A 72,089-nucleotide genomic window follows, 5' to 3' on the forward strand; every position below is an offset into this window, starting at 1 on the left:
TTGAGTACTACTCAGCTATAAAGAATGATAGCATTGAGATATTTATAAATAGATGGATGCAACTGGAGACCATACTCATAAGTAAAACAAATCAAACTCACATATATAAATACCATGTAGTCTCCCTAGTGTAAGAAATGGTAAGGGTATATAAGATTTTGGTAACCATGATTTCACATTACATTGCTTTGAATCCTTATAATGTTTTCATTCATTAGTTGAAATGATTTTATTCTGTCTTGTTTGATTTTATTATGTGTGATGGCTTGAACAGCTACTTTGAAGAAAACAAAACCTTATGACAGCCATTGCTGATTTAATACCATCTTGCTTTGAAGTCCTACCATGCTTTTGTTCTTCTGTTTCCATTGGTTCTATCATGTTGTATTTTTCTTTTTTTGAATTTTAATATGTGTGATAGTATAAACAAAATTTTATGGAAAAGGAGATAATATAATAGCCATCGTTCATTTTCTGTTATGTGGTTCTAAATGCCCTGCAATACTTTCATTCTCTTGAAAGGCTTTATACTATCTTGTTATGTTTGGCATGTGAAGGTATGCCCAAATATTTCAAAGAAGGAGACATTATGGTAACTACTGTTAATAAAGGGTTGTCTTGTGGTGAATTATTGTGTCGTTCTGTTCTGATCTGCTATGTTCTGTCCTTTTTATCTTAATCTCTTTAAAATAAAATTTAATTTTTTAAATCCACACAATATGATATTATCCTCTTCTTCTCATTTCATTTTTCTTCTTTCCTCATTTAAATTATTTAACTGTTATACCACAGGAATTATTTGTATAATCCAGTGTAATCTACATATGAGTTTAGTTGTACATGCTAGTTCTAAATATATGCATTTTTCTGTTGTTACTCTTGGTTGATTTTTGAGGCAGGGTCTCACTACATAATTGCAGCTGGCCTTGATCTCATTGTGTAGCCTATAGGACTCACACTAGTGGCAATGCTCCTGTCTCAGCCTCCACAGTGCTGGGATTACAGGTGGGAGCCACCATGCCCCAGATCTAAATATGTTTGTGTGGTAAATGCATAGTGTGGTTCATCAAACTATATACCATAGAAGAAATTAAACACGATTCTTCCTCTGAAAATGAAGTAAAAATGGTATATCACTCATGTTTATAATAAGCATATAATAAAAAATAGTCATATAACTTAAGTAACTAAAGATAGTTATATAGAATCATATTCAAATATGTGCTCCTACATAAGTTTAGAGCTGACTATATATATATATATATATATATATATATATATATGTGTGTGTGTGTATGAATTAATTAGATTATAATGTCTGTTTGATGTGATATTAATTTCTGAATTCAGTCAAAATCTGCTGAATCGCATCTCTTGAATTGGGCCCTCAGAGTCTGCTTTTTAAACATGTGTGGTAGATGGTACTGATGTGCACTGATACTTTGTATGCACCAAACCTTTGTGTCAGAGAGTTACTGAGGGGATATCGCTTGAAGTTCAAGAAGTGATTATAGTGGTGAGGAAGGAATGAAAGTAACTCAAGTAAAAGGTGTCAAGTATGGCTGGGCACGATGGGGAATTCATAATACTGTGAGCTGTAGGTTGAGACCCTGGACATATAAGAAACTCGAAAAGTAGCACAATTGTACATATATAATGGAGTACAATTGTTAAGTAATTCCATTGGTGAGTACTCAAATTTTTCAAGCATAGATAAGATGAACAAGGGACTAAATCACCTGAGAATCCAAATGTAAGACAAAATTTCATATGTGCGTGGTGGATGGCAAAGGGGCTTTCCCAGCTAAGGAACGGATGACCTGCAAAGAAACAAATAAATCTGAGAACATCGGGTAAGTATATTATATAGGAATTATAAATAGTTGTTTGGACAAACTAGGGATGAGGTTTCACAAATTGTGATTTTACTTTTAGCAAGAAGAGCCCCCTTGATCCCACCTTAGATTCTGGGCTGATAATGTGTGGGTCACGTTTCAGAAGTGGATGATAACTGAGCAAAGGAAGAGCGTGTCATCTGACACAGCAACTAAGACCCTCAAAATCTCTACAAAAAGCTGCAAAGGGTTGGTGTGGGGTATGTTGAGAGTCAGAGACTGTCTTGAATCTGCTTGTCTTTTTAGGTGGATCTCCTGAATCATAAAATCCCACTCTGAAACCTCAAATGTTTCCTCTTTTCATCTGATAGTATTAAGATACAAAGTTAAGTATGAATTGTAGCTAAAATGGGAGCTCAGCCTCATTCATTTTATATTAGTAAACAATCAAATTCTTTATTTGGGTGTTGACTTGCATTTGATAATTCTTAAACTATATCTCAGCTCATTTAGTAAACCTATAAACTGAACATTGCTCTATTTATTTTTGTCTTGTGACACAAAATAACTCATCTTTTCTCTCTCCAATCCTCTTCCAGATTGATGTCATCTTTCATCTACACTCTGGGTTTGCATTAGGGTTGAGTCCGTGCCTGAGACCAATGTGTGATTTGCAGGTGAGATTGAAAAATGGTATTTGAAGTCTTAAGTTCCCACCAGTAAATGAAAGTGTCATCATAGGGAACCTGGACTAGGACCTGTTTATATATCCTAACTGTCTTGTAACAAAATATCATTCCACTTCCAGTGGAAGGACAAGGGCAGCTGTCCTTGAGTCTGCCCTGTGTATTACCTTATTTACTGACAGCTCATACTTTACCAATGCAGAACCTTTGCATAAGCAAACTATAGTATTGTTTCGTGCATTTTCCCTAAGTTTTATCCTTGAATTCTCAGATCACATCTTTTTCCTCAGCCTCGAGAGGGCCATGGGAATTAGACCAGTCAGCATGGTTCATCTTTCTAGATGTAAAAACTGGTCCAAACCCTGTAATGGAAATCATATATGGGAAACTAGAGCTAATTTCAGAAGTTGGCTAATGTACCACAAAGAAGACATGATATTCTTTCCTTTTGGATTTATCCTACAATGATGTAGACTTATTACTAAAGATCCACACAATGTAATCATGAGAAAATTTCTGATAAAGAGACCAAAAAATGCACAACAACACAGAAGATGAACTGATGATATCATTTAATCTTATAAGCAAATCATGTTGAACATCAATCAGATCACCAGACTTTACCATTTTCTAATCTATTAGTATAAAATTGATTTTATGCTTAACCCATTTTTTGGCCAGTGGTTATGTTGAAGGATTAAGTCAAAGTCATTTATCTACCTTGATGTTTATGAAACATTTTTAAAACATCATAACCTTGTCTGAAATTCATAGCTTGAGACCATTTGTTTCATTTTAACTCAACACTTTTCTTTCTAAACTTCTTTGTATCGTCTTCTTCACAATGAACCACAGCCAGTCTTAATTTACCCTTAAAATCTGAAGTTGCCATTTAAAAAGCCTCTCAGTTTAACTCCATCACTGATCAGAAAACCTTTCTGAAAACTGATATTCACTAAAACACCAGTTTTGCACATGTGCTCTCCCTATGCTAAACTCCTTGAGGCCAAGGAAGTCCAGTAAATTTCATGCATCTCTGAACTTTGGGTGTTGATCCATTTGATCAGTTAGTCTTTAGTTTACTCTCTAACATCAATTACATAAAATCAATTTCTTAAATACTGCGCTACTTGCAGAACAATAACAAGTACACTTCAGACTGATTTTCATGTCAAGCTATTTTAGATTAGATCAGACATTGTATCTGTGAAGCCAATGATCATCACAAATGGCTAGGATAAAAAATGCAGATACAAATAAATGCTCACAAAATACTATTTTCCCACCAGTGATTTGAGGTTAGAAAATATCAGCATCATCCAAACATTTATAGTACTGAATTAATCCAGAATGAAGACTAATTTCTTTCTTTGATTAGAGAAGATAAGGTTAGAATGCCTAAAAATCTTTCACTAGCTCTTTACTAATAGGGTGAAAGAAGAAAAAAAAAGTTGAGTTTTAAGAGGAGTCTCATATAAAATATAGTTATACTAGACTCACTGATTCACTAGCCACATTTGGTTTATCTGGGAAATGAATAAAACTTTACAAAATTGTAAGAGACTAATGAGAAATACTAATGAAATAGGCACATGGAAGGGAATTAACTCAGAGTTGCAGGAATAAGATATCATCTCTGTTACTACAAGACATAGAAAAACTACATAAATTGAGGCTTAATTTTCAACTCTATCTTATGGATCACATAGAATCATGGAGCACTTAAGAAAAATTCCCATCTTCTCTTGAAATAGCACTCTGTATCACAGCCCTATTTCACAAAGATTTCCTTTTTCAGTTAATCTCATTTTTTTCCTCTGTTTAGGAATCATCCCAGGTGCTCACCTATTGAAAGATATTAAATACCATCTTTCTATATTCAAGAATGTATATTGATTTCTTAAATATCTTTAACATTCAAGGAATATGGAGAAATTGAAAGAGGCTTAGTGTTTCTCATTGAATCAGCTCCAAAGATGTGCTTAAACTGACCACCTACGCTTAATTCACATCAGCTCATACCCGTTCTAGGACATCATTAGTTTTCCTTATAAGGATTTCCTCTTAATTGCAAAGAATCATTTCCTTGTAAAAAGATTAGCATATGTTATCTGCAGATGTCCCCTTCTCCTACACAGTTTCTCTCATTTATATCCTAATTAACTAGCTGCTTCATAATGAGCTTCTTCAGGATTTTGAGTAAAATTTTAATTCCATTTCTATTATATCCAGAGTGCAGAAAAGGATGACCTTATCACAAGTTCATGATTCATTGCTTCAAATTTAGTACCAGCAAAAAGTGAGGAGAGTTAAAAAAAAAACTGGAAATGAACCAAACAGGAGAGATCTCTATGAACACAGGTGTGACTTTCAGTACAGTGGATTTCCCTGTCCTGCAAAGCGATCAGAAACCACTCACTCATCAGTCAGCCTCAGGAAAGCTGAGCTCTGTCACCACTGTGGCCAAACATGACCAACCTAATGAACTCACAGTCAGTCACAGTACCCATAATAACAGTAGAATAAACTCCAGAATCCTGCATCTTAGTGACTTTTTGGGGAGGGGCAGGATCTTGCTATATAGTTGTGGCAAGCTTTGATCTCACTCTGGAGTTCAAGCTGATCACAAATTCACATGACCCTCCTGTCTCAGCCTTCTGATTGCTGAAGTTGCATATGTGTACCACGATGCCTGGTGAGGTAGATGATTTTTTAAACAACTCCTAGAGGAAAACTGCAGGGCCATAATGCCATTCTTCCGCTTTACTCGTTAATTTTAAAATGTACATCCATGTATATATCTATTATCTACCTATCACATTATACAGAAATATATACCATGATGAATACATGTTTACAAGTCTAATTATTAAAATAAGGAGAGCAGTGTAATGTAGAATCCAACAACAATTCACAATGAAGTTAGTAGCATCACAGTGTGGGAAGCGTATCATGAGGTCAATGAAACTTAGAAAGCCTGCAGTCCATTTCTCAAAATTGTTTTATGATGTTTGTGGCAAGAGACAGTGTTGGTAATCTGCAGATGTGCACAGTGTGATCTCATTCCAAAGACAAGAAAAGCTGAATGAATTTTTCAGTTCTATTACAAATAAAAAAAAAAGAGTTTATGAAATTTCTTCAAACTCTACACCCTGTTTGGAATTTGCTTTTATGATTTCAAAGAGTTTATAAAGAAAAGTTGCCCTGCTAATGCTTTGAAAGTCAGAATCAAAGATATCAATGAAGTAGTCTGAAATTTAAAATAAATTATTTTGAAGTCCACTGTGTGACTTGCCAAATTCCCAGCATCAAGTATCATACAGACCTTTGTTGTTTAGCAGGCAGCAATTCTGATGGTGTACATGAATGCATCTATTTTTAGAAGTCCCCCTTCACACAATGCATGCATTCATATTTATACCTTTATTCACTTATTGTTACTAAATACTCTTATATGTAATACTCACCTTATGCATTTTTCTCCTCCATTAAATTAAATGTTTTTTAAAAGGTAATGATTCTATTTTAAGTGCCCTTAATTTATCTTCTCCAGGATACAGGAGATTTGAGGAATATTTGTAAGAAAGAAAGATGCAGAGGAAATGTAAGTGTTGTGGGATATACCTTTTCCACCCAAGGCTGTGCTTACTAAATAGATGGCTGCTTTTTTTTGGTGATACATAACTGAAGTCAGATAGTGACTCTAACAGATACTCCTCATTTCCCTCCCATGAGCTCTTCCTCACACCGTAATTTTACAAACAGAAATTCATTTGAAACATAGAGAATCTACTTATACAAATAAAAGTTATTTCAATATCTGTGACAATACAAAAATGCCCATGAAAGAGGCAACATAATATATTTAAATATTCTTGACTGTGGAGAGAATTTCTGTTTTGTTTTAATTATTGGTTTTAGCTATCTGAGGATTAGGCTTGTCCTAGACTCTGAAATTTATATAGAGATGGAGAGGAATCTACTCTTCTCATTGAAGAATATACCAGGACAGGGTAGGTTTGGAAGAGTGGATTAGAAAGGGGAATATTTTTTCTCAATTGTGAGATTTTTAGGGTAATATCAAGCAAGCAGAAACACAGGTCTGCACTCTGAGACTGATCTGGGTCAAAGATTCAGATGGATTGTCTTCAGGTGTGAGGACATGAACCCAGAGAGATTTTCAAAATGAAAATAATTCTCATCAAATCCTTAAGAAACAGGTGGTATATCTTTGTCTGCAGAAGGAAAACAGTTCCAAGGGAGGTTGCTCAGTTCTTTGACACATGGCCAGTGATATAACCAAACGTCTAATTAACACTTGATTCAGACTCTTACTAATTCTTAATAGGCTGAGTTATGCTGTGCCTTGAGCAACTACTCTTTTGCATGTTTGCCATGCTCCCAGAATGTATGAACTATGCAGGTAAAACAAATGAAGAATAAACAAACTTCATCTTCTTCTGGAGTGAGGTCACACATACGTACTGTTAGAGTGGTTGGTGGAAGAAACATCTGTTAGGAGACCTTCTTGTAATGTCATCTTACAGTAACTACAGAATAGAATTTTAAAGTAATTTGATAAAACATGTAATACAACTTACCCAAATTGGACTTCTTTCCCAAATTGGACTAAGGGGTCATTTTAAGGAAAGAAACTATAGTTTAAATGTCTTTACCTCCTACTAATGCTTATCAGAGAATGACAGAGTACAGGAAAAATAAGTGTTAATAGTGACAAAAATACCACAAGGTCATTTACATACTGGTAATCTGGTTAGTCAGTAAAAGCTCTGGCTTGCAGAATAGGAAACCCGTGTCTTAACATAGATTCTAATTGAAGAAACATATGGCAACCACCACAAACCTTGGATTTATGCTATTTTTAACATGCAAATAAAGCTGCTTGTCTTAGGTTTTAGGAAAAATTCAAGACACAGAAACATTGCTTATGGACTCTAAAAAGTGTCTGTTATGGTCATCTCATCTCTGCTGGGTTTATAGAAACATTTCTGCTTAGGCACTTTAACAATACCTCACAATACTGCAGTGGCCACAACTTACGATAACTTCTAATGTTAGAAAATGCTTATTTTAATAAAAGGAAATTAGCAATTCTGGAGAAAATCTATATTCAGGAAATCAGATAAGACAGGCCCAACCCATAACCCCATCTTTCAGTACTTTAAGACTATTATCCTTTTCTGTTATATTTGCATGATCTTAAATAGTTCATATAGTGTAACATGAGGAAAACTACCTGAAGCATCAGAAGCATCTGGTGAAAGATTAATTCTAGGGAGGGAGAAATCTTGGTAATTAGAAAATTTCAAAGAAAAAAAAACATAGACAAGGCACTAGTTACAAAATAGAAATGAGGGCTGGGGATTTAGCTCAGTGGCATAAGCACCTGCCTTGCAAGCAGGCGATCGTTGAGTTCGATCGCTGGTACCAGAAAAAAAGGGAAAAAATGAACAAAACAAAAATGAATCTTCCTATAATAGGGTCCTAAGAAATTCCCATACTCAAGTTGTGAGATACTGGTGAAAATAGCATTAGTTTGGCTTCCTCAGCTCATAGAGTGAGTGTAGGTCTTCAGAGCTGAAGGCAGTTTATCACAAGACGCATAACGCCACTGCCAAACACAGTCCATTTTCTCAAGTGATAGTATTTTGCTCAATAACCTTGGGAAATAGTTTTATACTAAAATCAAACATGCATAAAAGCATAAAACTCTGGCATTTTGAAGATGAACACACACTTCAAGGAGATTACTTACTCATGTTTGACCATTTCTCATGGTTACCTCAGGTTACAAAAGTTCTTTAGTGAGAACTATGAGTGTAAGGAATCCTCAGAGCTAGGTTACCTGTGACACTTCATGGGTGGGGAAGTTTTATTTAGGGTAGGATGGGTCTAATCCTAAAAGAATTGTTCTATTTGTACACAGATAGGAAGATCTAAAATTCTAGCATTAAAATTTTTCTCTGCCTTTCAAAGATTTGATTAACTCAAACTCAAATCATTATAATTTAAAAATTCTCCATATTTCCTGCCTTCATGTCTTATATCATTCCCATATGCAAGAATCTAATTTCTTTTGACTTATTTCCTGGCATAGACATCTACAATTTGTGCTTTTCTTTAAAGCCAGTCTCAAATTCTTGCTTTCTACATGTGAGGTACTCACACATGCACATGCCTACACACATACACACACACACACACACACACACACACACACACACACACTGATACACACAAACATCCACACATCCTTGACAAGTCTATTTTATTGACACTTTCAGGAGAAACTTAACACTCAACAAAAAATGTCAGTTCTAAAGATGACTATGCTAGACACCAAAGATATAGCTTGATAAATGCAAGTATTATATTAAATCTGCTTTGGTATCTTTCTTTTATAAAGTTTAGTGTTTCTTTGGGTTTTTTTTTTGTTGTTGTTGTTTTTGTTTTTTTTTTGTTTTTTTGTTTTGAACTCATGATGTTGTACCCACTAGGCAGGTGCTTTGCAGGTGAGCTAAACCCCAAGCCCTGGTTAGTATTTATTTTATTTTTAAAGTTGTTTGCTATAGCTTATTATAAACATATAATACAGTATTTTGAAACTGGGATTCGTGGGACTAAATCCAAGTTCAATCAACCAGGGAGAAATCTGTGACCATGAAAAACATTACTTAATTTCTTTGAATCATAAATTTTGTGTTTTAGAATATAGAGTGAATAATGCCTAACCTCATTTCTGGTAGCCTGCAACATGACTACAGGTACTTTCTTTATGTCAAAATGCGTTAAAGTTTTCCAAATTTGATTCAGAAATCAATATCACACACATCTTGCTTTACTTTACTTTGGTGTCATCATCGGTCATTAAATGTGTTCTAAAAAATCATTATGTCTATATAGTGGTTTGATTGCAGCCATAAATATTATTCTCCACCTATTCATATTAGCTTATCATAGTCATTAAAGGTACCATGCCCATAATTTGAGCAAATATTTGAAAAATAAATATTGATAAAATAGTCATCCATAAGTATAGTCTAGGTACAAGAGATATCACAGAAGCTTTGCACCAAACACAGAGTTGGAAATTAAGTAGGTAGGAGGTTAAGGGAGGAAACACGAGTGTTTGTGGGTTAATTCTATATGCAGAAGCTCAAATCAAACCTAACTGTATTGTGTACCAAAGACATATTCTCCCTGCGATATTTTTAGGTCTTTCTCCCATTCCCAGGTAGTTGTGTTTCAGGACCAAGGCCAGCACCAAATTGTTTTCCAAGCTTTACTGTTAGTGCGCTTCTTTCACTGTTTGATGTCTTGCCATTAGAACAATTTAACTTGATAACATATCTTCCTCTCAGAGAAGAACAAAGTAAAGCAAGATGTGTGTGGCATTCATTTCTGAATCGAATTTGGAAAACTTTAACACATTTTGAGATAAAGAAAGTAACTGTAGTCATGTTGCAGGCTTACAGAAATAAGGTTAGGAATTATCAGCCTTAAAAAAAATTTGAATTGGATCTTTTTCTCCCAAGGAGTTTATTTTAACATCCAAATAAAACTGAGTTATTAAAAACATTCTAAGAAAATCAAGCAATCAATTAAACAAAATAATTTCTACAAAAGAAATAAGGAGCAACTATGACAAAAAATGTACTTCCTTGGGATCCTCCAAAGCACGCCTTGGCTTTTCCTAACACGATGTAGTTCTCTTCACACTCCTGGTAGACACAAGTACTCTATGACAGGCTCCTGAAGCAGCCCCACATCACCTACCATCTAGCCTTAATTTCTCTTTTTGCCATTTGTCTCAACCTATCCAGACAAAGAGATGGGATCTACTTTCTTAGATCCTTAAAGTTTTCTAAGCAAAGGGATACGAAAAATACTGTTTGCCCCAAACCACAGCAAAAGTAGCATCTTTGAATACAAAATGTTTTCAATAAGGAACCGAGATCATAAGTTCACTATATTTTTGGCTTTCATACCTGTCATGTAAGTAGCATTTTCTAAAATGAAATAAGATATGAACCAAAACATTCAGCAGGTACATTCTTAAATTCATTCTTCCTTATGTTAAAGCTGCTTTTATTCACCTACTATGTACAAGTGCTAGTGGAACATGTTGAACAAGGCACATCCCTGTTCTCACGGATAATGCAAGCTAATGGGGCAGAGAGACAGTAGAGAGAATGTGATTCAACATAAAAGAAATGGAAGAAAACATCCAGTGATACAGCTTTTTCAGAACAGGGAAAAATCATCTACACAATTCATAATGTCCCAAGATGTATCCGTTTTATAAGACTAGTGTAAGGAAAAATCATTTCTCAATAAGATCATGATGTCCTAAAAAGTATCAGATTTATAAGATTGGAATCTTTATCCTCACTTTTAGGGAAAGTAATTAAGGCTTAGAAAAACTTGTTAGTGTATTCTATATCTCATACCAAAACGGTGGTAGTTCTAAAGACTGGCAACAGAAATCTTTCCTCTTCACGACAATTTTTTTTTTTTTTTTTTGTACCAGAGATCAAACTCGTGACCTTGCACTTGCCAGGCAGGCACTTATGCTGCTGAGCTCAATCCCTGGCCCCACAACATCACATTTTTGTCTCAAAAAAGAATTAGCAAATTTCAAAAATAAGTATAACATTATAAAAATGTAGTAGCAAGCAGGTTATTGTGGCATACAGTTGTAATTCCAGGAAGTTGGGAGGCTGAGGCAGGAGGACAGAAAGTTAAAGGTCAACCTGGGCAATATTGTGGGACCTTGGCTCAGAATTTAAAAAACTAAAAGGGCTGGAGCTGTTGCTCAATGCTGTCAGGATTCACTGCCCAATACTTCAAACAAAATTTTTAAATTAAAAACACAGTATGTCTCCTCCCATCCAATTAAAAGACCTAATGCTAACCAGCTGATTAAATCTGATTTGTGAGTTTTGAATTAAAAATGTTTATTGATGCAAGGTTATCTTAAATTTTAACATCAAATGTCAGCATTCTGAGGTGAAAGATTTCTTCCGCTTCTCCAGATTCTACATCATTGCACTTTGCCACAGGAAGGAATAATTAGTTAACTGATAGCTAGATTAATATTTTTCCACACTGCCGATGATGAGATCAAGTCTCTGGTGTTCCATCTACATATTGGCACCATGTCCATGTCACAAGCCAACTGTGTGCATTTTTTTAGTTTTCCATTTCACCAGTGAGAAAATCAGCTCAGTAATATTAATCAGCATGCCCAGTCTCACAGTGCAGAGAACTAAAGGCTACAGGATTGAAGCAAGGCTTTGTGAGTCTGAAGCTCTTGTTCCTTCCACTCGACTACAGTTTACTACATCTTTATGTTATATTTAAAATTACAGTTAATAGCTAAAAATTCTAGGTGCTTTATCTTCTGGAAATCTATACGTTCCTCTGCTTCTTTTATATGAAATCTTCCAAATTTAAAAAATGGGCCCATCTTCTGTCATCTGATGCTTTATTTCTGCAACTTATTATCTTTTAGATGAAATAGCAGTGCAGGTAAGGCTGACTGCAGAGATGAAATTTAGACACAGTGCTCTTTGATTTCAAATAGGTCTGATCTTAAGAAGTGCAGGAGGAGCCAGCTAATGCTCACACTTTGACATTATCTCTAAAATATTCTAGCTGTAGTAATGTCTGAATTTGAAGACTTATTTATATGACCTGAGCTCACTTACATGAGCTATTGATCATCTCTATATGAGATTTCATGGAATAGATTAAAAGTGGACATATAACTTTGCCAGTAATGTTCAGAATATAAGAAGAACTCTTGTAAAGCAAAGTTTAATAAAAATTCAACTAAAAATTCAAATAAATCCACTTGGCCCATATTCTGTAAATATTTTGTTAGTGGAGAAAAGTGACAGCAGGACTCATGTTTTGATTTTTCTGAGTTATTCTTAGCTTTTGAAGTAAAATATAAATAATAGCATAAATAAATTAGATTCATAATGAATATAACTGCAAATGAGTTCTATAAAGAACTCATCTGCAGTGAAGTAGGATATGTAAAGAAAAAAACAGAACATTCAATTACATGCAGATGTTCTACAGTATGTGTACAGCTCTGTCTTTTGTTACATTATTAAAGGGCTAATTATGCATAATGAAAAAGAATTTGAAAATGTCTATATGCTTTCCTCTCCCCCTCTACTGTTACTTTTTTCTAAAAGCTAATCTTGAAAATATAGTGATCAAAGGTATTTGCACTTCACAGTAGCTTAGTGTTTATGGATTTAGTATTCATCTTTCTGACAATTCATTGATGATCTCAAATTTTGATTTTTATGATTAATCACACCAGTTCCTCAAAATTATTGGGTAGGATAGATATACCAGAAATGCACCTCTTTAGTGGCCTTTGTGAAGACTGAGAGAAGGGTGCCTTGTGCCTCCTAGTTAGTAAACACAGAGGAGTTTCACTCCATGACCAAGGATCTGAATACGTACATGAAAATGCTTTTTAGCTATATTCTGCATAATTTAATTCTGTGAGAGATGACTGACAGTTATAAAGCATGCAGACTGTGTAGCATCTGATTTCTAATACAGGATTTGAAATACTGTGTGTAGTTTTGTCTGTTTTTAAGCATCTAGTTGGGATATTTTATGACTTGGACATGGTCACAATTCTGTGTTCATGACAGTCAGCATTACTAAAGACAAGAATTTTTCATCTGAGTACAGACAAGATTTCAGTGTCCTTTTTATTATAAACCCTGAAACATGACATTAAACTATATGAGTCACAGGAGATGTGTCATTGTCTCTCTCTAATGACACAGCCTAATGATGTCACTGTGAACCACGGAGTGAGACAGGATGTAAGCTACAGAAGAGGACTAAAGAGTCAGGAAAAAGACAAACAATAACTGTTGTTTCTTTAGCATCTGGTAAGCTCATTCCTTGTCATTAACAGTTATGTTTTCGTTACCCTAGCGTGGTGATTTATAGCAACAAATTACCATATCTTGGAAATTCATCAATATGATTTTCCAGTAATAAAATATTCAGATTCATGCAGGTGCTTCTATAAACATGACAGAGGAATTTATCCTTCCAAAGGATGGGAAGGAAAGAATGCAGAGAATGACAGCTGACAGTTTCTTTTAACATGCAGAGAAACATCACTGTGTCTCCCTTCTCATTTAGGGGTGAGTTAATTAACCTTGAATGCAGAAATTACATGGGGAAGAAAAATGGATCAATATAATATTTGTGTTGAAATAGTAGGAAATCTGGGTGTTTTCTTAGTGTATGATCCACTACCAATAGAGTATACTAAGAGGGATCTCTCTCTCTCTCTCTCTCTCTCTATATATATATATATATATATATACATATATATGTCTCTCTGTCTCTCTTTGTCTCTGTCTCTCTCACGCAAACTTTTTCTAAGGAAATAAATAAATGCAAATTAAAATACAATACTTCAAACATAAAATGAAAGTATGGAATGAGTGGTAGGAGTGTCTCTACCATCCTGTCTTCCTGAAAAGCAGGATAAAACCCCGGAACTTAGGGGTTGAAATCTCTGCAGCACAACCACCTTGCTCTGCATAAGTGGATACAACTGAAAAATGGGAAAGGTTATGGGGAGCTCACAGGCAGTCCTCCAATCAGCAGGGGACACAGGCAGGCTGCACTTCTTGCTGGTGTTGTTTACGATGTGTGCCAAGTGCTGAACTGCTCCTCCACCCACAATAGTGCTCTGCTAGTGTTTCCTGTGACTGTGTCCTTTTGGCCAATGGTGACTGGAGCAAAGGAGCACCCTTTGTTTACTCATCTCTCTTGTAATTGATTGTCCTTTGTCAGAATTTAGAGATCTCTTTAGAGCCATATTCTGTGATGCTGAACTTCAATGTGCAAACATTTTCCATTTAAGAGTCAGTCTTTTTCTATGATTGTGTTGTTTCAGTAGCAGTAAAAGTTGGTCAAGACAGACAGACAGACAGACAAGACAAAGAGAGTGACAGAGAAATACAGATTTTTAATTGAGACAAGTAGAGACAAGGAAAGTGAAACAGTCATTCAATGAGTGTCTCATGGATCTTTCTCAGAATTGGGTTATGTTGGGGCAGGATTCTGAGTCACCATGACTGTTCAAAATGAAGCTACCCAGAGGGAATCTCACCACACACAGGCCACAAATTTGCCAGCACTTTAAGAATGTGCTTTGACATTTTAGATAACTGCTGCATCAATCGCCTTGTCCTGGTTTTAACTATTACCAAGATTTCCAATTGGTCACTAATATCATCTCTAGTCTTTCCTTAATCTCATTTCTCAAGGAAAGATGGAAACTACACCACCAATTAGCCAGCGCAGCTTCTACAGCTTCTGATATGGAGGGCTAGCATGAAAGTTGACAGTTACTTTATAAACCAGCACCCCAGCAGTCCAGTCTTTCTGACCAAAGTAAAGAATGGGCTTCAGCAAAATACTTGTGTTTTCTGTGGAGGCTCTCTTGTAAAAGCCTCTACTTTTTGCTTCTGCCTACTCTTTAATGAATGTTATGACTAATGCTTGCAATAGCTGTAAATTACATATAATAATACATGTTTCTAGTCCATAGATAAGAAATGAAATCTCATAGCAGTTAAACAGTGAAATAAACACCAACTGAACTGTTAAGTGGTCAAATTGAAACTTTAAATCAGACTGATTTCAGAGTCCAAAATTCTGTTCAGTGCAGCTGCCTTGTCCTCTTCCTCATATATAGGAAAGTACTCTCAGATCCTTTGTTTAACTACACTTGTAGCCCATGAAGTGAATTTACCTTAACAATGTGAAGACTCAATGTGAATTTACCTTAACAATGTGAACAATATTGTGACTCTTTGAGTAACCTTTACATGTTAATGTGAATTGATGTCAATCCTTACCGTGCCACACATAGACATATGAAGTCTTCTACTGGGTAGTAAGAGTAAAAACAAAAATATTTCTTAGATTTCACATAAATACATATACAACATGGAATACAGGCCCCTTTTCAGTTTGCCAATCTGTTGCGTATTCCTTTAATGTAACCTTTGCAATTCAAACTTTATCAGTTTTATTCTGCCAAGTAACTTCCAGTTCACAGAATCACATTACAAAAATTTTCAAAATGAAGTTAAAGAGTAAATAAGGCCAGAGCATGTCTCTTAAATGAGATTATAAATAGAAAGATACGCTTCAAATTCTATTTATTCCTTTAGAATTTCATCGCATTTCTCACCCCTTTCATACTTGTATGGTTGCTCCCACCCATGATGAAACTCCCTAGAAGTTGTTCAGAGCCAGGGCCAGCCATGAAGCTCAAACACAGTAGCCAGATATAGAAGCTCTGTCAAACTGGAAACCAGTACCAGAACCCTTTCCATTGCTGAAAGCCGGCTGTCTTGGTTAAATAGTTCCAAATTAGGACTGCCACTGAAATACCCTGTCATTAGTTCACATTCTGTGCTCAGGGCCCTAAATGCCTATCCATAGGAGCATTGCTAGTGAATGCTAAATTTGGCGAAGAAACAGAAGTCTGTCTTGCTGAAAGGAAAGAGGAAGGCAATGCTCTTGAATTTGAACTTGGTATTAAATTTAAATGTGTACTTAGTGATAGCTCAGCCTGGAGGTGATGCTCACTGCAATGTGTGAATGTCATCCCTTGCCTCCAGACCCTGAAAGGAAGACTCAGATGATTACAGTGAAGAGTATGATGTGGAAGGACATGTACAAGAATAAGGGACAGCCCTTATTGTAAACTTACCAAGATGGATTATCCAATTTAACAGCATCAGGGCAAGACTCCTTTAGGATATTAGAAGGCATGCTTTCTCTGTCTGTGAGCAGCCAGTATCACACAGCAGGGTCTGGACAGTAGATTCAAGAAAATATTATGAAAATGGCATGGAAGCAGACACCACACCAACAGGTGCTGGGCAGACTGAGGATGTGGATATTGATCATTGAAAATGATTCATAATACTTTCAGATTCTGCTCATAGCTAGAAATCAACTTGATTTCTCTTCCCCCTCAACTGAGGTTGATGAATCTTTTTCATTCTCCAAAACTCACACCAGTTCTTTGTGAGAACAAACCACGCTGAGTGAGCAAGTTGTCACCAGCAGAAAAAAGTTGACCTTTATTAACAGAGATGAATTAGCTAAATTGATGGGGTATTTTTACTTTATCAGGTACACTAAAACATTCTGTGTCTAGGTACCCTCTGTACAGAACTATAATTACTACCTCTGCTATATACACAATCAGCGCACTAGGAGGCAAGTTGGGTGAAAATACACAGCAATTGGGTGGAAACGCGCTGAAATCCAGATGCCTCTTTGAAGCCTAGATTTCCTTTCTTTAGATGAAAAGACAGAAGTCTCCGAAGGGTCAGCCACAGTCATTGTCACAGGGCCAAGAGTTTTGTACTAATTTGGGGCCCAGATTAATTAATTTAGACTTTTTAGGTAGTCTCTTGGGAAACATCCCAGCTTTGAATCCTACCACTCACACAGGTGCTGAGTGGCTTTTGCTCCTCTTATCTGTTTTTTTCTGTCTGCTTTCTTATAGTCTTTTAGGTTATATCCTTTAATTTCTACCAACTTAGATTAGTTTTCTGTAACAGAACAAGTGAGCTGGGATGAGCATCCTCCAAGTACTCCTCATGATAATTATTTTGTCTTTGTAATGGCTTACCAAAGAAGTCTAGATTTTCTTTTAAAAAACAAAATAATATCATATCATTTCTAATTCAGTGAATAATCACAATTAGAATAAGAATATTTGGAATTACTCACTTTCGAATATTCCCTATTTGTCTGGAGTAGCTGTCCTATCTTTTCTGTTCTTTCTCCTCTTTTTTCCCCTTTCCCACCTTCAAGTAAATTTTCTTCTTTCATTAAAAAAGAATAAGCACATTCTGTAACACAAGTCTCACACTGCCTAATGTATATGAAATATTTCATTTAATATCAAATAAGACTATAAGACTGGATGTGACGCAGTTATCACATTTTGAGGATGAGTAAACTGAAACTCACAGAGCATAAGAAACTGAACATCATATTTTTTGTAAGTATGAATGATGGGCACCATATCAAAGTCTGAAAAGACCGTGCTCTTATCACCATACTGTATTATTTCTTCTAAACATCCATGAACCTTGTGAGCTGTTATGGATTTGTCCCTCATATTCCTTTCAAAGACACCACTGGAGTGTAGCAAATCAGCCTGCTTTCTTTAGCCTTGGAATTTTTTTTTTTTTTTTGGAATAAACAAATTGTGGGAAAAAGGAAATAAAATGGAACGGTTTTGTCAGTTGCTTCCAAAGAAGATACTCATTCAGCTGGCAATTTCTACCTTCTCAGCCATATCCTGACAGATTTGTAGTCTATACTGACAATCAGCCTTGAAACCTCCCTGCCCTTGTGAGGGCATTCATAACACCTACTTTCGTCTATATACTTTTACCACAGACATGGTGCCTGAGATGAGGAAAAAGATCTGTTGAGGACATCGCAAAACTTCTCATCCCAGGTGAGAAATCTCTTTCCTTCAGGCCTGGAGAGATGTAGTCCCAATATCTGTCTTCTGCCACCGTTCTAAAGCTTTTACAATCACCAAGTTAAAAGACTCTCCCAAAGTCTAAATCAGTTCCCCAGCAGAATAGACAGGAATCTATTCTAGCTCTAACTTCAGCTGCTTTTAAGGGCAGGTGTCTACCATTCGATGCTCTGAAAACCACTTACATTGAATAACTTCATCATTTCTGTCCCCCTCCAGACCATGACCTGATTAAACTAATTCCACTGTGTGCAGTCTCTCTTGAAATTCATCCTGCAACTTGTTAGTGGCCTCTCTGATTTGGGGACACATACAGGCAAATTTTCCTAGCAATTGGAATTCCCCATCAGTGCTTCTATCCTTCACTCAAAATCTGCCACAAACCCCTGTTGTGATTTCCAAACAGCTGCCTATGAGAATATGTACGTGGTCATGTGGAACTCGGCTATGGCTGATCATAATAGGGAACATTTACTAGAAAGGTTGTTTGCTGGGTTGTGTATGAGTTCTGAAGACTTTATTTCATTGCTGCCTACACAGAACTTGAAAGCCATGTGGGATGATAAACTCTCATTAAATCTCAATGTATCTCCTTTCTGCCCATTTGCTTACATCTTGCTAATATAAATTATGATCAGTCAAAAAAAAAAAAAAAAGAAGAAAGGCTACCTCTGGTCTAGGTCCGAAGCAGGAAATACATTGCTTTCTCTCTGGATGTGGGATAAGGAATTGAGCATGTAGCTTTCAGAAGACACATAAAAACTGCATTGGTTCCATTAAGAAAATAATTGACAGGAGTACCCATCTGTGGGCCATTTGGCCAGTTTAAGGTTAGAGGTTTTCCTCTCCAAAAGGCTTATCTCCTCAAGATGAAAAATAACAGAAAAGGGAAGAAAAAAGGAAGTCAGAAAAATAGCTAACTGGTTGGCTGCCTCGCTGATAAAGGAATTGTGGAAAATATAAAAATATACAAGGGTAGCAGTTGTCTGGAAAGCAGCAGGTGAGAAGAAAATAACTGATGCTTAGATATAGAAAAATGAGTAAATTTCAAGCTTCCATTACTCTAATTTCTAAATTGGTTAAAGTGTGTGTGGGGGGTTAGATGTTCCATAATGAGTATCAGTCCTCTCTTGCTTTATATTGGGCTTAGCTTAGGTAGAAATTTGCAAGTTCCTCTTCATAATACAGAAAATTTTTAGATATAATGTGGTAAGAAAATTGAAGAAGGAAACTATCCCACCCCTGAATTATTTTCATAGGCCATCTACGTGAAGGGCCATAAATTGAATTTCATTCTCATTTTGTCCTTCTCTTTTTTTCCACACTGAAATCAAGTAATTCATACTGTAATCTTGATTACATGGAAAAAACATAATTTAAACTGTGTCCCAAGATCTTAAATTGATATAAGAAAACACATTAATTAACTAGGTAAATGCAATTTGCCATCACTGGATCTAAAAATACAATAAAATCATTTTAAGCATCTTACTCTAATATTTGCCCTCTACTTAGATGATAAAATATGTGTCTAGAAATTGTAAATTTAAACATTATGTAAATTTTGTATATATTCTATTGCCTGACCATCTATAAAATCAAGGTAGCACAAGCCACATACAGTATGTATGAGAGTAATACTGAAGTTATGAGTTATAAAACTTACGTATGTGATGAATAGAGAATGATCTTCCTAGATTAGCTGTTTTACTTCTAGTCCTATCATTTTAGTACCAAAATATGATGCAGCTAGAATGGAAAAAGGCACAAAATGGATAGTCTTTCAGCTTACTGCCTTCCTGAGAAACTACCCCTGCTTTGTCCTTGCATGAAGGGAAGGCATCTTATCTAACACACAGCCTCCTTCCACCACGCCCCTTCCATAAACTTTGCCAAATAAATGCTGGTATTGGATGCTCAAGGCTTGTGTACATTAAACCTATTGTTACTTCTATTATGAGCAGACAGTTAAGTCAGCCTTATGGAGCTAACAGGAAAATTTTAAGACAAGTAAAATGTATACATTGTATGTTTGCTCACGTAAGATGTGATGGTGCATGCTTCATGAGGCTGAGGTAGAAGGAGCATCAAGAATTTAAGGCCAGCCTATGATACACATACATGAATACAGAGGCCAAAATTCAATTTTGTTACTACTATTATGATTCTCATCAACATGATGTAAAATACCAAATGCAAAAGAGAACAGGCTCACAGTCACTTAATGTGACTAATGATTCCTACATTCAGCTTCTTTTTTTCACATTTTCCTTATGCCAACATGTTAAAATGATTGTCACCATAAGTATTCACGTATCAAATTTCCTACCTCACACAGTGGAAAATATTAGATTTAATTTTTAAATGTACAACTCAAGTTTATAGGTAAATATATGGAAGTACATTAATAAATATACAAGTAGTGGAACATACTCAAATTCTTCTACCCACTCCCAAAATCCAGGTAAATTACCTCAAAGCATAGATTGAAGTAGAAAAGCATGGATGAAAAAGAGCTTATGATCCTTTGACAAATATGGGAGAATTTTCTGGTGTTTTGTTTTCTTTTTCCTTTAAGTGGTACTATAAAGAAAGAAGAGATTCCATGATTTGGTAAAGAAACAAAACTCAGAATAAAAATTAAGGATTCCAAAGTCCAAAGTTTGGCAGGAAAAATTAGCAAATATCTCTTGCTCAAATATTTCCTTTTAATTTGGGATGCCAGAACACATCTTAGACAATTTATGTGCCTATTCCTATGGGTCAATATTTCTAAGATGGGAGGTGGAGATACAGCTGAATGATACAGTACCTGCCTGGCCAGCATGAGGAACAGTTCAGTTCCCAGTACCAAAAAAAAAAAAAAAAAAATCTGAAATGTACTGAGACTGGAATATTCAATTTAGAAACATAAAAATGAAGAACAGAGCAACAGTGGTTCATAATAAGAAGGTTTAAAGCAAAGAAGCAGTCAGAGGAAAGATGTAAAGTTTGAAATCCCAATTTTGGCAACACTCATTATCTTAGGACTATTGCCTTGAAGGGAGGTAAAATTTTAAGGAGGGATTCAAATATACACTGTGAAAGTATAAGGATATAGAGAAAGCTATTCACATAATATTCTCCTGTTACACTTGAGGATGTCCCTCATAAAGACCAATAATTTTTCTCATTTATTATCCATAAAAGAGTAGGTACAGAATATGCAGAAAGAACATACTTTGCAATCAGACTAAATTGATTTTGAGAACCAGATTCTATCATTTTCTAATTTGCATGCTTGGACAAATACAAATTTTAATTTTTATCTTTCACGAAATTTAAGTGATGTTAGTAACTCTTATTTTATAATTACACAAGAAAATTTGCAATAGCTCTGCCATCATGTTTAGCATATAAAATGCACTGATTCTTAGCGATTATATTGATGTCGGTGGTAATGATAATCACAATGAAAACGTCAGATTGTGTTCCTACAGTAATGCCTGTCCTTTTAAGGCAAAATTTCTGACTGCATGGGAACATAAAAGATGTTCTTTAATATCCTAACATAGTTACGTCTTTATTCAAAAGTTTTTTTTGTTTGTTTGTTTGTTTTTTTGGATTTAAGAGTTGTGCTCAAAAACAGAACATGGTTACCGAGGCAGGATCCTAGACACATGACTTACCGGGATGTGTTCTTATTCATGGCTCCTCCCTCCTCCCTCTCTGCTTCCTGGCTGCCATGAAGTCAGCAGCTTTCCTCCAGCACACCCTTCCACCAGGCCTTTTCTGCCTTGGAGCTGGCCAACTATGATTGAATTCCCCCAAACCATAAGCCAAATTAAATCTCTCTTCCTTTAAGTTATGAATGTCAACTATTTTGCCCCAGGATTAATAAAGCAGCTAATATAAAGCTCATCTAAAATCTATCAAAAACATTCAGGGCAGGTCATAAGAACACAATTCAACAGTCAACCAATTTTAGGAATAAAAGTTTAAAAAAAGGAACAGAGCTCCAGAGACCCGGCCATGGAGGGACTCAGGCACCTTATTCACCCACCCTCTTGGTGTCTGCAACACAGGCCAGGAGGAGAAGAGAGCTCAGGAGATGCAGCCATGGAGGGACTCAGGCAGCTTATTCACCCGCCCTCTTGCTAAGCACCTGCAGCTTGGGCCTGGAGGAGAACTATTACCTGTGAGCCTACTGCCACGTGGGCTGAAAATCAAGCAACCTTCTCCCGCCTGCCCCCTCCTCCCTTAGCTACTGGGGATAGATGTTTCAACATCTCTTGGGAGGATGACCATATGCAGTATAGCAAATATGGGGGGGGGGGTCCTTCTGTCTTCTGTTTTAATAGGTTATTTTCACTGTTTTGTTATGTTTCTCTTGCTCTATTCAGTATTCTCAATTGGTTTCATAATGTTCTATTTTTGGTTTGATTTTACATACATAATTGACTGGACACCTATTGTTAAGTTAAAGAGATATACCATAGTACTTATTACTACTATACCAGTATCCTACTGTAAAATCCTGTACCGATTTCACTGCATTGCCTCAATTGGCTTTGTTCTATCTTGTGCTGTTGCATTTTTATTACTTTCAAAATTAAAAAAAAATACATGTTAAGACTCATGCATGTGTAGAATCTATAAACAGTTTATGAGAACTGATCTTATGACAACTGATGAAATGAACAGATACTTTGAAGAAAAAGAGACACTAAAATACCCAGTGCTGATCCTAGAGTGTCGTAATGTGAAATCCGGCAATAGTTCTTTGTTCAAAGTGATATTAGCCTGCTTGGGTTTATTCAATGTCAACATAATTTAAGATATGGGTAACTGCATGTATGTTTAAGTGTATAGGATTGATAACCATATTTCTAAGTTTTTGTTGGATAGTTGAGCAGAACTAATTGCAATCTCACAGTTTGAATCCCCATTTTATATGCTCCACTTTAGTATCTTGAATAACTATTTGTAAGAAGACAATCTGTAATCATTAACTAGTGATTTCTTACTGCTTATTTTTTTCTTTCAAATTATGTATTATTTCTACCCGTTTTCTGTTTTGTTTAGTCTTTCTTTAAATTCAGTTTCAAAAAGAAGACACTACAGTATCCAGTGCAGATCATGGAGTGTCATGATGTGAAATCCAGCAATACTATTATTCTTTTTTCAGAATGATTTTAACCTGCTTTAGTTTGTTTAATCTAAACATAAATGAAGATATGGATAACTGCATGTATGTTTAAGTGTATAGGATTGACAACCATGTTACAGAGTTTTTGTTGGACAGTTGAACAGAACTTTTTGCAGTCTCTCTGTTTGAATTCCCACTTTACATGTTCCATTTTTGTATTTTTTCTCTAAACATATGTACTATTTCTACCTATTATCTGTTTTGTTTAGTCTTTCTTTAAATAAAATTTTTAAAAGTTTAAAAAAATGAGCATCTTCATTTTTTTAGGGCTGGAAATTAAGGATTGCAATCTACTTAGCAGCATCTATAATTCTTAAATTCCTGGTCCAGAGTTCTTTGCACACTGAAAAATATGCAACTGCCCACTTTACTTCAAAGCTATTGTAACAAGAACTTTAAGAGATTAATTTAGTTAGTACTGTAAGGACACAAGTAGAGCCAGTATTGATGCAAATAGGATGGAGGTGAATAAACATTATCTAGTGTGTTCTTTATTACAAAGAATGAGGATCCCAGAGCTGTACACACTTACACTCAATCTTCTGTTATTTATAAAACATAATATAGGAGCAAAATTAATGACTTATTAATACTTTATAATGTACACTTAAAAATTACCTTTTCAATTCAAATTCCTGCTATACAGGGGATATGGTGAATTAACATCTGGTGGTCAACTTGTGACACCTGGCTGGACTAAATCAGTGTGATGCTGGGTGTGGATGGCCCACCTGAGGAACATTAGCAACAAGATAAAAAGAACTGGAGAGGAAGAAGTGGTGTTGTTGTTTCTCCTGTTGCCATAGGTTGTCTCAGAGGAGCTTCTAGAGCTTCTTTCTTGATATAAACTTGTCTGCCCTCATCGTCAGAGGAGCTCGGGACCTTGTTGTTGCTATGAATGGCTGCAGCTCACTTTGCGGGAGCTCTGGTCCTTACTTTGAATATCACTTCCTGGCTCCAGAGGAAAAGATGGTGTGCACTTCAGTCTCTTGTCGAAGTGTGTCATGGGGGCTGGGGATTAAGCTCAGCAACATAAGCACCTGCCTTGCAAGTGTGTGGTCATGAGTTCAATCCCCGGTACCATAAAAAAGAAAAATGGAAGGAGGAGGAGGAGGAGGAGGAGGAGGAGGGGGAGGAGGAGGGGGAGGGGCAGGGGGAGGAGGAGGAGAAGAAGAAGAAGAGGAAGAAGAATTGGTGGTGTGTTGTGCTGACTTTCTGATATGAACTCGGCTGTTCTCATCAGAGGAACTGAGGACCTGAGGACCTCACTATTCCTAAGGATGGATGTAGTACTTCTAGGGGGAGCTCTGGTTTTTACTTTGAGGGTCACTTCTTGGCTCCAGTGCATAATCCTCACCTATTAGCATAGATCTTTCGTCCCACTGGCAGACTTTCTAGCTTCCACCACTGACCTTTGGGCCTTCCCAGTGGTGCAGATCTGCGAAACAGACTTGCATGACACATTGTCATGGGCTCCAGCTGGATTCATTCAGGACATTGCCATGGGATCCAGGCCCTCTACTGGATTCTTTGAATCATTTAATGTGTGGACAGTTTTCCTGTGCTTTTCTGTATTTGACTATTTGTGTAACTATTATAAACTAATTCTATATATTATGCGTCATACAGTATTTTCCTTGCAAGCCCTGACTGCAATAGGGAATACCACAAAATAACAGTAGGAAGGATGACAGTATTGTAAAATGTACATTTTATAATCACCAGTGTAACAGATAAGTCAGGCAAGGATCATCTACAAATAGTAAAAGGGGTTGGGAAAAGCTTGTAGTGTAAAGGCAGTGCTTCTTTACACCACATCAATCCATGCTGTGACCAAGTGGCAACAGTTATAAGGGGAACAGTGAAGTTGCAGCCTGGGACTATCCAGGAATTTAAACTCATGACTGTAGTCTCAGCCAGGGACCACTTTTCCTATAGAAGCAGCTTTGAGACAGAATTCACCCTGTGATATGAGTCTTGGTGGAAAAGCCTGGATGACCTAAGGTCATCTAAGAGTATTCATGATGACCAGCCAGCACACTGGAATGAGCACTGAATACCCCTTCTCACTGAGAACTAAACTAGAGTGGGGTCACTGGCTTCTCAACCACAGACAAAATGCTTCTGACTTTGTGCTTTTCTGGAGTGATAAAATATGAGTGCTCACCTGCATATACCAATGGTTTGTCTCCTCCTCAACACAGCATGTCTCTATTTACTGTAAGAGCTTTGTCCTGTTAGCTTCTTGATGGAAGGAGGAGCTTGCCTGTCTAAGCCTGTTTCTCTGTGTGCCATGAATTTGTCTGGTTCTTGACAAAGCACAGACATGAGATTCTGTTTATGTCGGTGGGTCTCTCTTTCTGCTTGAATGTACACCCACAAATCCAAAGAGTGTGCAAGAACACTGATCAAGTGAATGACTTTCCCAGAATGATGGCCCAGAAGGAAAACAGAAATAGGGCATAGTAAGCAATCAGGAAATGTCAGCAGGCCTCAGAGAAACCCTTCAAACACACCAGAGCACAGAGGCAAACATCAAAATTAATGGAGTGTTTGTAAAGAGATATGTGTTTGCCTAGATAAAAAAGAAATAGGAAATGAGGTGAAAAGCCTAGCAGAGGGCTGTGTGTGATACTTAATGGCTGGCAGTGGAATAGAGAAAAACACAATTCACGGGCCGCCAGTCGCTAAAAAGGCTACAGGGTGCATTGTCGATGGAGTAGACATGTACTATTTCTCTTTGGCCTGCGTTCATTTCCCTGTATGGAGATAACCCCTTATTTCTGCACAGATTGTTCTGATGGAGACAATTTGAATGCACCTGATTATCAATGCTACTCAGAAATGTTTGATAAAGAAAATTGACAATTTCTATGTATAGTGACTGATTTAGGGTGACTTATATGACCAATGGAGGACCATAGTAAGAAATTGAGAAACGTCAGCAGATCCTAAAAGAAATCCTTCAAAAATATCCGGACATTCGATCATGGGAAGATGATTTTAGATCTTTAATTGAAATTGTGGAAACAGAACCTCTCTTTCTGCTTAATGTAAATAAAGGTCACTTAAAGAGCAGAGGCCAAGAGGAAATTATATAAACAAGAGAGAGACAGAGAGAAAAAGAGATAGAGGTAGAGAGAGAGAGAGAAGGAGTGAGGGAGGCAGGGAGAAAGGAAAGAAGGAAGGAAGGAAGGAAGGAAGGAAGGAAGGAAGGAAGGAAGGAAGGAAGGAAGGAAGGAAGGAAGGAAGGAAAGGAGGGAGGAAGGAAGGAAGATAACAAATACCAGACCCTCCTGTTCTATGGATCTATGTCATCACTTGGAAGTCTTTTGGTCCAACTGAGATAGTCCACTAGGTTAATAATTTAAACTTTTCACAGCCCATGAGAAAGAGTTTATACCTAAATGTTTTATTTGACCTTTGGTTAGAGCCATATTTGCATAAAGATTCCTTTGATTTCTAGAAAATCTAAATTTTCAAATAAAGTAAAGCTTAGCCCATGAATAGTCACTAAATATCACCTACAAACTACACAGTTTCTTCTGTAGTTTATTTCTCTCTCATTTTAGCTCTCAGCAAAATGAAACCAAATAGAACTTAAAATTTTCTATGCAAAAATCATCTTTCCAAGGCTCACAAGTTCATTATGTAAATTTTTGTCTCCCAGGTACCAAAAGTGATAGTTTCATTTACATAAAATTTAGGTTGTCATTTATTACCAGCCTGGTATCACCTTTTCCCCCATGCTTTTCTAACTTTGTTAGACCAATTGTTCAACATTTTTCTGGATATAGTTCAAATACAGATTTAATTTCTAAACACAGTGGATCATGCCTCTAACTTGAGACACAGAGGCTGTAATGGGGGCAAAGTCAATGAAATAAAATTAACTTTCATCACGCTAAGCAAGCAGAGAAATTCCAGCATTCCCTTAAAAAGTCATTATCCTGACGCATCTTCATTCTTTTGCATTTTTCCCCACTAGGATCAAACCAACAGTAATGAGGCAGGAAACATTATTCATGTTAAGAAATTAATGTGTTCCGCAATGGGTTATAAACTTGTACCTCTTCATGGCTCATGCAGTTTTGATAAGTTCAACAAATTTTAGACCTCTTTAATTTAAAATATAGCAGTTTTAGTTCTTAAAGTTCCAGTGAAATAATTTTCCTATCTATCATTAGAATGGCTCAATATACTTATTAATCTAATAAAACAGTGTGCAGAAAGTGATTTTTAAAAATCTACTCCAATTACTCAGCCAGCTTCAGAAAGAAAAGGGGCTATTTTCTGAGGATGCCAATTCTAGACTTGACACAAGTATCTTCACAAGTCATCATAATCATAAAGGCAACACTGAGAGGGAGAGCGGCTGATGCCATGAGTAGAGCCATTTTTTATTGACAGAGACTTCACGCAAAAAATTCAGACACTGACATCGCACTAGGGCGTGCTGTGCTCCCTCGAGAACACAAGATACCTTCTCCCATGAATCACTGGAATTCTGGAGAAAATCTTGTTCTCCACTCATTCTTCTTTCATGGACACAATCAGCTATTTGCTAACCAGATACATCACATTTGCAAATATTCAAATAAAAAGCAATGGAGAACATGGAACTCAGGGTTCTCGGATGAGCCGCACCTCTGGTCTTATTTTCAAAGTAATCAATATTGAGATTGTTTATTTCTGCTAAAAAGAATATTTAGGTTGGTATTCAAAATAATTTATAGAAAGAGAAGATGCTTTTGTCATAAAAGGATATTAAATTTGTACATTTGCAAGTTATATGAGTCCAGTGAAACTTTATTACAGATGATCTGTCAGTGGTGGCACAGTATAAAGAATAGTTAAATATATACACCCACACTATAAGCTGGTAAATTATGGAATTTGAGAGCTGTGATCATCATGTAATACAAATATATACATATATAGACATACGCACACATATATCACACACACATGATGAGGTGAGGTAGGGAGATGCAGGAAGTAAAAGAAGGAAGACTAGATTTGAACAATGTCACATATATACACCAACCCCTCATGATAAATGTAATCATTATGCACTACCATCATGGACCAATAAGGAATAAATTTCAAAAGAAGAAATTCCAAACTATAAGACACAGAAAAAACAGAAACACACTCTGCACCACCAGCATGTATAAAGATATAAAACCTTGGGAATGTTGTACCCAGCTATTCTAAGAAATAATGTTGATCCCAACACTGTAAATCTAGAATTCTGAAGCCATGAAAGAGAAAAAGGAGAAACACATCAAATGAATGAAGATAGTGGTGGAAACGCACATCAGTCTTATCACGTGCACACAGTGGACATTATAACATTTATCTATTGCCTGTGACAAAATATCCCAACACTTAGCGGCTAATCGCAGTTATAAGCTGTCTGGTGTGTGGGTGAGCTGGGCAGTGCTGCTGGCCTCGGCTGTGCTTCCCAGTTCCAGGGCTGCTTGCTCGCCCTTCACAGAAATGCATGGACCAAGCTGGCTCCTGGAAATAACTGAGTTTTGCCCTGTCTGGGTCTCATTCTTCAGAGAATAACATGAGCTTGTTCAAAGGATGGTGGTGATGAGAAGCTCTAGGGAAAAGAATAGAACTGAAAAACTTCTCAATATCTAGACTCAGGACTTGAAATGAAAGCAAAATTTTTCTCACCATATTCAATTAGCCAATTCAAGCCCAGGCAGCACACATTTAATTACTGAAAAAATTCATCTCTGGATGTGAGAAGATACTAAAATACTAACCTTTTATGTAAACCCTAATCAAGCACAAATTCTGTTACTCTTAGGAATTGAGGAAATCACCTATGAGCTCAGTTATCCAAGCAGTTACTCTCAATTTCTCAAAAAAAAAAAATTAACAATGTTGTATAACAAAATCAAGTGTTATCCTACTCAACTATAGCTAAGATAATTATATGACATGTCTAATATAACCTAATAAAATGATATGTGCTAATAATGTACTTCCTAATCTTTTTGACAATTTAGAAGTTGATGGGAAATGATTTTTATATAAACTATCTATGATCTTTCTTCTCCTCATTTTCAGAATACCAATTATTTCAGCCTTTGCTGTCACTATCAGTGCCCATTTTTAGTACTGCAAAAGCAATATATATGTGTATATATATTTTATAAATCATAACATATGCTGTATAAATTAAATTCAGTCTTTGAAGTAGGTAAAACAACAATTGTTTTCATTTAAAGTTTTGAAAAGGTGATAAACATAAAGATTTAGTGATTTTGAATTTCACTTTTAGCATATATAGGTTATAAAATAAAAATCTGAATCTTAACCTATCATCTCAGTTATTTTCCACCTTTCTATGACAAGATACCCAACACCTACAAAGGAAGGGGAGGTTTATTTTGACTCAAAAATCATAGAGATTTGAGTTTACAGTCAGGGGCTCCCAGGCCGACTGGCAAGGGAGAGGGACATTATGGAAGGAGAAGCAGCTTGGTGCATGGTGGCAGGAAGCAGAAAGAGATCAAGGGAGGAGGGAGAGAGTTAGACCCTCTTAGGCTATCACAGCGGTGACCCACCTATCCTGACGAGGCTTCACCTCCCATCACATTCAACTGTAAACTCATTAGTGAACTAATTCACTGACAAATATCACACCACATGAGGCAATCTCCTCCCCAGACACCATCTATGAACACATGAGGATTTGGGGAAACATCTAGATATAAACCATATCAGTCTGCCCTGACTCCCAAAGATTCAGACACATCCCTTCATGAAAAATGTGTTTAGTTCATATCTAAGTTCCCAAAGTCCTAATAGCTTCAACATTGTAAAAATTCCAAGTCCAAAGTCTCCTATGAGATTTAATGCAAACTCTTTACTGTGAGACCTTATTAAAGGATAAAAGGAAGTTGTAGCTGAGTAATGTTCCACTGTATAAAAAGTACATCTTTTTTATCCATTCTGTAGTTGATGGACATTTGTTTTGCTTTTTTTTTTTTTTTCAAACTTTAACTATTACAAATTTTGCTGCTAAAAAGCACAGGTGCACACATATCACCATTACATGACATTTTCAATTTTTCTGGGAAAACACACAGAATGGTAATAGCTGGATTCAATGGAACTTCCAATCTTGTTTTTTTTTTGCGGATCTCCAGACTGATTTCCACAGTGGTTGCACCACTCCATACTCCCACAAGGAAAAAATTATATGTATGCTGGTAAACATATATAAATGTATGTATGTATATGTGTGCACCATAGATAACTATACTACTAATCTCTGTTAGTTTATCAAAAAGAGTAGTTTGTGTTGTCATTGTTTGATCATCTTTGTGCCTAGATCTTGTAACCTGAACAACTACTTCTAAGATACTAATATGCAATATATTAACTAGCGTTAATTTACTACTTTTTTTGAAATTCTGTATCATTTCTGTCCTTTTTTTCTGTTTTGCTGTTTAAGATAAAAAAGAAAGTTATATGCTGACAACATGTAACAGGATAAAGGCATCCATTTCAAAAGTGAAGAATAGAGGAATAGAAAGCAATGGGACCAAAGAAAGACCCAATTTATCAGAGCAAACTTTAAAATCCATAGTTCCATCACCCAGAATAAGTTGTAGTGATAAGCAGTGAACTACATCGGGCTTGATGGTTTTGCCCCTTTGGCATTGCTGGTGTTCATGTTAGCAGGTTTGGGGTGCTGGAGTCTCCTTCTGGAGGTGGTTTTTGGGTTATTTCTGTCCTGAACAAAAAAATCCACCAAGACAAGTACAAACAATAGCAAAGTTTTACATTTATTTCTGTGGAAATTGGGAAAAGGAACAAGCTCTGAACAGCAAGTGTGGATCAAGTAAAAGTTGGAAAATAAGTACACCTTACAGGAGAGAGAAGGCTGCTTTAAATGGGCACAGTAGAAAAGAGCTCAATGCCAACTACCTTTTTTCTATCTCCCACTCCTCAGTGTGAAGTCAGGTCCGGGTTTTCCTGCCCCAAACTTGCTGGGGTTTTCTGAGAAGTTCACGTGCAGGGCTTTGGGAAATGTTCTGTGTATGTGTCCTGGGAATTTTTTAATTAACCGACCATGCCTACTTTTCCAACTGATCTATGTCATACCCTAATCTCCTCCCCCATTTGCATATCTCATGACTTCTCTCTTCACTCACTCCTTATGGATTTCCTCAGACAGTCTATGTTCATAGCTTCAACTTCCTAGGATCTCCACTGTTCTCTCAGTTTCACACACTTTCCTTTCAGATGCACACTTCCTGGCCTCCCAGGCTGTCTTTTGAAATCAGAATGGAGACCTCCCTGTGCCCACAACTCTTGCCTGCTGCACTCTTAAGAAATCAGTATCACATGTATAATGGCGAGGTCTGACAGCAACTGGAGCAATAGTCAAGTCCATGTGCATATTGCTGGTGGTAAACTCTGAGTGCCTGGATGACTAAGAACAGTGAACTGAATCCTGGGGAGTCAATTCCTGTTTCCTATGCAGCCCATAATATTCTGGAGCACAGTACCCTGGGGTTGGCTATCTTCTCTAAAGAGTCTTTCACTTTTCTGCTCTTGAGCCTTCAAAGAGTGCATTCTTTCTAATTTCTCCCATGCTTCCAAGACATACTTTGTACTGTCCAGACCCAAAGTACTTGGCTTCTTTTAATTGCAAACTCAAAATATTTTAAATCATTCAACTGTGCCTCTTTGTCTTGATTCTCAAACTAAAATGGGCAAAAATCTCCCAGTCGTATCTAATCCACACTCTGAATGCTTATTCTGCTGCCTTGAATTTCCTCTGTTGGATTAATTACAGCACAATTCTCAGTCTTAGTCTGAAAACTCTCAGCTCATAATCAAAAGTGGACAAATTTTCTGTCAGAGAATAACACATGTTATCTGGCGTCTCATTGCCCATGGAGTCCTTGACCCCATTTGAAACTTCCAGAGTCTGATCTTTATGGTCTGCCTTTTTATCCACATTCTGATCTCTGAACTTAGCTGTGATCTAGTTGGAATCAAAACCGAAATCATTTAGACCAAGAGATGGACAAACAAAAGGAAGCTAGGAAGCGAACCTGAGTAAACTGAGACAAGTCCTGGGAACGTTAGAACACAAGAGGAAGAGGCATCGCTGAACTTTTCCCTGGGAAGCCAGAGAGCTCAGGAAGTCTGTCCTCATGAAGTTAGAAGTTTAAGTAAAAATGCCAAACACAGGCAAGCATCCAGATAATCTGAGATATGCCTTGGGAAGTTGGTATACCAGTCTCACATCCTGACTTTAGAAACACTGTAAGTGACAGCTGTGTTGTTTCCTTGTCTTATTTTCATGTGCCCACCAAAATATCCCAATAAAGTACATAAAGACCCCTGAAATTATGTGCCTACTCATCACCCTTCCTCAGAGCCTTGACGGTTAGTGACAGCTTTTTTTTTTTTCATTCTTTGCAGTAAACTATACTCAGCTCATTCCCCACTCTTGTGCTTGTGGACTTCATACTTCATCGTTTTCAGGACAAGAAGGCCCAAGGAAGACGAAAATGGTTACATCACCAATTCCAGAAACTCTGCTTCTAGCACAAATAATATCTCAAAATTCTGAGAATATCCAGGAAATAACACAGTAATATACTATGCAAAAGGAAATTATTTTGCAGCCCTCTGGACCCTGTCACTTAAAAAAGGGAATATTCTCTAAACTCTCCAAAGGCAAATAAATAAGGATGTTAATAACCACCAGGAAATTATCTGACTTTACTAAAGCTGAACAACCATGATCCAGTGAATCACATTCTATGGTCAGGTATCAACAAAATGACACCACAAAATTCATGGTCACATTGTGAGCTTCTGGTCTCAGGTAAAAGCTAGGGTCAAAATTAATTGAGTTAAACTCCATGCCAAGCCAACAGATTACAAGGTGAGATGATGCTGAATCTCAAAATCGAGCAAAAAAAAATTAGAAGCTACATACAGAAACTTTCCAAATTTTAAGTAAAAATAAAAACAAGACTATGTTTGAGGTGCTCAAGTTGGGAAATGACATCAAATTACAAATAATTTCTCACATAAAGACAGAAATGACAATCTTAGTAAAGGAGTTACTCAACATAGCTAGAGAAGAAATAGATTTTAAAAGTACAGCAGCATGGGAAACCGATTGAAACCTTGAAAGAACAATATAGAAAATAAACAGAGTGCATGGAACAAATTCAAAGAAATAAAAAATTCTATTGAAAACTGGCAAAGCCATTTAAATGAATCTGAGGATAGAATTTCAGACTTTGAGGACAGGATCTCAGCTAGTGATCACTTTAAAAAAAAAAGCAGCATGAAATGACAATTCAGCAGTATAAGATGATGCCAAGAGAAACAATATAAGCTAATAGGCATTAGTGAAGATACAGGAGTCAATGCAAAAGACATTGGTATACTATTTACAGAAGTAATAGCAGAAATTTTCCAAAACATAGGGAAGGAATCTGATATGCAGATAAGTGTTGCATGCAGAATGCCAAACAGTCACAAACAACATAAATCTATACCCAGACATATAATAATAAAGATCCCAGATATACAGCATAAAAACAGAATATTAAAAGCTGTTAGAGAAAAGATACCACTCACTTATCAAGGAAAGCCCATTAGAATCACAGCAGACAGTGTAAATCTTCAAGTTAAGATGAGCTTAGAATGTGGTGTTTCAAGCCCTGAAGGAAAATAACATTCAACCCAGATTTATGTGCCCTGAAAAACTTTTTTTTGTAATTTAATGGTGAAATAAGATACTTCCAGGATGAGGAACAACTGAAGGAACTCATTCCACAAACCAATCCTAGTGAGAGTACTGAAAAGCATATTATATAGAGATAAAAATGACTACAATTTCAGAACAATAACAGAAAGCTACCACCAGACAGGGCAGGCAATTAAACAAGGGGGAACAGCAGAAAACCAACAGAAGGAAAATAACATGACAAATATGACCCAGTACATATCAGTCATGGCCTTAATTTACCTATTAAAAGAAATAGTTTGACAGAATTGATCAAGAAACAGGATCCCACAATATGCTATATACAAGAGACAGATCTGACTCAAAAGGAAACTCATAGACTAAAAGCCAGACGATGGAAAACAATATTCTATGTGACAGAAACCCAGAAAAAAGCAGGGGTAGCTGTTCTATATGTAGACAATGTGAACTTCAAACCAAAAATGGTCAAAAGAGATAAAGAAGGTCACTACATACTTGCTAGTGGAAAAATTCAAGAGGAAGAACTAACAATTATAAATATATAAATGTACTAAATACAGGAGCACCAAACTATGTAAGACATATACTAAAGGACATGGAAAACCAAATACACAAGAACACAATAGTAATAGGGGACCTTAATACTCCATTTTCACAAACAGATTGATCAACTAGAAAAAAAGATGGCAAAGAAATAATAAAATTAAATCAAACCTATAAGTAACTGGACTTAGTAGACGTTTACAGTGTGTTCCACCCAACCACATCAAAATATACATTCTTCTCAGCTGCGCATGGGACATTCTCCAAAATAGACCATATATTAGCCCATAAAACATTCTTAAGTAAATGTAAAGGGATTAAAATTATTCCATGCATATTATCACACCATAGTTCACTTAAATAGGAAATTAATGGCAAAAGAAATTGCAAAACCTGCAAGAATACATGGAAATTAATAGCAACCTCCTGAACAATCAATGGGCTACAGGTGAAATTAAAGAAGAAATAAAGCAATACATACAATTCAATGAAAATGTGGAAACAACATACTGTAATCTGTGGGATGCAATGAAAGCAGTTTTAAGCTGGAAATATATAGCAATAAATTGTCATATCAAGAAAACAGAACAAACACAAATAAACAATCTAATGTTTCATCTCAAGCATGTAGAAAAAGAAGAGCAAGTCAAACACAAAGCTCATAGAATAGAGGAAATTATAAAGATTAGAACAGAAATTAATGCAATTGAGATTTAAAAAACAATACAAAGAATGAATGAAAGAACTGGTTATTTTGAGAGAATAAACAAAATTGTACACCTCTAGCCAATCTTATCAAGAAAAAACCCAAATCCATGCTATAAAAAATGATAAGAAAGAAATTACTACAGATCAAATGGAAAGTCAATAGATCGTGAATATGTACTTTGAAAATCTTTATTCACATAGGGTGGAAAACACAGAGAAAATTGACAGATTTCTAGAAGCATATGAACTGCTGAAGCACAATTAAGAAGATACAACAATTTTGGATAACCCAACATCAGCTATTGAAATTGAAAACATGATTAAAAACTTACCCACACACAAAAAAGCCTAGGCCCTGATGGATTCACAGCTGAATTCTACAAGAAATTTAGAGAAGATTTAACACCAGTACTCTTCAAACTCTACAATGAAATTGAAAGGGAAGCAATCCTCCCTAAATCATTCCTGGAGGCAAGTATTATTCTGATATCAAAACCAGAGAAAGACCCAACCAAAAAGAGAACTACTGGCCAATCTCACTAATGAACAATGATGCAAAGATTCTCAATAAAATATTGGCAAATAGAATGCATCAAATCATCAATAAGATTATACATCATGACCAAGTGGGATTTATTTCAGGAATGCAGGGATGGTTTGACACATACAGATCAACAAACATAATATGCCATATCAACAGAGTCAAAAACAGAAGTCACATGATCATCTCAATAGATGCAGGAAAAGCTTTTGATAAAGTCAAACATTTCATAATAAACACCCTATAAAAACTCGAAATAGATGGTAACTACCTCAATCTGATAAAGTCCATATATGCCAAACCAACAGCCAACATTATACTAAAGGAACAAAAACAAAGCTTTCAATGTAAAATCAGGGACAACACAAGGATGTCCAATGTCACCATTACTATTCAATATAGTTCTGGAAATATTAGCTAGAGCAATCAGACAAGAAATTAAAAGAATAAAGATAAGAAAAGAAGAATTTAAATTCTCACTATTTGCAGATGACATGATACTCTACACAGAAGAACCCAAAACTCTATTAAAAGAATACTAGAGGTAATAAACAAATTCAGCAGCACAGCTGAATACAAAAATCAGTGCTCAAAAATCAATAGCATTCCTGTACACAAACAAAGAAATTCTGGAAATATCACCTTTCACAATAGCACCAAAAAATGAAATATTTAGGAATCATAACCAAGCATAACCAAGAATATAAAAGACCTATATGCTGAAAATTATACTACTTTTAAAAAGGAAATTGAAGAGGATATTAGAAAATGGAAGGATATTCCTTGCTCTTGGTTAGGAAGAATCAACACTGTGAAAATGGCCATAATCTCAAAACTGTTATACAGATTTAATGCAATTCCAATCAAAATACCATTAACATACCTCCTAAAATTCATTTATAAACAGAAGAAACCTAGAATAGCAAAGGCAATTCTGGACAACAAAGCCAAAGTAGGAGACATCTCAATTCCTGATTTGAAATTATACTACAAAGCTATAGTGATAAAATCAGGATGGTACTAAAGGAGAAACTGACTGAGGACCAATGAAACACATTAAAATCTGGAAACAACTACAAAGACACTCAGCCACCTCATATTTGACAAAATAGCTAAACATGTTTCACTGGAAAAGGATAGCCCCTTTATATATGGTGTTGGAAAAATTGGCTTTCCACATACCAAAGACTGAAACTAGATCCATGCCTATGACCGTGCACTACACTAAACTCAAAATGGATTGAAGATATAAATATTAAAACAGAAACACTAAATCTACTGTAAGACAAGGTAGGTAGAAGCCATGGAGACATAGGGGAAGGCAAAGAATCCATCAATAAAACACAAAAAACATGGGAAGTACTTTAAAGAATCAACAACTTGGATCTCATCTTATTAAAATGTTTTTGCACTTCAAAAGAAATCACCAACAAAGTGAAATGAAAACCCACAGAATGGGAAAGAATTTTAGCCAACAAATGCTTCAGACAAAGAACTTATATCCAAAACATATAAAAAGTTAAAAAATTTCAAGCCTCCCAAATTCAACGACCCACTCCAAAAATGGCATCTGAGATGAACACACATTTCTCAGATGAAAATATACAAATGGCAAATAAACGCATGAAGAAATCACTGGGCACCATCACTGGTCATTAAAGATATGTAAGTTAAAACAACATTGAGATTTCATCTCACTCTGTAAAGAATGGCTGCCATCAAAAAATCAACTGATAACAAATGTTGGTGAGCTGTGGAGAAAAAGGAACACTTTTCTACTCTTGGTAGGAGTGTAGACTGGTGCAGCCACTATGGAAATCAGTATGGAAATCAGTATGGAGATTCCTCAAAAAACTAGGATTGGAAGTCCCACTCAATCTAGCTATTCCCCTCCTGGGTATTTTACCAGAAAAATTGAAAATGTCATGTCTCACTGATACATGTGCATCCATGTTTATAGCAGCCCAATTTGTAACAGCTAAATCTTGGAAACAACCAGAATTCCCATCAACCACAGAATGCATGAAAAAGATATGGTATTTTTATACAATAGATGTATACAATGGATGCTCGGTTATAAAAAGGATGATCTTGAAGCTTTTATAGGTAAATGGAGTCAACTTAAGACTATCCTCATAAGTGAAATAAATCAGACTCACATTTGTAAATATTGCATTTTCTCTCTAGTATAAGAAACAATAATAAAAAACTGAAAGAGTAATAAGATCCAAAATGTATAATAGACACTCTGATAATGAAAGGGAAAGAAAGTGCTCTAAATGATATAACCATATGTATATTTAAGGGTGCAAGATAGATAACCATACTACTAAGTTTTTGTTAGTTCGTCAAACAGAATAGGTTTTAGTGTCATTTTTTGATTGTCCACTTTTTATGTTTTGCTTTTGTCACTTGAGAAACTACTTCTAAGATAACACTATGTAATTTATCAGCTAGTGATTTCTTATTTTTTTGAAATTCTGTATTATTTCTACACTTTTTTCTGTATTGCTTTTTTTCTCTAAATAAAAAAAATGAATGAAACTTTGTAAAATAGAATCTAATGACAGAATATTCAAGTCAAATAAAGACAACTAAATGCCAATTCCAAATGTCAGAAATGATTTCAGAAAGTAAACAATACTTTGATAAAAATCTCCCAGTCATATATACTTATATTCAGTCATTTAGTTTTTAAGAGGCATAAAGGGTTGTATTGAGTAAAATTTAAAGAACACACCAAGAGATATTATTTTCTGATATTAAGAATATTTTTTGAGGGGATAGAAACATATAGAATGTGGAATCTATAGAAAGTTTCATCTTTGTTATAGGAGAAAAGAATACCCTACCCACAGAAGGATACTGGCCCATTTTACAAGGAAAAGCATAGATCCATTCTACTGGGTAGATTTTTGTTCGTTTGTTTGTTTGTTTTGTTTGTTTTTTAAGATGAATTGTCTAAGATACTTTATTGAGAAACTTTCTTTGACCCCTATCAGACCGTTCCTTTCTTAAAACCAGGTTCCTGCCCTGTATTTTATGAATTAATTTGGGGTGGGTAGTCAAGACAAGAAGCAAAGCAAACCTAGGGAATACCAATATGAATTAACTTGGATAATATTTTGTCTTGAAGTTGTAGCTTTCTTAAAAGTACAATCTTGATTATTTCTTCTTTGTCTTCTTCCTGCCTACCTCTATTTCTTCTATCTTACCTCACCTTTGACACCCATGTCCTGCCCGACTTTGATCACTTATTCTCATGGGTTTCCAGGACCAATGCTTCAGGCGGGTGGGAGGAGCTCTCCCCCTGTCTAGCTAAAGATTGCAAATCTCACTCTCATTGGAAGGTGACAAAACAAGTCAGGTTTTGTTGTCCATGAGCCATCATTCTTTGATAGCTGGGAGGAAATCATGGACTCTTGAGTTTCATTTTATAATCACAGTATACTCAAAGCCCCAAAATTAAAAGTGGTGAATAGTGACTCTATAAATCAGTGGAAGGCAGACAAAATTAGGCAGCATTTGATCTTCAATTGTCTTGAGGTTTTTACCCAAGGAAACAGGTGAAATTCAAAACCACATTGTAAGAACTCCAAATTTTCTTAATTGTAAAAATTATTATAGTGAGCTAATATATAATGAGAAATAAACAGGTGGTCCAAGAGACACTGGGCTCTGGAGCAATCAACAGAAAAAAATAAACATCAGAATTGTTGCTGGAGGTGCACCCGAAGGTCAGGCCCAAGCTCAAGATGCAATGGCCAGGCCTACGTGTTTCCCTAAGTCATAAAAAATACCTTGAGATTACATTGACAGTAATTAATGCGACCAAGACTATTAATTCCAGATGGGCATCAGTTGCCTAGGTGGGTGAATGACCAGAGCATCTGGACACATCCCTTGCTCAAAATGCTTTTGTTCTTTCAGTGCACCCTTGCTACATGACCTGTTTCCCTACTGGATCAATATTATCTAAGTGGCTGTCCTTGTAATCCTATAGAGTGACTGAACCTTGACCCACATTGTACCCACATGGGTATAAATTACCCTTTTAAAAGGACCTTGGTGGCTATCCAGGCCCTGTCCTGGAAATCCAGAACTGTTCTTTTCTCCTTATTTCCATTAAATTTTTCTAACTTCTTCCTTCGACTCACAATTCCATTCCTCAATGTTGTGGGACCACAAACTTGGCACATTTGAAATTGAAGAGACATACCGCAGTGAGAAGAGACTGATTCCCATACCGCAGTGACTTAGGGGTACACTAGATAAAGATGTCTGTGTTTCTGGGTTACTACTGAAGCATTGCAATTCTTATTACAGGGCTTAGAACTTGAATCTGGCCTGTATTTTGTACATCTGAATACTCATGTTGGTGACTGGTTCTGGGTAACATAAACATATAAAGTCTGAAGTAGATGATAGAAAGTTGGAAACAAGGCTTAGTAGCTAAAATATTTACATTATCATTTTAACCCTATCAACACACCTGCACAAAACACTAAATCTTTGACAAAAGATCAAATTACATTAAAATAACACAATGTAAATTAAGAGAGGCTAATGAACACATTTTCAGAGAGCTGGTAGGAGTGGAATCCATCACCTCTCGTGGCTATGGGCTAAAATATTACAGGAGTAGCCAGAAACTGCCAATAACAGCTGAAGCACTACCTGTAGCTCCTTTCATAGTCTAGGTGTTTTTCTATATTATTAAGTAGTCAGTCTTTTTGGTTATTCTTTGCTTCTGGGTATAAGACAAAATCAAAGATCTGTGTTAAGCTGTAGATACAGATACAGATGTAGATATAGATATAGGTGATATAGGCTAGACAGAGATACAGATATCAATGTCAGTTAAGGCTTCTCAGGGGTCACTTTTACATAAGGAGCTTCTCAGTTCCTCTGGTTTTCATCTTCTGTGAATTGTGTTATTTGCCAGAATAGGTCCATCTGGACTTGCTTGACTACATGGGTTTCCTGGAAACATTCCCTTGCTTAGGACTCTCTTTTTGGCAAAGTGCATGTTAATTGGTTCTTGTTCTCTGGTTTTCCAGCAATCCCTCTATTTGGGAATTTAAAATGCAGACTCTTTTCAGATGGGTACCAAGGCTGACCTGAAAGACAAAGTCAAACAGTGATTACCTTCTTAGCCCACTAATCTCTCACTTTGCTTTCTGAGTCTCAGCTACTGAACAATGTGAAGATCACTTATACGTCTGAAAATGGGACTGATAAAGGAGATTAAAAAGGGGAAAGGCAGCCTGGGGAATTAGGTGTGACCTGTGAATTACACAAGTCCAAGGACATATGAGTAGAACAATTCCCACATCCCTGCACCTAGGCTTCTTGGGAGAACTTGAGTAGGTTTTTCCACAGCGTGGCCTGGACCTGACGGCCTGCATGATGGGAGAAACAAAAAGACAGTCACCACCGAACTCTGTCCCCTCACAAAAGCTTGCTCTCTCCTGCAGAGTGCACGTCTTTTTATGCCTTTATTTGGCTCAAATGCACTCTGTAGAGCCTGTTTCTTTTGCTTCCTTTAAAATATAAAACCTTACTACCTTTTGTTCTTGTCTTGACAAATTTTTTCTCAGGATGGAAAGAACCTGGAAACCTCACAAAGGAGACTCTGGCACACTGAAACACAGCGAAAGGAAGCCAGATGTTAATTATTTTTTTAAAATACTATTATAATCCTTTCTGAATATTAAGCACTTTAAAATATAAATTATGATCAGCAAATAGTCTTTTCCAATAGTCACGGAAATGTCACTGAGCAGGGTTGGATGAGGTCCCACAGTGGAGGCAGGGAGCCTTGACTAGCCCAACTCCCAGGCATGTTTCTGGTGTGCTTTCTTTTACAGACTTTTTAGGACACATCAGTAAGAGGCAAAAAGAGGTTCACTCATCAAAAATTTAAAAGTGCACACTCAAAGAAATACTGTGTGGGCCGTCAAACGAGAGGTGCCTTTGTTCAAGCATTTGAACCAGCAAATCAAATAGCTTTAGCCAGAGCTAGTAAACATTTTCTAAAAACAGCAAATGAGGTATAATGTTTTTCCAACCAAATATAGACTGTTAATCCCCCCCTTTATTTTGGATTTTTTTGTTTTTTTCCCTAAATTTATTGGTACAATTTACATTGTGAAATAGGAAGTAATTGTTCAAAAGCAAAGGAGAACTGCAGGTAGGGAGAAAGAGGAAATAAAAAATAAGTAAAAAAGATAAAATGAAAATAAAGCTTGATAAATAAGGGGAAGAAGGATTGAAGAGAGGGTAGGGGGATAGAAAAAAAGAAGTACGAAGATATATTCTGTATAGATACAAATTTCCTAATAACGAATATGATCACTGTGTGTGTCTAAATCGTTTTACCTCTTATGTGTGTCAAATACCTCTTTGTTCATGAAGTGGCTTTGACCAACCTGTGATGATACAGGGTGAATCTCTTCACACAGCACACAGAGGCAGCCTGCCATTATCCAAGCCTGACCCGTGGACACCTTAATCACTTAAGATTTATTAACTTCCTCTTCTGCAGCCAGCTTTCTGTGTTTTACTTTGGATCCCTGGTAAATGAATTTCTTCCTTGCAGATGAGTTAGAGCAGGGGGCTGCTTCCTTTAGTTAAATGTCACTTTTCTGTGGACGTAGAGCAACTTAAAAAGTATCTAAACCTTTAAAGTCTATTTTTTACTACTTTGAATCATATTGGTAACCTCTAGTGGGCAATTCTAGAAATGACTTCATTTCAAAATGCTAACTTCTAAAAAGAAAAAGACCAAACCTGGAATGAAACCTGACATATTGTATGTATTCATTCATCCCAGTAACATATGGGCATCTTAAACCTAGAAATCCATACAATCACACACAGTCATCTTCTAAATTTGCATCTTCAGAATTTTTGTATTTTCTTGGTGCTGATCTTGTGTCAAAGGCTACCTAGTTAAAAACTTTGGAGTGGCTTCCACTTCCTGTTTCTATTTTATTCCCTATAACATATCAATCACAAAATGCAGCTGTATTTACCTTGAGATGCACTGGATTCAAGCATCTTTCTCCGAAGCACTGTGACCACACCCAAACAACCCTGGCCTTTACCCACCCCTCCTGTTACCTCTGGGCCCTCCAATTCAAGTAACTCTCTATAGAACTTACATCCCCTCCAGAAACTCTCTTCTTCAAAATTAAAAGATGGCTCTGACAGAACCCTACAAAGAAGGTACCTTGTTTTCCTGACTTCTGAATGGTTAAATCTAGACATTTTATCCCACCATTAAAAGCCAAGTATACCTCTCCAGCCCCAGATCTGTGGGCATCTCTCCTGGGAGGATAGCTTGGATGGAGAGGCTAAGAAGCTAGCTTCCAGGACATCGGTTTATTAGTGACACCAGAATATATTTCACATTAAGAAAGAGGAGCATCATACATTGTTCAAAACAGTACTCTGCAGGGATCAGGACATAGTGGGACACAGGTGGGCCCACTGCCTGTTGCCAGAAGGCCAGAAGTGGTGGTGAGAGCCCTGAGATCTGCAGAAAGGGACCCCAGCTATGACTCCAAGGAGCTCAATCACTGCCACTGAACCATATGAAGTAGAGTGGAGACTGTCAAGAAAGAAGTTTAGCAAAAGCAACAGATCATCCCCATCAAAAGAATGATCTTCAGGATACCATTGCTTTGACCTCCCAAAATTCCAGTTGATGGGGGAGATTGTAACAGGATACGTGAGGCAACCTTTGCAGAAACTAAAGAATAAGAGAAAATGCTGTGAAGTCTGGGGTGAAAATTCCAGGAGCTGGCTGGAATAGTTGATGGCTGGCTAACTGGGCTGAAAAACACTGGAAATGCATGCTTCTTCTGTGCTGTTATTTGTTCTCTATTTCAGTTGCTTGAATTTCAAAGAATTGTCTCAGCTGTCTAATTGTCTTACCTGCCTCAAAATGTATTTTAAAATTGTTGAAATCACACTGAAAAGGGCAAGACCATATTTCAGCAAAGTGTGCAGTATTAGCTTGTTGTGGCAATGGGATCAAATCAAAAATCTGTGGACCTTTCTGCATCCCTGGATCTGTTAAAAGAAACATTCTAATCCTCTGATGGACAATAGTGAGATGTGAGTGAATTCTTCCACAATTCTGGGTTGGCTAAAGAGTGTATTCCAGCTAGCTGCGAATGTTAATCCCATGAGCAAATCTGAAACTCCCATGTACAGCCATTTTACAGTTCTTTCTTGACTAATGGGATTCATGAAGGAAAGCCCTTTTACAATTGGACATTCACCCTAGTATCCTCTTTAGGTGAAAAATGATCACATCATAGCACAATGTTGTAAACAATGATCACAACTGAGAGCAATGTCGGGAGGCGACCATGGTGGAGGCTAACACTGGGCTTATTCCTCCTGATCAGTCAGTGCAGGAAGGAAAAGAGAATTGGTTTTCCAAGGTGCCCACAGTGCTGACCTTCAAGCTCTCAGGATTTGTGATCAATCAGATCCTTAGGCAGTCAGGAAAAAAAAAATTAATGACAAGCTGGTATTTCTTCAGATTATTTATATTGACAGGTACATGGGCAAGAGCAAAGAGATTATTTGAGATAAGAGACAGTGTATTTGAGAGTTGAAGCAGGAAATAAAATCTCTGCAGTAAAATTTAGATAGGTATATGAAATATGGCTCAAGGCAGCTTGGTTCCCACCCCTAGACATGTTGAAATATGTTAGCGAATTTGCCAGTACAAAACCTGACTCAGAAACTAGTCCATCTCCAAGTGACACACGTGACACTGCCAGTCTTTTCTGACCTCTGCCTGGTTTCTAGCCTGACATCTAAGGGAAGTACATGGCCAGAAAAACTATTTTCAAGGTGTTGAAGGTGCCTTTCCTCTTTCTGAAACCTATCTACATCAATCTGCGGTGATGGATAGGACACTGACTTCTCTGTCAACTTTCCTGGGCTGACTGCACACCTCACTCCCAGAACAGTTGTGCCTAAGGCGATGAGCTTTGTTAAGATGTCTTCAGAGACAGGGAAGTAAAATTGACTCAGACAATGAATACTTACACAATCCCAGTGTAAGAACCACTGAGACTGCTCAGCAGGTATACTGTGACCCTCTCTGTTGTCAGGTGTGTTATTGGGCACCCATAGTTCTTGTTCATGAAAGACAATGAAATACAGGACACCACTGGGCCTATATCTATAATTGGCCCCAGATAATCTGTTTCAAGTACAATGCTATCTCTTACTTAATCTTTCTGAGAATAATTTGAAAGAGATTCTTATGAGGGATGGAGAAACGTTAGTGTTTTCAGTCTGATGTTTATTAGTGGCAAGCCACCCACTACTTTAATGCAGAGGCAGCTCCAAATGAATCCAATCAAAGACAGGAGAATCGGAGGTCCTAATGGTCTAACTCAAGCATTACATTCAGAAAAACAACTTGTAGATTTGTCAAGAAGTAGAAAAATGAAGAGAAGATCAGAGCTTGGCATCACAGAAATTCTCTTCATCATATAAATATCATGGAGCCTCTTCTCATGTGGTCTTTTGCTTGTCACCTGAACATCCCATGACTGTAACAGGGACAGCCTTCCCATGTTATCTACTTTTTACAAAATGAAGTACAAAAAAAAAAAAAAAAAAAAACAAACAGTGGTAGAATGGACCTTTCTGGAACAGCTCACAGATAAAAACTTGACCACTGATGAAAGATCGATCACTATACTGAAGGTGGCACAGCTTAAGGAAATTGGCCCCAGTGACATGGAAAGGGATGGCTGCAAGAAGCGGCACAGACTGTAGTGTGTTTCTAAAGGCATCAGTTTACCACCCAACAGGCTGGGAATTCTATCAAAAATCAAAATACCAAGAAGCACAGTGTACACTCACCAGAGCAATGTCAGTGTATTAATTAAGGAGGTCCCACAGGTGGGTGAGGGAATCAGTGATTTCTTTATACCGAAGAAAATGCCTGCCTAAGCTAAATGCTAAAGCAGTTTCACCTCTGAAGCAAACAATGACCATTTTGTAACAGAGAGTATTAACCTGATAAAGTAGTGGGTCACTCCTACATTCAGCCTATCATTAGTAATGCCATCTCCAAGGATGACCTTAAAGTTATGAGAAACCACTGGTGCTCATATTTTGGGCAGGATATTGCAGAAAATCTGCAGTGATGCTTAGGGAAGTTTCTACCCAGACTTCTGGATCCTTCTACACAAATCATTGTCTGAAGAAGCTTCCAACTATTTGTCCTAATTCTCCCTATAAACTTTGTAACTGGTGTACAGCTGTCATGGAGTCAATTCAAGGAGTCGCAACTGCAACAGAGACATAAGGCCATATTTCCAAGTTCTCCTGGTTCTCTGGTTGTTCACTTGTTGCACAGCAGTTTGTGGTCACAGTATTCACCAGGGAAAGGGATTTGGTGAATGAGTAAGATTCACATCCACAGCCTATGTGTGATTAAGGAACTATTTACAGGTGACATTTCCATTTTTAGGTACAGAATTATAAAAATTGTTTTGATAGAGGCAGCAGGAACCAAAGTATCATGGTACTGAGTTTTGCCCCAAGACATAAAGTGTATGCAACCTGAAGTGCATGGGCTTTTCAAGCCTCTCATTGCTTTTTAATTATCCTTGAGGCATAAATATTTTTGACAGCAGAACAGAAGAGTGATTTATCAGAACCTGAACCAGATGAATAGTTCCTAGTAGTTTTATCAAGTACAAATGGCATTTTAAAATTATGACAGATTAATAGTCTGAAGCCTGCCTTGGTCTCTTCTTGACAAGAGAAGACAAAATAGGTTGATGAGCCTCCTCCCTTTTACATATGGGTAGAGCACAAAGTCACACAGCAGGAGATGTCAAAGCAAAGCTGCACCTCCTCTCTCTCTTCTCCTTTATACTTTTTTTCTTTTTTTTTGAGACAAGGTCTCACTATGCAGTTCAGGCTTCTGTCTTTGAACTCACCATGTAGCCCAGGCTGGCCTTGAACTCATGGCAATCCTCCGACCTCAGCCTCTCAAGTGCTGGGATTGTAGGAATGAGTCACCACACCTGACTTCCTTTATATTTTCAGATAAGCCAAAAGACCTCAATTGCAGGCCTGAGTGTAGGAAAAGCTACCAAGGCACCACACAGCTTGACTAAGGATGGCGTTTTAATAGTTAACCATTTAAACAAAATTCTCCATCATCTGGAAACTGGCAAAAACAAGTATCTGGGCATACTACTTACCCAACTGAATCCTTAGAGTCATCTTTCCCTTTTCCTCTAAAAAATAAGGAACTAAGATTTGTAAAAAGAATATATATATATATATATATATATATATATATATATATAGAGAGAGAGAGAGAGAGAGAGAGAGAGAAACCATTTTAAAGTACTCCAAATTAAGAATTACATTTTAACCAAGACTTCAAGATTAATGGAGGAAGCATATGAGAAAATAATGCTCAATAAAACACACATTTTTATAACTTCTATAATGTACAATAAAACTATTTGTTTTACAAAAAAACAAAGAAGAGAATATTTTACTAAGCTGCTTGTGATGGGTAAAGCCATAAAGCAAACTGAGCACCAGAGCATGGTGGGCAGAGTTTCTTCCAGAGGTTTTGCTGTGCTGACAGAGAAATACGCTACCTATGTGAAATTGAAGCACCACTAAGAAGAGCAGAAACCAAGCTGTGCAACAACTATCTTCTTTCTCAGCAAGGGTCATCTGTGAATCCCTTTAAAGAAAGAAATTTAACACTGATTAAGAGGAACACCCAGAGTCCTACCTTCCTCCACACTCCCGCATGCCCTAGGTGGCATGGTGACACTGAAAATCCCATTGCCCTAAACACCTGGGTCTTTTAGAGATACAAAGTGTTCTTTGTTGTGGACATATTTCAATGCCCACTCTCCCTACACTCCTCTCCCCATCACATAGGCACCCACAACAACTTTTTCACACCCAAAGTGAACTTGAAAAAAAAGCTTCTTTGGATGGGGACAAGATTTGATTCTTTATCCTCAATCTGCATTCACCCCATACTTTTAACAGTTTATCTTGCTGTTGACTTTACATGTTTGTTTATATGGTCATTTCCTATAATAATCTATGAGTTACTTGAAGCAAGTAGAATTTCTTATTCACTTGAACCCCCAGTTCTTAGCTTACTACCCATCACTGGGAATTTGTTCAGCAAATGTTGGTTTAATTGAGTGAATTCTTTGGGAGAGACCCTGAGTTGCATAAGTGATACTATAAATTATACTAACTCCAGTCATCTAAAAATGATTTATTATCTCAGGCCATAACATTCTTATGCACATAAGAATGCACATCCCAGAGATCATTTATTCAACATGTAACTATTTACTATCTGCTGTGCCAAAGGTCAATGAAGGAGTCAGAGACACATCAGCAGAGTGATAACACCCTTCCCCTTAAAGAATTTGAGTCTAGAAGGCCAACAGGATGAGTAAACGAGCAATAAGCATAGATTAAGAAAAGTATCCTATTGGCTTAAATGGGAGTTTTCTTGAGAGAATTTGGTGGACAAGTCAAGAAATCTTGATGTAAGGGAAAAGATGAGATGTTTTTCCAAACTCTATTTGCACTCTATTGGTTTCTCACTGCAGGATTCTGACATTTCTTTTCTAAATCTGATCTTCTCATGGGAAGACACCAAAGAATACTAGGTAACTGTACTACCAGGGAAATTTACGAAACACTACTCCAGATAACTGCTGTCTGTATATGATAAGACCTTCATGACAAATAATTCAACTCTTAACCCTATTTGTATTTGTAATTACTTCAAATGAGTATCAGAATGAACATCAATGAATGTGTATTAGTCAGCTTTTCATCTGTTACAGGAGGAAAGGGTTATAGTTGCAGAAATTTGCAAGGTTTCTGGAAGTGTGGAGTGATAGAAGCAAGATGGGGACAGCATGTGACAGGAGAGAGCTGATTATGTACCGGAGGCCAGGAAGCAGAAAAGCTGAGAGAGGAAGACAGAGGAAGGAGCCAACAACTGGATACCGTCTTGGTTATAGCTAATATCTAGATGTCCTGAGACCCTAAGTGGCACCACGTGGAGGTGACTGGATGCATGAGAGCTAACTGACTGTTTGGAGGTAGTGACTGCTTGGATAAGGCAGGTCACTGGAGGCATGACCTAAAGAGAAGTGTCTCTCCATGGTTCCTCCCTTTCCTTTTCTGTTTTTTGACTGCTATGACCAGAGCAGCTTTCCCCGACAAGACCCTTCCACCTTGCCTTCTGCAGTTATCAAAATAAATATATGAGCTGAAAGAAGCCTCTCCTTTAACTGGTGGGTGTCAGGTATTTTGTCTCAGCAATGAGAAAAGTCACCACAGCTGTCCTCAAAGTCACATCTCCATAATCCATTCCCTTCAAATAGACCCTAACTCCTGTTCCCTCTTTCTAACACCTCCCACTAAGGCCACCAGAGTATGTTCTTACCAATGGACTAATCCTCTGGTGAAGGTAGAACCACATGATCCAATCTCTTACAAACCATGATATGGCAAGCAAGCCCTCAACACAATGAGACCTCGGGGGACATTATAAATAACACCTACAACACGGTGCTATATAGATACCTTGGAGTTAAATACTAATTATTGACTTTTAGGGTAATAACTGGTAACAATTTATCTCTCACATTGTCCCTACCTTGCTGTCTCTACTTCCCAGATACCACAAATTAAGTGGCTTTCTCCCACTGTGTTCTTCTTCCATGATGCTTCTACCTTGGCTACCTGACCATGGGTGGAAATTGCTGAAAACCATGAGCCAAATTAATTATGCATATCATGGATTCATTCCATCAACTAAAAAGTTACTGACACATCATCTTTGAGCCCGGAAGCTGTCCTTCACTAACAGCAAATCAGTCAGTGCTTTGATCTTGGACTCTTCAGCATCCAACCCATCACATAACCAGTCACCACCCCGAAGGCAAATGGTTCAAAGCCCTGCCATCAGACTGTCTTACTTCAATCCTTTACTGTACCATGGTCCAAGTGTGTGACTCTAAGTCAGGTAACACCCGTGCAAATCAGTTTCCTCATTTATAAAATGGCTAGAAACATGTTATTACCTACCTTAGGGTAGAAAGACATATAAAGAACCTTCTCTTTGTCACTTTCCTCTCTTTAGAAGAAATACCCAACCCCACAATTTAAAAGAGGAGAGGCTGACTTTGGCTCACAGTGACAGTCTGTGGTGGAGGGGCCCCCAGGCAGAAACAGCACAACAGAGGGCCATAATGGAGGAAAGGACATTCCAGCTATTATGGCCAGGAAATAGAGAAGGGAGAAGCCAGGGAGGGAGTCACCCTTGCCGATCACACTCTCAGTGAGTCACTCTAACTGACTCCTGCCTCCTGACAGCAAGTCAGCCAAGGCCTCCATAATCTGACGACTTTCGGGACGCTCCACTTGAGGGCCACACTGTTGATGCAAACCATGACAGACAACAGTCCGCAGAGCGATATGCCATGCAGAGAGTACTTATTATTAACCTCTTTTTGTTCACTTTCTTCTTCTCTGGACATTGATTTTCAGTTACTATCCACTAACATTCGTTTTCCTGTCATTAATTTTCATGGTGCTGTTTTTTATGTGTTGCATAATGAATGTATAACTGAAGCACTCAAGAGAAGGATTCTTCTTAATTCAAGAAGTGTCCAAATGAGGTATGGCTTTTCTTGTAGTATTAGTCACCTATTTACTCAGCATATTCTTTGGAACGTAAGACAGAAGTGTGAATGTTACATTACTTAAATCTATATACTGCAACACCACCCTCCAATGTTAGGGCTTAGGGAGTAGAGCCTTTGGTAGCTGTTAAGGTCACGTGGGTGGAGTCCACATGAATAGAAGGCCCTGGCATAAAAACATGCTCCAGAGAGCACTCTTGCTTATTCTACCACATAAGACGACAGCAAATGACAGATGACAGTAGTCATCTCTTATCACTTATCTAAGCAGCTTTCCCCGACAAGACCCTTCCACCTTGTCTTCTATCCCCAGAAGTCTTTTTTTTTTTTTATTTAAGGAGAAAAGAAAAAAAAAGTGAAAGGGTACAAGTTATACAGATTTACAGAAGAAAAAAATGAACAGTAGGAAATCACTAGTTAATGGATTACATATTGCCATCTTAAAAATAATTGTTCAAGTCACAAAATTAAAGCTTGTAGAGTGGACATTCCAACAATGATACTGCAAACAGTTCTGTTCAATGATCCAATAAAACTCTGTGATATCATTTTCTATCTTATACACTTAAATATACATGCAGTTATATAGTTTAGAGCACTTTCTTTTCCTCTCTTTTGTACAATGACTATTACACATTTTGGGTTTCATTGCTCCCACGGTTCTTATTGCTTTTTTGGAAGAGAGTAAAACCAAATGAGACATAACAGGACAGAATCGGTCAAGTCAAAAGGGTGGACATAATAGATAATATAAAAACATAATACAAGGTGATCATCAATGGTTACCATAATGCCTCCCGCTATCTCTAATAGAATTGCCTATATCATTAGTTATAATACAATTGAACAAAATAGTAAAGAACAAAACCGACAAAACCAAAACATTGGAGACATTGAAGGTCTTCAAAAGTAGATAAAAGTCAACGAGAATGGGCGTTATAATGAATCTCATTATCTTCTCAGCTGATGCCTAAACTTTCGAACCTGATACTATCCATCAAAACAGAATAGGGGAACATCAGTCAAAAACAAGATGGTGAGAGTAATACAGGGCTTCAAATCGAGATAATAGAAAGTCAAAGTGGGTTGCTATATTATATCCTGCTATTTTTTCCCTTTAATTAAACGGATAAAAATAACAAAGTAAATAATGGAGTGGAGATTGAGAAAAAAGAGGGCATAACAGCAAAACAGCGCAGATCAAAACATAACCATTTAAGCAGAATAGTGTTTCACCACCAGATAATTCCGACCTAAAAGTAGTTACCATATTGACTCTTTCCTTGAAGTCCTTGAGTACAACTTCATATACTGTAGCATTAAGTATATCAAAACAATGTAAAACCATTTAAGAGAATGACAGCATTACAGAGTATTTAGAATCGACTAACAGAAAATGAACAATGGTTTCTGTATAATCTCCTTGTCTTTAAAAGGTTTTTGCTTATACTATTGTACATAATAAAATCCAATAAGATACAACCTGTTTAGACGATTGGAGACAGAAGAACAAAAGCTAGATGAGACTTCAAAACAAGATGACACTAAATCAATATTATCTATTAAGATGTCATTTTCTCTAAAATAGCTGTTCCTATCCCCAGAAGTCTTATGTGTCCAGAGGCGAGGCTTTCAGAAGGCGACTGGATCATACAGGTGCTAATCTCATCAGGGAGCTAGATGGGCAATTACCAGGTCAGGCCCAGGTGGAGGAGGTGGGAGTAATTACTCTCAAATTTGTATCTCTTGCTTTGGCTCTTCTTGCCCTCTCTGCCTTGAGGTGAGTGGCTTTCTTTCATGTGTCTTCTTCCATGATGGTTCTCCATTGGTGATAGCTGACTGAAACCTGGAACAACACTGAGCCAAAGTAAGTTCTATATGTCATGTACCTTGCTCCATTAGCCCCAAAGCTATCAAGGCATCACATTTAAATCAAGAAGCAGATCACTACCAGACAGCAAGTCAGCTCAAGCCTTGTCTTGCTCTGCTTCCAAACTGTAGGATATAAATTTATGTTTGCAAGCCCTCCAGCCTTTATGACAGTGTGGTTCCTAGTTATACCATGTAGTCCATATGAACTAGTCCTTAATTATACCATGTAATCTGTATGAACTAGTCTCTAATTATACCATGTATGAACTAAGTCAAGAAATTATCACTTAGTCTTGATTTGAGGATAATACATTTCTAGATACCTGACTCAGTTTATATTTTCATAGAAAAAATTTCCCTCCTCTTTCAGGGGGGCACTATACAATCTTCAAAGTAAAGTTATCAGAAGGGTCAATTTCCCAAGAATATACACAGTAAGACATTAACGCATTAGCTTAACAGATATCCTCCTTGTGTTGGGGAGGGTTAGCGTTCCCTTCTTAGTCCCCCATGACACCAATTACTGGTATTTCACTAAATTAACCTTTCCCTCTTTTAGCCTTTACATGTTTGTATCTTCTGGCTCTTAATTAGGTGGTTTGTTGAAACTTTGTATATTTTGTAAACTGCCTCTTCTTCTATAAGTCTGCTGATTAAGGGTTTGAAAATGAGGCTCGGACAATTTGCAATCACATCATATCCCTGACTCCTCTAAAGATCCATAAAATTAAAATGTGATTAAATGAATTTAAAATTATATAAGTAGAACATTTAATGATCCTGTCCAAGAGCATTTTGAATGCATTTTTAATGCACATTACTTTGAAAATTAAAACATTTGGGTTACTGAGTGGGGAGATATTTTAAAGCTATGCTTAAAAGTACATTTATTTTACAATGTGGTTAAGAGTTAGACAGGAATCACACAGTATCATCTTGTCTAGAAGGCTAATGAAAATACAGGCCTTCTGCATTGTTTGATGACATCCATACTGTACAGAAGAATAATATCAAAGACTGCAGTTGAGCCAGGCGTGGTGGCTCATGCCTGTAATCCCAGCACTTGGGAGGCTAAGGCAGGAGGATTGTTATGAGTTTGAGACCAGCCTGGGCTACAAAGTGAACTCAAGGCCAGCCTGAACTGCATAGCGAGACCTTGTCTTAAAAAGACAAAAAAAAAAAAAAAAAGACTGCAGTCAATGAGAATATAAATATGACCTGAAGAATTTTTTCACTGCAGTCAAATGTATTACTATCAACATGAGCAAGTAGGAAGGTGATTTTACATATCTCCGTTGGTGACAGCTGACCTTGGACTGAAACCTGGAACAACACTGAGCTAAAGTAGGTTATGTATGTCATGTACCTTGTTCTACTAGCCACAAAGTTATCAAGGCATCATATTTAAGCCAAGAAGCAGACAGAAAGTCAGCTCGAGCCTTTAAAACAATTCACAAAGTATGTTTCCTAAATTTAGTTTGTTTACAAATATTCTGTGGGAATCTTGGAAGCAACTGATACTTTTCATTCTGGAGAAACTGTCACTGTGCATTTCAGTTTGCTGATTAAATCTACATTATTTGTGAAATTAATGTTCGGAGTTTTCAAACATTCTTATTACTATAAATACCAAGATAATCCACATACTTTTATGTTATATAAGTCATTTTAAAGACTTTCTAGAACAAGGCAAGAATAATAAGTGATATAAAGAAAGAAATGAAAGAGAAAATGAGAATGAAATATTTTTCAAATGCCCACAATATTGTTAACATGCCAGATACTAAGGAGCCCAAGAAACTAATACTATAATTGTAAAGTTAAAAGAGACAAGCCTGAGACATGCATGCTGTTATGCACTAAAGATTTCATAATTAATAAGTTAATATTAAGAAAGAAAGATCAAGAGAAGAAAATTGAGACATCAGAATATCATCAACTCATAGAACAACTTTCTACAGTAACCAAATAAAGGTAGTTGGCTCATGCTACACTATGAGTAACTCAGAAATCACAGTCGAGACACCCTTTGAGATGCTCTCCAAGTGCCAATTACATGCCACATTTTGAAGACTTCATACCAAAAAAGATTAAAATGTCCAATTGATTTTGTACACTTATAATGCATTAAAATTATATTTTAATATTTTAGATATATTGGTTTAAACAGAATACATTATTAAAATTGATTGTACCCTATTTCCTTTTTATTTTGATTATTTGGAATTTAAACTAATTATTTGGCTTCTATTATATTTCTACTGGGAAGTAGTGATCTGAAACTGCTTACTTCATGACTATAACAATGATAAATGTTAAATATTAACTTTAGGAAATATGAGAGAAATACAATTAGAGACAGAACATTAGGAAGTCTTCCTAAGGACATAGGACTTGACCTGTGTCCTTTTGAGTAATAGGATTTGCATGAAGGGAAGGGAAAACCTGGAGAGAACTGAGCTGAGACAAAGATGGGAACAAGTTTGAGGAAGACTATTGGTTATTTTGCTACAACAATCGTCATGCCACACAGAATCTGCGAAAGGTCAATCAAGGAAGAATGCACATGAATCATTTGATTTTTCAAACTGGCATCATGGAATGAAAATAAACAATGTGTGTTTCTAATCTGAAATGGTAATGAACAACAAAAACTAAGCAGAGGATTTCACCCAACACCCTTCCTCTGTTTGAAACAGTACACTGAGTGCTTTGCACAATGAATGGGATGAGAAAAATCAATCTGAATCCTTGTGCAATGAAAAATAGCAGAATAATAAGAAAGCCAAAAAACTAGAGTCCAAAACAGCAGAAACTTGGTATGATGCCAGACTTCCCAGGCATAGCAGTAAGCAGCAGAAGTCTTCCGAGGTAGGCATTCAGTCAGTTGCTGAGTGACAAGCCACCACACACAGTGCATAAAGCCAATGACCTTTGCTTATGACTGCAAATTTGTGTGGAGTTCAATAGTATAGACCCTTCCCATCCCTCCTTGTCCCTCCCCTACCCCTCCCTATCTCCTCTCCTCTCTCTCTCTCTCTCTCTCTCTCTCTCTCTCTCTCTCTCTCTCTCTCTTTCTCTTTCTCTTTCACTTTCTCTTTCTCTTCTCTTCTCAAAGTAACTGTGACCTTGGCCAGGGAGCTGGGAAAGGTTGACCAGGGTCATAAAATCAGGATTTCTGATGTTGTTGATAGATGAGTTCTCTGCTTCCTTCAGTCACACTTACCAGGCTAGAAAGTTCAAGATGACTTCTTCACTCAGTGACTGGGCTCGAGGCTGGAGGTTGAAATCCTTGGGGACCACCCAGTGTCATTCCCTGCAGCATTTCCATTGAGCTACTTAAAACAAATGGAATGGCAGTTTCAGGACTGCCCAAGAGAAAGGTTTTTTTAAGAGAGCAAGGTAGATGTCATAAAGGTTTTTGGTAACTTAGTTTCAGTTTCCAGAATATTTGCCATGTTCTTTTGCTCAGTGAGTCACTAAGACTAACCTACATTCACTGAGAATAATAAACTCTCTCAACAGAGGGAATAGCAAAAATTTGAAATAAAATTTAAAATAAAATTATTTTAATTTCAATGTAAGCATTCATCTTATGTCTCAATGGCATATGAAAATAAATATTTTATACATACAATCACATGTTATTTGTCCCAATATACTGTTTCTTAGAAATCTACTGAAGTGTTATCATATGCCCAAATAAAGGAAGTCTATTAATAAAGAGTATGGCACAGGGTCTAGGAAATACCAGCTAGCAAACAATCCTAAAATCCCATCAATTCAGATTATATTAGGTAAAATGAATTTCTTGAAGAGAGGCTTCTGTGGAAGATTTTTAAAAAGATATAATAGGAATATGTTTGAGCATTTTAGAGAACATTAATAAGAATTTGATATAGATGATAAAACTAATTAGTTATGGATGATCACAAAAAAAGATATTAGATAAAATCAAATATTGCTCTTAAAATACAACTATGTATCTGTGATGAGCATTATACACACAGTAATAAGAATATATATAGCCAATATTTATCCCAAAAATATTTGGATAAATCTATTGGGAAAATGGGAGAAGTTAAATGGGAGGTAAATATTTTATAATAATGATGAATCGTCATCTGTTGTTTCAGGATATCAAAGGGTACTACAAATATAGGGCAAAATAAGGAGATTTTTTTAAAATATTATGTTCTTTAGAAATACACAGTTGCATAGCCAACTAGAAACTAAAAGAAAAAGAAGAGGTTGTCATTGGGAGAACTAGGAAATAAGAAACAGTAAAGAAGGACTAACTGTATTCTATTATAATCTTTTTTATTTATAAAACATACATACACGTAAATGAAAAAATGTGATACACAAAAACTTTATGAGTTTTTTTTGCTATAGAATTTAAAAATTCTGCTGCATATTTTAAAAACTTTCAAAGTAAAGAACAGAAAGTCGTGATAAAAATTTGTCTCATAAATTATTTTTGTGTTGTCTACCCCAGGAATGGTGCTTGACTGAAGTGTTTGGCAACAGTGAACCAGAACAAAGGACAGACCTCTGGTCTTACCTAGCAGAAGCGCACCCTTAGGAAAACTGCTGGCTGCTGTGAGGTGATATTTAACACTTTTTAAATTCATTGGCAGAAACAGTCACCGGTCTTAAAATCGGTGAGTATTTTGAAGTGACAGAAAGGTTTGGGTTGATAAGTTTAGGAGAAACAGATTTATCAGAACTCCTCAGAACAGAGCAGGGGTCATGACACAGGAGAGATAAAAGCCACACGGGCTCCAGCAGGGAATCAGGTGGCTTCCAGTATCTGAAGGCTGTCTTTCTGTCAAAGACCTGACCTACTTCTTTGTGTCCTGATAAGACTGAGTTGGCACAACTAAATGACAGTTACAGTTCTTCCTAAAGAAGACTCTTTCCTAAAATGAGAACTGTCTGAAATTAGAAGTCAAGAATTCCTGGCACCTGGAGCTGTTCAAGTAGAAGCAAAGACCTTCGCTCTTCTATGACTTTATAGAACTGCCTAAAACAAGATGCTAAAACATGAATCAATACTCTTGCATTATCTTAGCACTCATTACAATTTTTTGTCAGAAATATACTGTTGTTTTATATATGAAGTCAGAATATCTTCTTGTGCTGAGAGTTTAGGATTTGTTTATGAAAGGCTCGAGCCTTAGGGTGCCAAATATTTGCCATTTATAGTTTTTCATCAACAGCCTCATCCATCCTTCCAACATGTCATTGTTTTCTGTACCTTAATTTCATTCATGTCTATTCTGTAATGCCACTGATACTATCTTAGAGATGAACTGGTAGATATGATTTTCTATCTTCACCATTTACAGTTGTATACAGTGTATAATAAAAATATTCAAATTTGTAATCAGCATAGTGATATAGGGCAATTAAACTCCCACCCTACTATATGTCTGGTACAAGTTTATGTTCTCTAAAATTCAAGAATGAATTTGAGGAATAACAGAGGTTAAGAGCAGAATATATTTATTGGGAGAAAGAAAGCTTCTGTCTGGAAAAGAGAAGGGGTCCCGAGTGGGTTGCCATAGTCCCCATCTTTTCTAGGGATTTTATGGAGAAAAATTAAGAGGTGAGGCGGATCCAAGATGGGAATCCACAAAGTGAACATAGGTGGGACAGAACTACAGTTAACCAATAAGATTAACTGTTTAGGTAAAATTGATTAAATGAGGAAATATGGAGAAGTCAGTCACATAGCAAGTGGGCATTCTTAAGGAGCAGTGACTGTTCCTGTAGGGGGTTGGGATGGTGCTTCTGGGCTTCCTCAGGGTGACAGAGACCTATTTAGAATATCAGTCCTTAGGATGTGTATGTTTGTTTGATCTTTTGTCTTTAAGTCTGGCCCACAGTGGGAAATGTCTGTTTTCCCCACAGTTGCAAGGGCTCTGGTCTTCTGCACTGGCTTTTTCAAGGACCTAGCCCTGTCTCACTGCCTATATTTTTATTTAACTCAGTTACCTATAAATATATAGATATATACATTTTATTCAGCAAGAGAAGTATGGAAAGACTTTTTCCTTAAGCATAAAAAGGTTAATTGTGGAAGGGATTGAACTAAAAAGAGATTAAGGCATCACAGCATAATATAGGAAGTGCTTCTGAATAGAGTTACACAGAATTTTCAGTCGTATGCAGCCCAACTCCTTGTTGAAATTATTGTTCAAGGTTGATAAGGCATTTTACCTGGAAAGGAATAGTAAATTAGAGCTGGAACAAAAAGATTAAATCTTCCTGAATAGAATTCCATAGCCTTTCTACTACATAATACTGTCAGCAGATAATCAGATACAGAAAACAGCCCTTTTTAAAAATGTCATACTTACCCAAATCTGTATCTAATATCATGCTGTGCACACAACTACACATGTGGCAAGAAACCCATCTTAGCAAACATCACCAAACATTATTAGAAAGACTAACGAATAATGAGAGGGGAGGCTTTTGTCTAGGACCCAGTGGGCCATACGGCAGTTGTAAATACATTTGTTCCTGAGATACCAGATTGGTAATTAAAGCCATAACTGTGCCTTTGCAAATATGTTAAAGGAAAGAAGGAAGAAAGGGGAGGAAAGGAAAAAAAGGAGAGGAAAGAAAGGGAAGATGGAAGGAAGGAAAAAAAAGAAAGGAATGATAAAAGGAAGAATGAAAGGAAAGGAGGAGGAAAGAGAAGAAAGAAGGAGTATTTCAGGTAAGCTATGGGCTATGTGTCTTCATAACTTGATAAATTTTATGCTGAATAATAACCAAAGACTTGATGTGACATAATTAATGCCAAAATACAGTAGTTATGAAGTGATTATAATTAAAATGAACAATTAAATTTGTGGGTCAAAAATGAGATAAAGGAAATAAGATGCATACTTCATCAATAAAAATATTACTTAATGAATAATTAATCAAATACTTCAAAACTGATGGTGTTTATAGGTCTTCATCTCATTACTTTTCACAGCAGGAATAAGGATGATCCTCTAGCATACATTAACTGAGTAACTGGCTTCTCTCTTCATGCAGAGAAGTCTTTATGTGGAGCAAGTAAATGCAAAAATGAAAATTCTCCTTCTCTGTCTGTCCCCATGATACAGTTAGTATAGCCCAATCATGAATGTGGTTGGATATTTTACAACAATGGCCAACATTTTGTAATAACGTCTATTGCCTCATTCACTTTCCCATCACTGAAACACAATGCCCACTACTCACCGTTTAAAGGAGGAAAAGTTTAGTTTGGCTTCCAATTTTGAGGTTTAACTCTAAAAGTGACTCTAAACCTGGAAGACATAGTGGAAGGAGCTGCACAGGGAAAGGCTGCTTAAATCATGGCAGCCAGGAAGCAGAGAGGGGAACTAGGGAAGGAGATGCACCATTCTGGGTCAAGCCCCAGGAACCTGCCTGCTCTGAGCACCACCTCCTAGCCACACACAGGTTCAGCTCTGATGAGTGCCACACCCACATACCCAGTCACTTCCCAAAGCCCGCCCCGGAACACATGAGGCTTTGGCGACATCCCACATCTAAAGTATAATATGTATCTTTACTTTGTACATATTTTCTTGAATCATTAAAAGCTTCTAAAAATTCTTCAGAATTTTCAGAACGAAATGAGGAGACTGAGTCTCTGGGTGCTTAGATCACTCGCGCAAGATCTTACAGCAGACAATGACGAAGTCAGAACCTGAATCTTGGTCACTCTGTTGCAAAAGTTTGCTCTTTTTTACTGTTTCCTTGCACTTATCCCATTGCCCTGGTCTTAGTGCTGTTTACAATGTTTCTCCAATTTTCCTTTCAGATTTTTAGAGATACATTTATTAAACTACACCTGATTTTAAACAGTGGACTCTGAGCCACACCCTCAAACCAGGACCTGCCAATAGCTGACCTCAGATCTGGAGCTGAAAAGGAGAAGGACAGGCATGATGACCATGGAGCAGAATGGACCAATCCATACTTATGCCAAGAACTATTCACTCCATCTACAGCTGGGTTAATTGACTATGCTCTTCTATCATTACAATATTGTATTATAAAGAATTCTCTAGAGAAACTGAATCACTAAATTATGTATAATCTACTGAAAAGCAAATTCTCCCTTGCTCAAAAACCTTGGCTTTTTGCATATTCAGAGAGGTTATTTGTTTGTTTAGGAAATAGTTATTTTTATAATTCTTATGTTTGTTAAGTCTTATAGCATGTTTTTCCCATTGTATTCCTCAGCACGAGAAGTCTGAAACTTAGGCAGAACCAATGAAAGAAAGCTTAATAATGCTGTCTTCTATTAACTCTCTAACATCCATTGTTATTCAAATTCAAATCAAAAAAAGCAAGCAGTGGAAACCCACGTGATCAAAGCCAACCCACAAAAGGAAGAAAAGAAGGAAAATGCAGAGTAGGAAGTAGGCTTAGAATGTAGCTTGCAGGGAAGTCACAGGTCATTCTAGCTGCATTCATTAAGGCTGGATTTATTCCTGACACTGCACCACAGCATAGGTTTAGTTGCTGTTATGGTTGATGCATTGTGTCACCATGAGAAGTCTAGAAGTTTCACTGAGCCTCCTTAGGGTGCCAGGATCCTTACTTTGCAAATATCCCCATCTGGCACAAGAGGAGGGCATGGAGATTTTGTGAGTGCTACAACTGTCATGGAGGGGAAAGGGTGGCCTGTGTACAATATAAAGGAGGTTGTCTCTAAATTAAAATACATATTCCTGTGAGATCTTCTTGTTGTTCCATTGTTGCTATCTCTATCATTTTGTTTTGAAGTTCAATAATGCTTTTGTTCTTGGTTTTGATTGTTTTTAGTCTGTTATCAATTATTTAATTTCAATATAGATGAAGGCATGGACAGCTATTTTGAAGAAAATAAGAGATATTGTGGTAGCCATTATTGATTTCCTAGAGTCAGATCTTGAAAGCCCTTAAGGCTCTAATTCTTGTGTTTTGATTGCTTTTATACTTTTGGTTTGTATTGACTTACTGTGTGTGAAGGTATGGACAACTATTTCGAAGAACACAAGGAACATTATGGTAGCCAGAGTTGATTTCCTGCTGTCTTTTTCTGAAATCCTGTGATATTTGCCTTGTTTTACTCTTTTGTACTTTGTTCTGTTTTGTTTTGCTTTGCTTTGCTTTGTTTTATTCTCTTTAAAGTAAAAACAAGAAATAAAAAAGAAACTCAAAAGTAGGAGGACTGGCATGTCACACGATGAAGATACACTCTAACGGCAACGGTGAGGCTGAGAGGAAGAATCCTCATGTGGTTGTAAAGCTGAGGGAAGGGAAATTTCTCAGAGATGAATCTGGTGTGTGAGTTGTGAGTGTGGCTTTAAACACTTGATCCTTCCCTCCTCTGTAACAAGAGACCTCCCATCCTCCCAAATCTTGGTGGATCCAGGTTAATTTGTTTATGAATGCATCTGGGCTTCCTTACTAGAGTCTAAAAGGATTTTGAAAATGCAAACTCCATGAATGAAGTAGAGTTCAAGAAATGCATGTGAGCTTCTGAGGAGGATTATAAAACAAAACACTCAAGACAGGTTATTTATTCAGGTAAATAATTTCAGTAAAATCTCCCAAACTGGGCAATAAAAAGACCTCAGGATACAGCAAAGAAAATGGCTATCACGTATCTCCAGACCAGAGCAGGGAATTTGACTCCAGTCAGACATGAAAAGTATTTCACCTTCTCATGCTCCACCATCAGGAGACAGAAGTACTGAAAATATTTCCACCTCACACCCATTTCTCGTTTACATGGCTCTTTATGTGATTTATGCTCATGAAATATTTGTGCCTAAAGATAAGCAAAGAGAACTAAACATTGACTTGCTTAATTTATTTTGATTCACCTAGCAAGAAAAAGTGATAGGTTGTTTGTTTTAAAAGAAAGGAATATGCCTAGAAGTGGAATAGCTGGAATAAATGGGATTTCCAATCCCAACTTTTTGAGAAACCTCCAGACAGACCTCCACAAAGGCTGTACCAGTCTACATTCCCACCAGCAGTGCAGGAGAGTTCCTTTTTCCCCACAGCCTCTCCAGCATTTGTTGTTGTTGGTTTTCTTGATCCTGGCCATTCTTTCAGGAGTGAGATGGTATCTCAGTGTGGTTTTAATTTGCATTTCTCTAATGACCAATGATGATGAGCATTTTTTCATGTATTTATTTGCCATTTGCATTTCTTCATCTGAGAATTGCGTATTCATCTCAGATGCCCATTTTGGATTGGATCTTTGAATTTTGAAGGTCTGAGTTTTTTTAATTCTTTATATGTTTTAGACAAGAGTCCCTTGTCTGAGAGAGAGTTCACTAAAATCTTTTCCCAGTTTGTGGGTTTTCTTTTCACTATGCTGGAGATTTCTTTTGACATGCAAAAACTTTTTAATAAGAAGTGGTCCCAGTTATTGATTCTGGGAAGTATTTCCCATGCAGTTTGAGTCCTATTCATGAATTCTCTACCTACTCCTATGTCTCCAAGGTTTCTACCCAATTTGTCTTCCAATAGATTTAGCGTTTCTGTTTTAATATTCAGATCTTTGACCCATTTAGATTTTAATTTAGTACATGGTGATAGACATGGGTCTAGCTTTAGTTTTCGGCAAATGGAGAGCCAGTTTTTCCAGCACCATTTATTAAAGAGACTGTCGTTCTTCCAGTGAACTTGCTTGGCTCCTTTATCAAACATAAGGTGGTTGAGTGTGTTTGTAGTTGTGGTTGTATCTTCTAATCTATTCCATTGATCTTCAGCTCTGTTTTGATTACAATACCATGTTGATTTTACTACTGTTGCTTTGTAGTATAATTTCAAGTCAGGGATTGTGATGCCTCCTGCTTAGTCTTTGCTGCTTAGAATTGCTTTTGCGATTCTAGGTCTCTTCTGGTTCCAGATGAAATTTAGGAGTGATTTCTCTAGATCTATAAGGTATGTTGATGGTATTTCTATTGGGATTGCATTGAATCTGTATAAGAGTTTTGGGAGAATGGCCATCTTCACAATGTTTGTTCTTCCTATCCATGAGCAAGGGATGTCTTTCCATTTTCTGAGATCATCTTCAATTTCCTTTTTCAGTGTAATATAGTTTTCACTGTATAAGTCTTTCACTTCTTTCGTAAGAGTAATTCCTAAATATTTCATTTTTTTGCTTGCTAATGTGAATATTCCAGTTTCCCTTATTTCCCTCTCTGTGGTTTTGTTGTTTGTGTATAGGAATGCTATTGATTTCTGAGTATTGATTTTGTATCCAGCCACATTACTGAATTTATTTATTGTATCTAAGAGTCTTTCAATGGAGCTTAGGGGGTCTTCTATGTAGAGTATCATGTCATCTGAAAACAATGACAACTTAACTTCTTCTTTTCCTATCTTTACCCCTTTTATTTCTCTTTCTTGCCTAATTGCTATGGCTAGTACTTCCAGTACTATATTAAATAGGAGTGGTGATAAAGGACATCCTTGTCTTGTGCCTGATTTTAAAGTAAAGGCTTTCAATTTTTGGCCATTTAGTATGATGCTGGCTGTTGGTTTGTCATAAATGGCCTTTATTATATTGAGGTAAAGACCATCTATTCCAATTTTCTGTAGAGTTTCTATCATGAATAAATATTGGACCTTATCGAAGGCTTTTTCTGCATCTATAGAAATGATCATGTGATTCTTATTTTTGGCTTTATTGATATGGTGGATTACATTTATTGATTTGCGTATGTTGAACCATCCTTGCATTCCTGGGATGAATCCCACTTGGTCATGGTGTATAATCTTCTTGATGATTTGCTGGATCCTATTTGCCAATATTTTATTGAGGATTTTTGCATCTGTGTTCATTAGGGAGATCGGTCTATAGTTCTCTTTTTTAGTTGGGTCTTTCTCAGGTTTTGGTACTAGAGTGATATTTGCTTCCAGGAATGACTTAGGAAGGATTGCTTCCCTTTCAATTTCATTGAATAGTTTGAGGAGTGTCGGCATTAGGTCTTCTTTGAATTTCTTGTAGAATTCTGCAGTGAATCCATCTGGGCCTGGGCTCTTCTTGGTGGGTAAGGACTTAATTACATTTTCAATTTCCTATTAACTTGTTTTGAAGTCCTGTAATACTCCCAAGATCTTGTTTTGACTGATTAGACTCTGTTCCATTCTGTGTGATAGTAGCAAGTCTAAAGGTATAGGCAACTAATTTGAAGGCAATAAGATTCACAAAGATGCCCATTCTGGTTTGACTATTGTCTCCTTTGGAAGTCCTGTAATGTTCACAATGCCTAAGTTTTATTGGTCTTGTTCTCCACTGTTTTGTCCAGCTTTATAATATCTAATGAGATGGACAATTCCTTTTAAGGAAACAAGAGACAATGTTGATAACCATTGTTGATGACCTTGTACTCTGTTCTACATCATGTGCTATGTCTATCCTTGGTTTTGAGTTACAGCTTTGTTTTGCCATATTTGACTTTATTCTCTCCCCCCCAAAAAAGTAATAAGAACTAAGGAGTAATAAAATCCAAAATGTGTAAATTTTGTTGTAAAAAAGAGAGGGAGGGAAAAAAAAAGAGCTCTAACGGATATAACAGCAAGTGTGTTTAGGGATGTTAAATAGCTGACTATATTAATGTTTTTGGATCATTGAACACAGCTGTTTGCAGTCTCTCTGAATGTCTACTTTGTATTCTTTGATACTGTGATTTGAGCAACTATTTCCAAGATGATAATATGTAATCTATTAACAGGTGATTTCTTACTGTTATGTTTTTTTTTTTTTTGTAGTTCTGTATTATGTGTAACCTTACACTGCTTTGTTTTGTTTTGTGTTTTTCTCTTTTTCCTCTTAAATAAAAAAAAAAGGAAAACAATGCTGTTTTAGAAAAAAAAATCCTTTCTCATATCTCATATAAAATATTCTCATTCTTAAAATGAAAAATAAATGTTTCACTTGCATTACTAGTGTCTAATGCAAATAACTGTATTGAGAGACAAGATAGATTTATTTTTTAGCCACACTACTGACTAGAGAAATTGCAAATATTAACTTTCTGCAACAAATATTAGCAATTTTATAAAAAGGCTCTAGATTAATATTTTATCAAATGTGAGCTGAATATTTTCTTGCACTAACTTTTCAGCTAAGTAAAAATGTCTGAGTTGAAAATCAGTCTAAAGTAGATGCTTCATTATGACCTCATTTTTCCAAAATACAACTAATGTTCCTTATTATATAGTAGCTATTGGGTAGTTATCAGTGAAATAAGATTGATTTTTAATTTATCTCAAGGAAATTCTTACTTTATCAGTATTAGTAAAACTACAGTGCTTTACATAATTGAATTTCAAAATATTTCCTTCCTAGAGGGCTTTAGAAACTTAAAAAATTACTAATTTTAGAAAACATAAGCACTGTTCCTTGGCACAGGTTTCATTTCATACTATAAGTATTCTAAAAAGGGACTTGAGAAGGAATCATTATAAGATCCTCGAATGAATCCTTTTATAAAAATAGAATATAATGACTATTCTTAAAGAATTTTGTGGTGCATTTTGTCTATAAATTGCATCTAAAGTTGAACATGTCTTGGGGGATAATCTTAACCTCTGCTGAAAATTATAGAAAAAAAAATTTTTCCCCTCTGTGCTCATTAGAATGAAGCATCTTTTTAAACTACATGTTAATATTTTCTCAAAATATTGATCTGGTGCTTTTGAACAAAGTTAATAAATGGCTTATACTGCCTAACACTAACCCTAACCCTAATCAGACACACAAGTTTAAATATTTCATAGTTCTCTTACACAAGAAACCCAAAGTCTAAAAACTTTAAAGAGCAAAATAAAGCACAGATAATAGTAAATAGGGAGATAGATCTTTGCAAAAGAAAAGAAGACCAAGAGATGAGACACTGGGATGTGGGGGAAGGGGACATAAAATGAATTAATATTAAGATGTGTTCTGTACAAGTCCAACTCCCCAAGATAAATGTAACAGTATTTACTGCAAATATTTACTAATAAAGATTATTAAAATACTGATAAAAAGTATAATATTATGCCAATACATTCATTCAATACTCATCAAAAGATTATTAAGTATGTGCTATGTCCTAAGCAATGTACACATTTTTTGGTTCTCCAGATACAGATTATTAAGCATATACTAAGAAAATGTAGTTCTTCACCACAGTAGTTGAATAAAAAATGAAAATGAATCCCACCACCATCTTTCTTGTACTGTGTGCACACTGTATTTAGAAAGTTATACAATAGTTAACCTGTGCGCTATAAGACAAATTCTGTTATTTACAGAAGGTGTTATTCAGCAAGTTTTACAACTGCTTTGAACTTAATTTTTATTCCTGTAAAGTGGAGGTAAAATCTTATGGTACTGTGATGACTAGTGATAATTCCCTTTAGGTTTCTACCAGTTAGTAGATGAACTGACATAGTATTTTAGCTATCATTACTGAGAAAAAGTCTAATTTTTGTTAATTGCTACCTTTACTCAACAAAACATCTGCAATAACCAACTTTAAGAGCTGAAAGGTTTAATTGGTTCACAGTTTCAGTCTACATCAGTGGTTCCCACTGAGTTGGGCCTGTGGAGAGTCAACAAACTGTATCAGAAATGAATGGAAAGCTGTCCTCATCTTGCAGTTAGGAGGTCAGAGTACAAAACAGAGAAGAAAGGAGTGAGACTCCCATAGTCCCTCTGAGGGCAAGCTTCCTGTGATCTAACTTCCTCCATTCCACCCCACCTTTTAAAGATTCTGTCACCTCCCTGTAATAAGGATCACAGCTGGCTCCCACTGATACCCCAGCCACTGGGAGTCACTTATCTAAACCACAGAAGACTTCAACTCTGTTGTTAATCTATGGAGGCTACTGTGGGACATTTATCCTTTCTTCATATTCATGAAATATCTTGAGTCAGTCTCCTATACAAAGACTCTTTCCATAATATCTAACTCAGAATTGAATCCAATTATTCAAATTGTGATCAAAACTAAAAACTTATTTCTATTCAGGACTGATTCTTCTGGTAATACACTCAAAAAAATAATTTGTCTTATACAGATCTCATGGCAAGGGCATTCAGACTGACAAGCAATTTAGCTTTTGATCTGGGTTTTGCATAGCCTCTTAAGGAAAGAATAAAAATAAACCTTTTAGAGGAAAAGTTATGTTTTTGTTTTTTTACTTGTTTTTTATTTTTAGTATATAAATAGAAAGTGAAACATAAAAGATTGTTTTGATCTATTTTACATAGATGCATATGTTGTGACTTGAAATATTATTATAAAATTGTTTAAAATAAAATTCTCTAGTTTCAGTTAAGATTTAAGGCAAATTAATTCCATTCCTTCCTTGTTTATTATGGAGAAAGACATTTTTGAAACAAGTTGTTTATTTCTCAATTGGAACTTGACACATCAATATCAAAAGTTGTTATTCTGATGTGATACAACCATGTGTCTGAAGTGATTGACAGTACTACTAAAGAATTTCAAATGGACCAAGATAGTTATGTGTGTATGAAATGAAACCCGAATATAAATATACAGGCATTATCCCATGAACATACACAAAGTGTCTTTTGAAAATAAGTGATGTTTTACGTACCGTGTACAATTACCAGCTACCCCAAACAGAAACTGGTACCACATGCATAAACTTACTGAAGAAAAACATGGTTAATATGACAGCATTTGATTGATGTATGAAGTTGCAGAGATAAACTCACATGCAAATTCCTGTCAAGAAAGAAAACAACTATAATCTTTAATGCCATGCCTTAGAAATATGATTGACTTATCTAAAGGATGATTTTGGGTGAAGGCATAAGGTTAGGTTATAAAATTGAGTGTATGGCTTGTATTTCATAAATCAGTTTTTCCCAACTCAAAATAAAATGCACTACTTTCCAAATTGAGACACGTCTGTCTTTACAGAGCCCATCTGGACTATCATCTGTGCCGAAGTCTCAGTTCCCTGACTGAGTTACAGCAAGGGCTGAGGTTTGTATCTCCATAAGTTTTGTCTGGATGCAGTATTCTAAAATAGAACATTCTTTGTTCCCTAAACTTGAGTGCAATGGTGGCACTTTTTACCCCAATGTCTCCCAGTACTCAAAATTTTCTTTTAAATTATCTTTGTTAATAGTTTGTATCTCAGTGAATAAATTTAATAAGGTTACAGAATAAATAAGCCTATGACATACTGTCACATTCTGATTAAACATTCTATGATTTTTGACAGTGTGATCTTGAACCTGAATTCCCTTCTCTCATCATTACAAATCATGTGTTACTATCTATTATCCTTCTAAAATGACAGTTTGTGCCAAAACTTGTTTAAAACATATAAAGGGGTTATAAAACTTCTGCAAGTAGGTTTCTGAATTTCTATAAAGTATCAAGATGGTTTTAGCTTAAACTCACTGTCTTAACATTAATGTTTTCATCATATCAATGAAAATATACAGAATTTCTGATTTGGTAATTTCAGAATCATATATCATTTTTCACAGTACTTTTATTATTCTGTTCACATTGGCCTTAATCTTGAAGCCTGATCACAAAATTGCTGCCACAGCTCTGTATATCATGTTTTCCTAACTTTATTTGAAGGAAAAAAATGAAAAATGTTCACATATATCTCTTCATTGGATATTTTCCCAACCCTGGCCATTGTTTTTCCTTGGGCCCTATCACTTGGATGAGTTAACCTGTTAATATACTAAATCTAAGGAATTCTGAACAACTGCGTTTACTACCTGGAATTTGCAGCCTTTTTAATATGCTCTTAGCAAAGGAGGACTGGTATAAACTAACCATGTTGAAAAGAAATAAAGATGAGACAAGAGAAAGGAAAAATAAAGTTCACTATTTCAAATAGTCTAAGTGTTGAGCTTGACTTTTCAAATTCCAGCAATACAAAGAAGTCTGGACATACTTCTTAAGCGTGTGGGGGTAGGTGGAGGGATGGAGGAAAAGAGGGTGGCACAAAACAATTAAGACCTAGAAGAACCCACCAAGGATTTCTCTATGGCGTAAAATTGAATTTGGCCAGGAAAAGGAAACAACCCTGGGAGACTTAAAGGATACTAATTAGCAAGATTCTGCCAAAGATAAAGTGAACATCTGCAGGATGATTCACTCACTGTCCATTTCTCCTTGATATTTCCTGATTGAATGCACAGAAAACTCAATGTTGTAGGAAGCCTTGAGTGTGGTTCAGGATTCAAACAGTAGCTTAGCACAAGAGCATACTGAACTCCTGTGTTCGTATCCCGTGCGTGCCTGGTGTGGAAAATCCACACAAAGGGCTTGCAACAGCTAAAATTCAGGCCAGTGTCATGTCTCAATGCTGAGCGAAACATTTGACAGCAAAAATTAAAGGAGAGAAAGTTGATTGTAGCTCAGAGTTTGTAGGGGTTTCAGTTTCTAGCTGTCTGGGTCCAAGGTGGGGTGGCAAATTAAGAGCATCACAGAGGAGAAACAGTTCATGGTGGGTAGAAGGCAGGAAGGCAGCGAAGTATTAAGGAAGCGGCAAGCAACAACAGCAGCCTTCTTTCTTTCTACCCCTTTTATTCTATCCTGGCTACATGCCCTCAGCATGGGTGGCCCTCACACCCAAGGTGAAGTTTCCCACTATCCATAACCATGAGTGTGCCAAGCCAATCAGTGGACTAATTTAGTAGTCACGCCTTGATCCTAACACCACACCCTTAATCTGAGCATCACACACCATCACACATCCAGCCACCTCTGAAAAGCCCCACTTATGACCCCATGAGGCTTTAAGAGAACATCTAGACACAGCCGTAACAGCCAGGGCATGGATGTGAAAATAGACGCCTAAGAAAATTGACAGATTGCATAGAACTTTTGAGTTAGCTCCATTTTTCAAAAGTTAGGTGTTCACATTTAAGCTTTTAGTGTTTTACCCTAGTGACTAAAATTTTATCTAAATTTCTTCTCTACATTTATACCAAGCTCTGGGGACTGAGATGTATCTTGGGATAATTTAGAATTTGAAAATGTACTCATCCATATTTTGATATAAATGATCACAGAATCACGTACTATTTTTTTTTTTTTTGTCTTTTTCCTTTTTATCGGTACCAGGGATCGAACTAACAACTGCCTGCTTGCAAGTCAGGCGCTTATGCCGCTGAGCTAAATTCCCAGCCCCTACATACTATCTTCTTAAATGGAAACAATAGCAACTAAGATCAAATACAGCAGTAACAGAACCATAAAGATAGGCACTGACTTACCCAGAACCATCTGGTGATGTAACCAAAAAAACTGGCTCTAAACCTTAGGTATTTTAATTACAGTCCAGTACTGTTCTCATTATTTTAATTTTACTCTGAAATTGCACAATAGATTTGTTGATTTTAGGGGTTTTAGAGGTAAACTTGAATATGAAAACCTGCTCTGCCAGTTAGTGACTGTTTGATACAGGTATATAAAATTAATATCTCTAAGCCTTGAACCTATCATCTGTCAAATCGGAACTATTTTGAAGGAAATCTAGAAACATAAAACACAAACTTCATAGCATGACTCTGAGAACTTACAGATCTGGTACTCTCAAGCGTCAGCTATTAGCTATGCCCAGGCTCTATTTTCAGGAGATGTGGGTGGCTGTTGTGGCAATTTTGGGCTAGTCTAATTCAGTTTGTAACCATTGCCAGGCGGATCAGTGTAATAGGTGCTCTACAGTCAGGATCCTTGGGTCCAAACATGAATGCTGTCACCTTTGAACTTCATAAGCTGTGAAGGTAATTTTGACCATGTCATTTATCATCTCATTGCCCCAGGTTCTGCAATTTCTAAATGAGAATTATAAAAGTCTTTATCTCACAGGTTGTTCAGTGAGTTGATATATATGTAAAATTTAATATATATGTAAATTTTAAAATATATATATGTAAAGTTTAAGATAGATATATGTAAAGTTTTATATATGTGTGTGTGTGTGTATATATATATATATATATATATATTTGTAAAATAGTGGTTCCTATAGGTGTTGTTTCTGTTTGTTTTCTGTTTAATGTTGTAATTAACTGTGAACAATCTCATTGGTTTTTTGGCTTAGCAAGTATTCTGAAAAAGGCTTTCATAAAGAGAAGGAAAAAACAAAAGAGCTCACCCAAACAGGTTCTCCTCATTCTAGGTGTCTCCAGTCCTCAGTACAAACCACAGTATGTGATGTGGACAGACTGTCCTTCCCAGCCACCTACAGCCCACAAATCCTGCCACCGCGGGCTAAAGATGTGCCACTACTGTGCTCTCCTGAAGACCCTGCAGCCCAAGGTCAGACAAGCACTTGCACACTAGAACCTAGATACCATCTGGGAATACAAACCATCTTGAGATAAAAAGAAGCAGGTTATAATCAGGTGGGGCATTTGAAACATAAAAGAATCACAAAAAGACACATACTGAAGTTCTTACCCTTGGCGAATCTAGAAAATTCAATTTCTGCCACATCAGAAAACACTAAAAATAACCTCATTTTTTTAAAAGTAGAACTTCCTGTCCTATATCCT

The 72,089-nt window shown here is 36.5% G+C and overlaps 2 pseudogenes; both read left to right on the forward strand.

The window, feature by feature from the left end:
- Positions 1-1,770: 1,770 nt before the first annotated feature.
- LOC111758397 (methylosome subunit pICln-like) lies at positions 1,771-16,528 on the forward strand (annotated as a pseudogene).
- Positions 16,529-25,951: 9,423 nt separating this feature from the next.
- Positions 25,952-46,224, forward strand: LOC100717956 (ubiquitin carboxyl-terminal hydrolase 28-like; annotated as a pseudogene).
- Positions 46,225-72,089: the final 25,865 nt, after the last annotated feature.

This window comes from Cavia porcellus, unplaced genomic scaffold, assembly GCF_034190915.1.
Source record: "Cavia porcellus strain 051 isolate PalLab524CR breed Dunkin Hartley unplaced genomic scaffold, mCavPor4.1 scaffold_2, whole genome shotgun sequence".
Taxonomy (NCBI): domain Eukaryota; kingdom Metazoa; phylum Chordata; class Mammalia; order Rodentia; family Caviidae; genus Cavia; species Cavia porcellus.